Source organism: Theropithecus gelada, chromosome 11 (genome assembly GCF_003255815.1).
Source record: "Theropithecus gelada isolate Dixy chromosome 11, Tgel_1.0, whole genome shotgun sequence".
Lineage (NCBI taxonomy): Eukaryota > Metazoa > Chordata > Mammalia > Primates > Cercopithecidae > Theropithecus > Theropithecus gelada.
Window position 1 is genome coordinate 121,764,302 of NC_037679.1, and position 71,392 is coordinate 121,835,693.

General features: G+C 43.4%; 2 protein-coding genes across 2 annotated transcripts; one reads left to right on the plus strand and one right to left on the minus strand.

Annotated features, from left to right (window-relative positions):
* Positions 1–1,582: 1,582 nt before the first annotated feature.
* Positions 1,583–10,582, minus strand: MANSC4 (MANSC domain containing 4). Its single transcript, XM_025402589.1, has 3 exons — positions 10,354–10,582; positions 5,930–6,064; positions 1,583–2,307 (listed from the first exon to the last, which is right to left on the minus strand). The coding sequence occupies exons 1-3, from the start codon at positions 10,580–10,582 to the stop codon at positions 1,691–1,693; spliced, it is 981 nt and encodes a 326-aa protein (XP_025258374.1). The 3' UTR covers positions 1,583–1,690.
* Positions 10,583–19,568: 8,986 nt separating this feature from the next.
* On the plus strand, positions 19,569–42,895 carry KLHL42 (kelch like family member 42). Its single transcript, XM_025402615.1, has 3 exons — positions 19,569–20,813; positions 31,622–31,815; positions 37,629–42,895. The coding sequence occupies exons 1-3, from the start codon at positions 19,942–19,944 to the stop codon at positions 38,078–38,080; spliced, it is 1,518 nt and encodes a 505-aa protein (XP_025258400.1). The 5' UTR covers positions 19,569–19,941; the 3' UTR covers positions 38,081–42,895.
* The last annotated feature ends 28,497 nt before the right edge of the window (positions 42,896–71,392 follow it).

The window sequence follows — 71,392 nt, forward strand, 5'->3', positions numbered from 1 at the left end:
CCCTTATTTATTCTTTTTTTTTTTTTTCCCGACAGAGTCTCACTGTTGCCCAGGCTGCACTGCAGTGGCGCAATCTCAGCTCATTGCAACCTCTACCTCCCAGGTTCAAGTGATTCTCCTACCTCATCCTCCCAAGTAGCTGGGATTACAGGCACGTGCCACCCATGCCCGGCTAATTTTTGTATTTTTAGTAGAGACAGGTTTTTGCCATGTTGGCCAGGCTGGTCTCGAACTCCTGACCTCAGGTGATCCTCCCACCTCGACCTCCCAAAGTGCTGAGATTACAGGCGTGAGCCACTGTGCCCAGCCCCTCATTTATTATTTATGCTTATTAGCTATCTTTTAATATCTGTTCTCACATTAAAAACAGGTTTCAGGAATGAGAAGAGGGGCCTAAAAAGCTTAAGTTTCTTAGAGACTTGAACTACAGTATTCCACACTTAAAAGTCTTCTAAGATTTAGGGGGTAAATCTGGTATAAGATTAGGACAGAACTGAAACACCCAGAGCTAATCTTTACACCTAGGAAAACAGAATGTATACAAGTGAGGGCTGTAACTAAAACTAAAACTCCTAAGCTTTATTCAACAGAAATCAACACAGAAAGCTCAAAGAGCTCCGTAGCACAATTACTGAAAGGAAGATGAAGATGGGTTGGAATTGAGAAGGATTAATCAATTGAAAGTAGAAAGCTAGATTAAAGTCAGGAAGCATTTGCTTATGCGTTAGTAACTGTTAGTAACTGTGTTATTTTGCTCAAATTACTACATGATCGTATTACTATACGTGACAATAATTTGACCTTGACTGGGAGGCAAATATGATGATATTGTGGTGTTTTCTTCCTGGTATTGTTTTTTTTTGTGTGGTTTTTGGGAAAACATACACTTTTAGTCTAACAGTGATTTTGAACATGGACTTGAACCAGACTGCCTGTGTTTAATTAAGTCCTGACTTCACTACTTAATACTTGTGTGTCTTTAGGGAAGATGCTTAACCTCTCTTCACCTCAGTTGCCTCGTCTGTAAAATGTGATAATAGTATCATGGTTAACAGCAGGATACCCACCTCTCAGGGTTGGAAGGATTCAGTGAGTTCATGCCCCTAAAGCACTCAAACAGTGTGTCTCACTCAGTAACAACTGTGAGGATCAGAATTTTGCAACTCTGGCAGAGGGAACACTACTCAAAAAATAGAAATAACAACAAAAAAAGCATTATGTTTACCAAGCATTAGCCTTTTTTTCTTTTTTTCACAGATTGGTAGGAGTGCGCATCCTATTTTTTCTTTTGAGACAGGGTCTGGCTCTGTTGCCCAGGCTGGCGTGCAGTGGTGCAATCACTGCTCACTGCGGCAGCAGTCCTCTCATCTCAGCCTCCTGAGTAGCTGGGACCACAGGTGCATCATGTTGCCCCATGTGCTATTTTTTTTTATTTTTTATTTTATAGAGACAGGGTCTCACTATGTTGCCCAGGCTGGTCTCCAACTCCTGGGCTCAAGCAATTCTTCTGCCTTGGCCTCCCAAAGTGTTGGGATTACAAGTATGAACCACCACACCCAGACCAATTTTTTTTTCCACTAAACTGCCCTTTCTTACACAAAACTAAAAATGATATCCTTTAAAGCATATAATCTTGCTACAGCTTTTACTATGAAGAGTTCTCCTTCACATGGTTACGATTTTTAATTTGCTAGGATCCTGATTTTCTCTGTCTCAGTTTATAGTGGCCCTGCTGCTTTCCACAGCATCCAGATGCCAGGATGACTATACAGTAGCCAAGGAAGATGACAGAGGTGCAAAGGGCCACAGAAACCGGCCAAGCCTTTGAAGTCACAGATACCTCATCTTCATTCCCAGATGTGTGGTTTCTGCTATTGTATCCTTTGGTTTTATTCAGGAATTGTTTGCTACTGTTGAATAGGGGTGGAATAGGCATATGAGAAAGTTTTGTGTCTATGGGTACAAAGAAAGGAGAAATAGTCTTATTATCTGGATTGCTGATGAAATCAGTATTTGGTGACACCATATTTATCTTTGCGGTAATGGAGTCATTCAGGGAAGTAAATCTTGCCCAAAAATCTGTGGTTAATTCCTTAGAATAACTGGTACTGTTTGTGTTTACAACCAAATCTTGATGTGTGGTTGAGGATGGAGCCTCTGTGGATGGCAGCATACCATTTATCATGGTGGTTTGTTTATCTAAATTCATAGCTTTTAGAATCCTTAGTCTGTCCCATCTCTTGGATGAAGAACGAGTATTGAGATATGTGGAAGATTGTTCGAAAACCAGCAAATCTGGATCTATACCTGAAAAATAAATAAGGCATCATTCATTTTATTTTTACTTTCAAAACAAAAACCTTAAAGCACAGTTTGGAGAAGGGATTGGCTTTTGCCACTGTGAGTTACTGAACAAAGCTAAATTCACGTTCTACTACCACATTCTTCTCAAAGGTTTCCAAACATACTGGCTACATTTGAATTTATCTTAACTTTCTAAAACACTTTTTTTTAAATGAACAAATTTGACTACACCCAAGGAGAAGGCTTTGTGTCTGTCAGGGTTTTTGTACAATAGTGAGTGTTACTTTGAGAGCTGTAGAAACAGTAACCATTTGAGATACAATATAGCGTTTATTATTTATTTATTTATTTATTTTTTGAGACGGGGTCTTGCCCTATCACCCAGGCTGGAGTGCAGTGGTGGGGTCTCGGCTCACTGTAACCTCTGCCTCCCGGGTTCAAGCAATCCTCTCACCTCAGTCTCCTGAGTAACTAGGATTATAGGCGTGCGCCACCACGCCCAGCTAATTTTTGTTGTTGTTGTTGTTGTTGTTTTTTGTAGAGATGGAGTTTTGCCATGTTGCCCAGACTGGTCTTGAACTTGTTAGCTAAAGCGATCCGCCCGCCTCGGCCTCCCAAAGTACTGGGATTATAGGCAGGAGCCACCACACCCAGCAATATAGTGTCTTTAAATCAAGTTAAGCAAAACAGGGCCTGAGAAGGGTGACTATAAGTAAAATCATGAGCAAAGCCTTAAGTCTCATCCCTTTTCGACCTCTGAGGGTCTTGCTTTGTCTTTAGTATTTTCTCCCTTGTATACTAACTCCTTTCCCTCTAACTTCAGACATGAACAAATACTGCTTTGTCTTTATACGAGAAGAGAAAAAACTGTCAACAGCTTTCCAATGGTCCCTGCTGGTGACTTCTCTCTCTCTCTCTCTCCCTCCCTCTCTCCGCGCGCAAACATGCCAGCATCCATTGCTTCTGAGGTAGTCAATTGTTTCTTTACTTCCTGATCACTCACGTCACCTTGCTTTGGCTTCTTTCTTGTCCTTGATGCTACCGGCCACCTTCTTGAATTCTTCTCCCATGACTCCCTGGACCTCGGACCCCCTTGGCATTTTCCCCCACTGCCTCTCATTTTTACTTTCTTTTGCTGGTTCTCTTGTACAATCTCACTGCTTGTGTGGTTTCCATCATCTTCAGTCCTTGGTTTTCAGATGTATTTTCTCTTCACTACCCCTCCCCTCCAACACACACAAAGAGATCATGCTCAATTGGCACCACTACATCAATGGCATTGAAACCCATATCACTATGTATTCCCCTCTTTCTTGAGTTCTGATCTCATTTATCCAGTCTTCTATTGGAGGTTTCCATCTGGACCTCTTACATCATCTCTTAATATGCCCAAAGCCAAAATCATTATCTCTGCCTCCTTGTCTCCTTCATTGGCATCATCATTCTTCCATCACCCACACTGAAATCTGCACTGTGATTTTTTTTTTTTTTTAAGAGACAGCTGTCAGTCAGGCTGCAGTGTGATCATGCAATCATAACTAACTGTAACCTTGAGCTCCTGGGCTCAAGTGATCCTTCCACCTCAGCCTCATGAGTACCTGGGACCAACCACAGGCACACAGCACCTTGCCTGGCTAATTTTTTTTGTAGAGATGGGGGTCTCTCTATGTTGTTCAGGTTGGTCTCGAATTCCTGGACTCAAGCGATCCTCCTGTCTCAGCCTCCCAAAGTGCTGGAATTACAGGCGTGAGTCACTGCACTTGGGCCTGCAAAGTGATTTTGACTCCAATCACTTCATTTCCTCTCATTAAAAAGGTGACTAAGTCCTTATTCAACCTTCCCAATGCTCTGATAATTATCCCTTCTCTTCATTTCTTTTTTTTTTTTCTTTTTTCTTTTTTTTTTGAGACGGAGTCTCGCTGTGCTCCCAGGCTGGAGTGCAGTGGCGTGATCTCGCCTCACTGCAAGCTCCGCCTCCCGGGTTCACGCCATTCTCCCGCCTCAGCCTCCCAAGTAGCTGAGACTACAGGCGCCCGCCACCACGCCCGGCTAGTTTTTTGTATTTTTAGTAGAGACGGGGTTTCACCATGTTAGCCAGGATAGTCTCGATCTCCTGACCTCGTGATCCACCCGCCTCGGCCTCCCAAAGTGCTGGGATTACAGGCTTGAGCCACCGCGCCCGGCCCCCTTCTCTTCATTTCAACTACAGTCACTTTGTGCAGACTTTAATGCTTCCCTGACTAGATTTTCTAATCTGTACCTGCATATAAGTGTGGACTAGGACAAACAGGTATCACTTCACATGTTTTTTCATTAAATGCCCTTGTTGTCTGTTTCAGACAAAGTCAAACCAAAACTCTACTCTGTACATGGCCCTTATGATACCTGTCCCTATCTTATCTTAGCCATATTTTCATTGCAATTACATGTCTCCTTATTGTGTCCAGACCTGTTTGCTTACTCTCCTGTAGCATAATATAGAACTCATCTTCTTCTGCCTGCCTTCTTCCATGAACCTGCTCTGAATACACTGACTTTCACTAGCCTCCCCTTCTTTGAAACTTTGCACTGAGACAGCTTCACACATTTCTGTATTTAGTTGTGTCTTAACACTAATTGTAAGATCTGTCACATCTACTAGATTATAAAGGAGCTTGAGGGCAGAGATATGGCTGCGATCTTCCACAGTGTTGATTCTAGCCTGGAGCATCAAGTGTTCAATACATACAAATTGATAAGAAATTTATCTCCTTTGCATTTTGATGGCAAAAATCTCTTCTTTTATGGTCAGTAATTTACACCCTGAGATTACATAAATGGGCACAAAACACTTATATTTCTAAAATAAAATACACTGGTTATCTTGGGACCAATGATATGCTAATGTATGTTAGCACACGGTGGTAAGTTTCCCTGAACGTGACATCCCTCTTTTCAGAATCCTGTATGCAGTGTCCATTGGACCTCAGAACTGCCATTTAGCATGTTCTTTATCTCCTAGTGGCACCCTCAGCCACTGCAGGAGAAACGCTTCTTTCTTTTTTTTTTTCGAGACGGAGTCTTGCTCTGTCACCAGGCTGGAGTGCAGTGGCGCGATCTCAGCTCACCGCAACCTCCGTCTCCCAGGTTCAAGTGATTCTCCTGCCTCAGTCTCCTGAGTAGCTAGGACTACAGGCACATGCCACCACGCACAGCTAATTTTTGTATTTTTGGTAGAAACAGGGTTTCACCATGTTGGCCGGGATGGTCTCGATCTCTTGACCTTGTGATCTGCCCGCCTTGGCCTCCCAAAGTGCTGGGATAACAGGCATGAGCCACTGTGCCCGGCTGAGAAACCCTTCCTTTAGCTTTACTAAGAGTTCTTGAGATTCATGAAATACAGTGGGTAAGCTCTTGTTCAATCATGTATCATTTATAATCTGGAGTGAACTAATTGCTAAACATTAAACTAAAGAGAATTTTCTTTCAGTTTTCCATCCTAGATATGCAAAATTTTTCCAAAGTTCACTGGAAATAATGATTCTAGGGACTCACATATGACTGTTGCCAGCCAGTTTCTCAGCTATATGCCTCTACTAGAGTATTGCCAGCATTCTTTAAAAGTCTTGAAATATGTAATCATTACCATCTGTTATGTTGTACAAAATGGCACTGGTTCCAGGCTCTAATATGCAGCTCTCCAGTGTTGGGCAGTGAACATGGAGGCAGTTGATATTGTCATGAATAGGATCGTGGTAGAAGACAGCCAGGTTACAGGAAACTGAAAGGGAAACAAGCAAAGTACATCTGTGGATGGTCTCAATTTCCACCAGTTTCATGAACTCTGAGTAACTTATATTTGTTTCAGGAATACTGGATTAACAGTATTTTTCAGGGCAATGTGCAGACATTTTGCAGAACATTTATAAACTATTGTAACTGCTTCTGTGAATATGGAAAATACTTTTTAAAAAAATTTTTTTGAGACAGGGTCTCGCTCTGTCACTCAGGCTGGAGTGCAGTGGTGCGATTACAGCTCAGTGCAGCCTAGACCTTCCGGGTCCAAGCAATCCTTCCACCTCAGTCTCTCAAATAGCTGGGACTAGAGGCCCACATCACCATGCTGGGCTAATTTTTGTATTTTTTGTAGAGGCAGGGTTTCACCACGTTGCTCAGACTTGTCTCAAACTCCGGAGCTCAAGCCATCTGCCTCCCGCAAAGCTGGAATTACAGGGAGGGGCCATCCCACCCAGCCAGAAAATGCCTTTTTAAAGAAAATACAGATTTTCTCAAAGTAATCTTTCATACTTTCCATCCCACACAGGATATTTGGAATCATTCATTATTTCCTGGTCCCAGAATTTCGTGTTCATGAAAAGTTAGATTAGCTACAAAAACCTCTGGGGGCCCGGCGTGGTGGCTCATCCCTGTAACCCCACCACTTTGGGAGGCTGAGTGGGGCAGATCACCTGAGGTTAGGAGTTCGAGACCAGCCTGACCAACATGGAGAAACCCAGTCTCTACTAAAAACACAAAATTAGCCAGGCGTGGTGGCGCATTCCTGTAATCCCAGTTACTTGGGAGGCTGAGGCAGGAGAATTTCTTGAACCCGGGAGGTGGAGGTTTCAGTGAGATCGCGCCATTGCATTCCAGCCTGGGCAACAAGAGCGAAACTCCATCTCAAAAACAAAACAAAACAAAACAAAAAACCCTGGGGATTTACACATCAGGTTTCTAGGCACAGTGTCCTCTCAGAATACTAAGGGGCTGGGGGTCACCAGAGAAAGAAATAGGAAAATACAAGGACAAATGCTGTAAAGAAGAGGGAGTAGTGGGAAGGGCAAAAGAGTAATACGTGAACGGCCCAGATGGTGGAAAGGCCACAGGCTGTGTGAGCATCACCTTGCCCTGACTGCAGGTGTGCACTCTCCCCAGATGTAAAACCACATCCAAAGAAAAGCCTAATCAGTGTCATTTAAAGAGGCAGGGACTGGACAGGCAGAGATGCTAGCAGGTAGAATTCTAGCAGGTGGGGACACACTACTGGCTCATGCTGTCTTTCCTTCTCTAAGCAAATTTGCTTTTTAAAACATGCTCTCTGGCCAGGCGCAGTGGCTCACACCTGTAATCTCAGCGCTTTGGGAGGCCAAGATGGCGGATCACTTGAGGTCAGGAGTTCGAGACCAGCCTGGCCAACTTGACAAAACATCGTCTCTACTAAAAAAACAATTACAAATATTGGCTGGGCGTGGTGGCATGCACCTGTAACCCCAGCTACTCAGGAGGCTGAGGCACGAGAATCACTTGAACCCAGGAGGCAGAGGTNAAAAAAAAAAAAAAAAAAAAAAAAAAAAAAAAAGAAGAAGAAGAAGAAGAAAAAGAAAAAGAAAAAGAAAATGTTCTCTGACAGAGGAAGAGAAGACTTAAAAAGAAAAAAATATCCTTACTTCTGGAAAATCTGAAACAGATTTGTGTAATGCAAATCTTCAGTCTACCCTCAGAAAAGTGCAACATAGATTTTACTTCTGCTACAGTGCAGTAGAGACCATGTGATATGAAATATCCATTGGCCAAAAGGTATCAACTTTTTTTTTTTTTTTTTTTTTTTTTCAGTCACCCAGACCGGAGCAAAGTGGTGCAATTTCGGCTCAATGCAACTTCTGCCTCCTGGGTTCAAGTGATTCTCCTGCCTCAGCCTCCTGAGTAGCTGGGATTACAGGGGTGCACTACGACACCTGGTTAATTTTTGTATTTTTGGTAGAGACGGATTTCACCATGTTGTCCAGGCTGCTCTCAAACTCCTAACCTCAAGTGATCTGCCTGCCTTGGCCTCCCAAAGTGCTAGGATTACAGGCATGAGCTACCCGCCAAGGTATCAACCTCTTTAATAAAATAAGATTACAGAGGGCTAGCGTCTGATCACCAGACCTCAAAGCATGCCTAAAGCTGTGGATCTGCTGCTTGCAGAACCTGTACTGCTTTTGTGTAAGGTGAACTGTGAGGAGTTACATCTCCATCGTTACTTCTAGGACATCCTCATGTTGCTGCACTCTATTTTTCCAGGAGAAAGAATAAGACAAAAATTAGTTAATAATACATTGCTAATACATTACACATTACAAATACATTCCCTGAGAACTGTGCTGTAAAGTTGAAGGGAAAGAAAAACTATTCAAACTTAAGACTTTTAAATTTCTGATGAGAAAGTAGTTGATTCTGTAGAGGACAATTTTGAAACGTGTTTTACATTCCTTGTAGACATTTCAGCATCCCAGCTCTGAGCAGGATTGTGGCATTTTAAAGTTATGGCTTCCAGCTAATAACTGGAATGTGCCTTCCTGTTTTTCTCGTTCTGAAGGAAGAAAGTCACAACTGGGAAGTTACAGGGGCTCTAAAATCATGGGATTGCCCTGTATGCTTACAGTATCCCCGACAGTCCAAAGGCCAGAGCTTCTCTGCTGTGGAGTCAGGTAAATTCATGCTAAGGGAAAATGCAAAAAAATGTACTGCCCCTCCGCCGTCTCCTCTCAGTGAAGACTTATGGGAGTTAGAAGCATCTGGAAGGTGGAAATCTGGATTGGCTATCTTTTCAAAAAGATTTCCTTGTATTAAATTAATTATTGTAGCTCCAATTTTCATCTCAAAAATCTTACATACATAATCTTACACACACAAAAATCTTACATAATTGGGCAAGAGGCATTGGAAGTTAACAAGTTGATACGGATCCATGGAAAGAAAGTGTGGAACAACCAAGGGAATTATTTTAAAGTGCCGTGCTGCTTTTGCTGTTTCTTTTCAAGTAGCTTTAAAATCTTGGAAAAATGAAAAAGAAATGAAAGAAGTCTTTAGGCAATTATAACTTGAAATCCTGCAATAATAAAATAAACATTCCTAATTGCAGGTCTTGATCATATTATATGGATGAAGTCTACATGCAGATTCCATATGACAGACAAAACATTTATGAGGAATATTTGGAAATATGATTTTGGGGTGGGTATTTGACATGTATCTCCCTATTTCTTTCAAAACATGAATCACACTCTAAATTCTTTTTTAATACATTCCACATTTGGTAAACCCAAGTCAGCACATTTTAGTTTGTGTGTGTGTGTGTGTGTGTGTGTGTGTGTGTGACAAAATCACACCAGCATAAGGCAGTGCCCTCTGTTTTAACCTTTACAAGGAAAGTAATCTTTTTATTATTTATTTATTTATTTTGAGACGGGAGTCTCACTCTGTTGCCCAGGCTGGAGTGCACTGGTGCGATCTTGGCTCACTGCAACCTCTGCCTCCCAGGTTCAAGCAGTTCTCCTGACTCAGTCTCCCAAGTAGCTGGGATTACAGGTGCCTGCCACCACCGCTGGCTAATTTTTGTATTTTTAGTAGAGAGGGGGTTTCACCATGTTAGCCAGGTTGGTCTCCAACTCCTGACCTTAGGTGATCCACCCACCTTGGCCTCCCAGAATTCTGAGATTACAGGCATGAGCCACTGCACCTGACTCAGCACATAAAACAAATTTCATATGATACTAATATCACCAAAATGTACTTTGAAAGGGAAATTATAATAAATATTTGACTGGGTGCAGTGGTTCACATCTGTAATCCCGGCACTTTGGGAGGCTGAGACAGGAGGACCGCTTGAGTCCAGGAGTTTGAGACCAGCCTAGGCAACATAGTGAGACTCTGCCTCTAAACATTTAAAATAAAATGAGAAATAAATATTTTAAAAATCATATATATTTTGAGCTGTAAAAATATTGTAAATTAACCTTGGGGGAAATATTTTCATTTAGCATTTTGGTGAAGAAAAGAGGATTCTGTTTCCTGTAGGTTCTATTGAATTTTGGGTCATTATTAGATATGTAAATAGAGCCTGCTCTGGCCCAGACTGTGAAATCAGTTTCACTGGCTCTTTTTCCTCTACCTCTCTCTCCCACACCCCAGGGCATCTTCTCTAGTCCTTTACAACTGTTTACTGGCCTCTGCCTAGGACTCCTCACTTAGGGCTTCATCCTTGGAAGTTTCGTCTTATTTTTGCCCAAGCATATCATGAATACTTACCATCCTTCCGAAGACAGCAGCTCCTACTGCACTTCTGGCCAGTGCTTTCAGAATAATACTTCAAGAACTGGGCTCCCAGCTTCTGAGACTCCTCCAGATCGATTAGAAGACCTGGGAAGCGACGGATCCAGCAGTCTCTGTAAAAAACTGTGGGTGAGCAGAGAGAGTCTGACGTCCACCCCATGCTTAGGAGCAATATCACGTTAACTGCTACCACTGCCACATGCATTTTTCCTGTATGAAGGAAGACTCGAAGATAAGTCTGATTTCCAGACAGAAGCTGAATTACCGGAGTTTAGGACAGTCTCTGGAATGTCAGAGGTGTTAAGGGAGAGCTTCCTTGGAGCTTGTCTGGAGAGTCACTTTCTAGAAAAATAAGACCACTCTTTGACTGCGTATTGATTTTTCTTTTGTTTCTTCCCGAGCCCCAGGTGAACATTTGATTTGCTGGCATTCTTTCTGAACACTTTCCAGGCTATTTCAATCCCCTGTCCCTTAGCATCTTAAGACGTGCATTCTCTTTTCTGCTTTTCTTCTTTCTCTGAAAGTGAATAGTCACAGACACCTTTTGCTAAGTAAATATAAAGACAAGTGGAAACCTTAGTCAAGAGGCTTTCTGAGGGAAACAATAAGTTAGTCACTTGACGTCAGATAAAGGAAGTATCCGTTTCATCATAAACAAGACATGATTTTGTGAGGGCACCTCTGTTTGATTTTTAAAGAACTTGTAACTGCAGACTGTTTTTTTAAAAAATCATCTATATTTCTTTGAATTTAAGTTCTGACATTCAGGTTCACTAAAAAAATTTTTTTGCACTGGTTTGGGTTTTCACTCTGACTTAAAAAAAAACCTTGGCCAAGCACAGTGGCTCACACCTGTAATCTCAACACTTTGGGAGGCTGAGGTGGGAGATTGCTTGAGCCTGGGAGGTAGACGTTGCAGTGAGCCGAGATGACACTACTGTACTCCAGCCTGGGTGACAGAGGGAGACCCTGTCTCAGAAAAACCAAACCAAACAAACAGAAAACACTAGGAAAATGGTGAAATGTTTTTAAATTTCTAAATAGTAATAAAATCATTTCAATTGCAATGCCCGAACATTTGGAAAGGCAGTGAAAATGAACTCTTGCTTTTGTGAAAATTATGGATTTCATATCCTGTGACATCCAAGGTGACAAATTACTTCAAAGCATAAAACTGTTGCTTTTTTCTATCCAATTTTATACGAAGCATTAGTGATAATCAGCTTTTGGCACAAAGCACTCTATTGTTTCTTTTAAAAAAGAAACTTTCTAATCTGTGATCTGTATTTCTTTTATACCTTTTTATACAATGACTCATTCACCTTCTTGACACAAAAATCGTTAGCATTCTTTGAACATTCATCTCTTCACCTGTTTCCTAATAATAGTCAGTCTAGTTGTTACATATCTTTTTATGTTTAGAAACATATAATAATTGATAATGAAAAGGAAAGTAGTTAAGACTGAATAGCTTTAAATATGAAACACTTCATTCTCTTCTGAGCAAAAATTATATTATGCACTAACTCCTAACCTTGCCTAAGCCACACAGAATACACAAAATGATAAATATTTCATTCTAATTATCTTCGTATAGAAAGCAAATTTCAGTTGCTTACCTGCAAAGACTCAGACGATTCCATCTGATCAAAGGGATAGGGAAGAGAGGTTTTATAATGGCAAAGGAAGGAAGAGAAAGGATGAGTAACAAAAAATTACTCTCAATATTTTATGAGATTCCATGGTGATTTCTCTTAGAAAATGCCCTCGAGACGTAAACAGGAAGGTCTACTTTCTAATCTTATGATCTTCAAGTCTTTGAGTCATATTAAATATAGGTTCTTTTGTGTGTTACCTAATTCCTTGAAGTTCTTGTGTTCCTTTCAGGGATAATGGAATGAGCCACAGTTGTTTAACCCTTTTGCTGTCAGAGTATATTTAAATAAAGATCAAAGTTTCATTTTAAAAGATCTACAAGTCTTGGCCAGGTAGGGTGACTAATGCCTATAATCCCAGCACTGTAGGGAGGCTGAGGCAGGAGGATTGCTTGAGCCTAGGAGTTCGAGACCAGCCTGGGTAACATAGGGAGACAGGGTCTCTACTAAATAAATAAATAAATAAAGCCTTGCAGGGGCTGGTGCTATTAAGAAACAAAAAACAAACAAACAAACAAAGGACCTACAAGTCTCAATGTAAAAGCATGCTTTAAACTTTTTTAAAGTTTTTTTTTGGAGATTGCATAAAGTCTGGAAATGGATAATTTCTTGGGGCCAAGTATTTTAAAAAGAAATGGTAGAAACTGGAAGGCAGAGGTTGAGGGAGGCATCCATAACAATCTCAAAACTTGTCCCTGTGCGCTGAAATTGCAGAAACCAGGAAGCAATGCAACTGAATCAAAAGTTGTTATAAGGCCTTGTTATCAAATACCTAGAAACTCTACACTGTTGCAATGTGGAATACATTATATTTCTTTCCAATAGGGTGCTCTTGCTATGCAGAGGGGTTCACAAATGTGATCTGTACTTTAAAAGTCACTTATCTCTCCCAACAGCCTGATTCAGTAGCTGTTGAGTGGACAGTGGCCTTCTTATTTTTACAGGAGTCCCAGGTGATTTCCTAAGATGTTTAGGAAACACTGATATAGATAGATGACTGAAATAAATGGAAGTTTTACCTAAACAAGAAGGCTCAACTTGAATTAACTAGAGCCGTCTTAAGACCATGTACTACTTTTATCTCATTTAAATCACTCCATAAGCTTTGATGAAAGGAAGACACTTCAGTTTCGCTTGTTAAAAAACAGAAATAGGACAGGCGTGGTGGCTCACGCCTGTAATCCCAGCACTTTGGGAGGCTGAGATGGGCGGATCACTAGAGGTCAGGAGGTGGAGACAAATGTGGCCAATATGGTGAAACCTCATCACTACTAAAAATACAAAAATTAGCCGGGTGTGGTGGTGCATGCCTGTAATCGCAGCTACTCAGGAGGCTGAGGCAAGAGAATCACTTGAATCTGGGCACTCCAGCCTGGGAGACACAGCAAGGCTCTGTCTCAAAAAAAAAAAAAAAAAAAAAAAGAAATCCAGAAATAAAGTTGTGTTAGGAATATTGAGAAACTGAAAAAAACAAAGAGAAATAATTTTTAAATGGTAGTGAAGTAATAGCATAGCTTTAGTAAATTCAAGACATTTGGAAAACAGTCGATATTTCACCTTTATTTATTTATTTATTTATTTATTTATTTACTTACTTACTTACTTACTTACTTACTTACTTTTTGAGACTGAGTCTCACCCTGTGGCCCAGGCTTGAGGGCAGCGACGCAATCTTGGTTCACTGCAAGCTCCGCCTACCGGGTTCAAGCAATTCTTCCATCTCAGCGTCCCGAGCAGCTGGGATTACAAAAATGCAGCACCATGCCTGGCTAATTTTTGTATTTTTAATAGAGATGGGGTTTCACCATGTTGGCCAGGCTGCTCTTAAACTCCTGACCTTAAGTGATCTGCCTGCCTCAGCCTCCCAAATTGCTGGGATTACAGGCGTGAGCACCGTGCCTGGTCACCTTTATTTTAAAATTGCTAGTTGCTTTATTTACTTATGTTTCCGTTTCATTTGCTGATAAAATTAATAAAAATTATTTTTTAAAAATGGTACCTGAAAACTTTAAATGTAATTTTTTCTTTAAAAATGTTTTTGCTTCTATTAAATTGACATATGGTCACTTTAATTCAAATCATGTAGAAAAATACAAAAAGAGAAACTATTCAAGCACTTACCATCTTAATAAACATCTTTCTGGATATTGCTATTTGACATATGAACTGTCAAAATACAAAATTACAACAAATTTAGTTTAAAGATCTTAATTGACTTTTATTTGTGATTCCAGAATAGGGCAACATCTCATTCTATAAAATCCAATCAACTGAGCAGAGGAGGTGGCTTTGTTGATGGAAAAGACCTGAGGAAAGCAGAAATAGAAAATAAAAAGCAGGGGCCGGGCATGGTGGCTCACGTCTGTAATCCCAGCACTTTGGGAGGCTGAGGCGTGTGGATCACGAGGTCAGGAAATCGAGACCATCCTGGCTAACACAGTGAAACCCCGTCTCTACTAAAAATACAAAAAAACTAGCCGGGCGTGGTGGCGGGCACCTGTAATCCCAGCTACTCGGGAGGTTGAGGCAGGAGAATGGCGTGAACCCGGGAGGCAGAGCTTGCAGTGAGCGGAGATCGCGCCACCGCACTCCAGCCTGGGCGACAGAGCCAGACTCCCGTCTCAAAATAAATAAATAAATAAATAATAAAAAGATTACTTTCCTTGTAAAGGTTAAAGCAGAGGGCACTGCCTTATGCTGTTAAAAGCGGCCTGTCTGGGGATATGGTTATTATCTCTCTCCTGGGTTTTTCAGAGATCAGATACAGATCTTGGTTCGCACTTGGTGGCATCATGGAACATCACCATGAGTAACTCCATTTTGGTTTCATCTGTGGGGCTAGTGCAGGAGCTCAGTTCAAACCAGTGGTCTTGGCTGGTGCAGTGGCTCACACCTATAATCCCCACACTTTGTAAGGTCGAAGAGGGAGAATTGCTTTGAGCCAGGAGTTTTGAGATCAGCCTGGCAACACAGGGAAAGCCTGTCTCTACAAAATTAAAAAAAATTAGCCAGGTTGAGGTGGGGCCCATGAGGTTGAGGCTACAGTGAGCTGTGGTTGTGCTACTGCACTCCAACTTGGGCAACAGAGCAAGACCCTGTTTCAAATAAATAATAAACAAACCAATGGTCTACACATTTTATTTATTTTTAAATTTATTTTTAAATTTTTTTTGTAGAGACGAGGTCTCACTATGTTGCCCAGGCTGGCCTCAAACTCCTGGCCTTATGCAATCCTCCTGCGTTGTCCTCCCAAAGTGCTGGGATTACAGGAATCAGTCACTGCACTGGCCTCCTATAAATTTTATTTAACAGTACATAGGTTTACATAAATGAAATCATACTGTTCCAAAATCTGTTTTTTAAAAAACTTAATGTAACAGTATATTTTTCAGCTGGGCGTGGTGGCTCATGCCTGTAACCCCAGCATTTTGGGAGGCCGAGGTGGGTGGATTACCTGAGGTTGGGAGTTCAAGACCAGCCTGGCCAACATGGTGAAACCCCGTTTCTACTAAAAATACAAAAATTAGCCAGGCATGGTGGCAGACACCTGTAATCCCAGCTAGTTGGGAGGCTGAGACAGGAGAATGGCTTGAACCCAGGAGGCTGTGGTTGCAGTGAGCTGAGATCACACCACTGCACTCCAGCCTGGGCAACAAGAGCGAGACTCTGTCTCAAAAAAAAGTATGTTTTTCAGTGATCCTAAAGAAAGATCTACACAAAAACTTCTAATGGCTCTTTGGTATTTCATTCTACCATGCCAAAATTTACTCTGCACTTCAGCTTCCTCAGCTGTAAAATATAAAAACAGTACTGTAATCCATGTAAAGCACTTACAATAGTGCCTGGCACATACTAAACACTCAATACATGTTAGCTACTATTATTATACATTATGTTGTTTTCCAATTTTTTGTTACTAAAAGCAATACTGTGATAAACATCTTGTGCTAAGATTTTTTTCTACTTGCTATTTCAAAAGGGACATTTTCCATAAATTCTTTAAAAAATGACCTACTTCAGCTGGGTGCGGTGGCTTATGCCTGTAATCCCAGCACTTTGGGAGGCTGAGGAGGGAGCATCACTTGTGCCCAGGAGTTCAAGACCAGCCTGGACAACATGATGAAACCCCATCCCCACAAAAAATGTAAGAATTAACCGGGCATAGTGGCACATGCCTGTAAATCTCAGCTACTTGGGAGGCTGAGGTGGGAGGAGCACTTGAACATGGGAGGCTCCTTGGACGAGCACTTGAACCTGGGAGGCTTCATTGAGCCATAATAGTGACACCGCACTCCAGTCTTAATGGCATAGTGAGACCCCTTCTCAAAAAAATAAAAAATAAAAATTACCTAACTCTATTTGACCTAACTCTTTGTAAAACTGTTTTACAGATAGTACCACAAAGCCAGTTTTTATTATCCAAAGATCAGTCAATAACAGATCTATAAAATTATACCTCCAGTTATATAAAACGGTATTTTCAAGAGGCCTAGAAATAAATTTAGGTCTTTTTAAAATAAAGGAGTTTATATTGCTCTGACATTGCTTTTCTAGCTTAACAGAAAACTTACTGTGTAATTTATTAAAATGATTTGATCATTTAAGATGCTCCCAATCCTAAATAATGTTATTATCATATTGGGAGCCAAAAAACTCACAAGATCAATGCCCAGTATTGTGAGACTAACACCCCAGACTCCCTGTCCAACCTCATCTTACCCTGATAATGTTACTGTGCTTGAATTGCCTTTCTAATGCACATCATTCTTTGAGCATGATTTTTTTGGTCTGTTTTAAAAAGGCAAGAAAATACCAGCCTGAGGCATATCTATGACGGCTGGGAAACAAAAGCATCCATTGGTGAAAGATTCAAGAGACAGAGGAGAGACTGAGAGCCTGTTCTTTGTGGCTGACCCACTGAATCTGGCATTGTTGCCAGTTGAGGCATAGATAAATCGTAGGTCTAAGCCTCTTTGATACAGGAGGTGCCTCCCAGCAAAATTCCGCAGCCTGATGCTTAATACTGGATGTTATACTCTACCATCCCAAAGAAGCTGCTAAATCCATGATCACCCACTCCACCTCCTGCTCCAAAGCTTATCGTGTCTCACTGCACCCTCATAGAGAATGGAAGTGTGAAGGGTTGATGTGAAAATGGAGTTTTATCAGTAATGATTTAAAGGCCAGGTGAAACAAGGTGAAGAGATGAATGTTTTTTATAGAATCCAAGAAAACAACTGAGTAAGTCATAGATCCATTTTTATTTCCTTTATTTTTTTCCAGGGAGGCCAGAATCTACTAGACCATTTTCGATGTCTTTTATTTTTTAGTTCCTTATTCCCAGCATTATTATAAACAAAATAGGCCAGACACACTAGTGCTTTGAGAAGCCAAGGCCAAGGCAGCAGGATCACTTGGGGTGGCAGGATCCCTTGGGGCCAGGAGTTTGAGGTTAGCCTGGGCAATGTAGCAAGACCCTATCACTATGGGGAAAAAAAATGCATTTTTTGCCTGGCACGGTGTCTCACGCCTGTAATCCCAACAGCACTTTGGGAGGCCGAGGTGGGTGGATCACCTGAGGCCAGGAGTTCGAGACCAGCCTGACCAACATGGTAAAACCCCATCTCTACTAAAAATACAAAATTAGCCGAGCGTGGTGGCTGATGCCTGCAATCCCAGCTACCCGGGAGGCTGAGGCAGGAGAATCGCTTGAACCCGGGAGGCAGAGGTTGCAGTGAGTCGAGATCGCGCCATTGCACTCCAGCCTGGGCAATAGGAGCAAAACCCATCTCAAAAAAAAAAAAAAAAAAAAAATTTCCTAAAAAATAAAAAGATAAACCTCCTTTCCAAAGTAATAATAATCTACACAGTAAAAGATGACAACACCTCTTTGTGACGCAGCAAATTACATAGTAAGAACCACAAATGTAACCAAACTATGTTGAAAGGATCTCATGTTTCACCAATGACTTTCTTTAGTTCTCTGGTTTTTAACCCTTTCCCTTTCCCAACATAAAATGTTAGCATGGTAGGATGTACTTCTTTAAATACGGGAAATGTACTTATGAAGAAGATATTATTTAACAACCTGTCATTCAAGAAGAAAGCTGAAGTTTGTAAAAACAAACAAACAAACAAAACAAAACAAAAACCAAACACATATCCTCTCCAAGTTAAGGACTGTTTATCATAGGTGGTTCTCAAATCTTGGTTTGGGGGAAGTTTTCAAGGTTTTCTGTTTTTGTTTTGTAAGATAAGAGTGAACACACCCTCTGCTTCCTCTCAATCCTTCTCCCTTCTCCTACCCAAAGATAACCCTAACAGTATATTTCTCCCCCCACCCCCTTCCTTGGATGAATTCATGAGCAACACAAAAAGTCCTTCCTGTTATTATTTGGGGTGGGCCTTCTAATTGCAATGTTCACTGAGAGAACATAGGAAACAAGTGGTCGCTCTTTTCCGAGACGGAGTCTCGCTTTGTCACCCAGGCTGGAGTGCAGTGGCGCGATCTCGGCTTCCTGCAACCTCCGCTTCCTGGGTTCCAGCAATTCTCCTGCCTCAGCCTCCGGAATAGCTGGGATTACAGGCGCGTGCCACCACACCCGGCTACTTTTTGTATTTTTAGTAGAGACGGGGTTTCACCATGTTGACCAGGCTGGTCTCGAACTCCTGACCTCGTGATCTACCACCCTGGCCTCCCCCAGTGCTGGGATTACAGGCGTGAGCCATCGCGTTCAGCCAAACTGAACGTGTGATCTCTCTTAATAGTCCTCAGATGATGGGGGCAGGGTAGGTGGAGAAACGGGGTGACAAGAAAAGCTACCTCTTGCAGACATCTATGAGCTGATTTTGTCAGATCTTTTGCGACAGGATAACATTCCGTAATGGCTAGTCCAAGCAGACTGAAGTAGACAAGCAAGGGCTCATAGAAAACGTGGTTTAAAACTAGAAGCCACGTGATGTAACTTTATTTAGTCGAACTGCGCTTTCATCTTTCTTTTAATAACTTAGGGAGAACAACGGGCCCCAGTGGCAAATGCAAGGTCCCCTGCCTCCCAACCCGATTCCTCTGAGAACCTGCTGCCATCTGCCTGGACCTCCTGTAAGATGGCTCCTACGCGACGACCCTACCAGAGAATCAGCTCTACGTGCCACCAACATTGCCACCAACATGTCCACAGATTGCCTGCTTGCCTCAGCCCACTGACACTCGATGCCGGACTGGGCCAGAAGGACGACCCTAGATTTGATGCCTTTTTGTCTCCCTGGACCAGAGACTCCCTCCTCTTTCCTCCCACGTTCATTTCTTTTTCTTTAGCCCGTGTAAAGCAGCGTGGGAGAGAAAACTAATTTCTTCTCCCTGGGGTACCCCGGAGCATCGCTGCAGCCCCCGGCAGGCGGCGGAGCCGCGCGCCCCGGGCGTGCGGAGAGGCTGCGGGGACGCGCGCCCTCCGCCTCCCGCAGCTGCGCGTCCGCAGCCGGGGCGCCCAGGCCCGCAGCCTCCCGGGCCTCCCCGAGGGCGGGATCCAGCCTGCAGGTCAGGCCGGCGGCCGGGATCCCGCGGGCGGAAGTGAGAAGGGCGGCAGGGGAGGAGGCTGCGGGCTGGGGGCTGGGATTCCCGTCCCGCCTGGCGCCGCCTGAGAGAGCCCGCGCGAGGACGCCCGGCGCGCTCCGCCGGCCCTTTTTTGGCGCTGAGGAAAAGGAGAAGGGCAGAGCCGCCGCCTCGCGGGAGCGGGCCCCGGGAGGAGGGGCCGCTGGAGAGGCCGGGCGAGCGCGGGCGGCCCTCACCTCGCCGCTCCTCCCGGGCCGCCATCCCTCGGCGCCCCGCCCGGAACCGGCGCGCGCGTGGGGGCGGGGAGGCCGGCGCGCAGATCTGGCGGTGAGCGCCGCCGCCCCGGGGCCCCCAGCCATGTCGGCCGAGGAGATGGTGCAGATCCGCCTGGAGGATCGCTGCTACCCGGTGAGCAAGAGGAAGCTCATCGAGCAAAGCGACTACTTCCGCGCCCTCTACCGCTCCGGCATGCGCGAGGCCCTGAGCCAGGAGGCCGGCGGCCCGGAGGTGCAGCAGCTGCGCGGCCTCAGCGCGCCGGGCCTGAGGCTGGTGCTGGACTTCATCAACGCCGGCGGGGCCCGCGAAGGCTGGCTCCTGGGCCCGCGCGGGGAGAAGGGCGGCGGGGTGGACGAGGACGAGGAGATGGATGAGGTGAGCCTGCTGTCCGAGCTGGTGGAGGCGGCCTCCTTCCTGCAGGTCACGTCTCTGCTGCAGCTGCTGCTGTCCCAGGTGCGGCTCAACAACTGCCTGGAGATGTACCGCCTGGCGCAGGTGTACGGGCTGCCCGACCTGCAGGAGGCCTGCCTGCGCTTCATGGTCGTCCACTTCCACGAGGTGCTGTGCAAGCCCCAGTTCCACCTCCTGGGGTCTCCTCCCCAAGCTCCAGGGGATGTCAGCCTGAAGCAGAGGCTGAGGGAGGCCCGGATGACTGGGACTCCTGTCCTCGTGGCCCTCGGGGACTTCCTGGGGGGACCCCTGGCCCCTCACCCCTACCAGGGGGAGCCCCCGTCCATGCTCAGGTACGAGGAGATGACTGAGCGTTGGTTCCCGCTGGCCAACAACCTTCCTCCCGACCTGGTCAATGTCAGGGGCTATGGGTCTGCTATCCTGGACAACTACCTCTTCATAGTGGGCGGGTACAGGATCACTAGCCAGGAGATCTCCGCTGCGCATTCCTACAACCCCAGCACCAACGAATGGCTCCAGGTGGCCTCCATGAACCAGAAGAGGTAAGCAACACGGCAGAGTGCTGCTGCCTTCTCATTCATTCACTTGTTCATTAGTTCATGGGCCCGGTGTTTACTGAGCCAGTAAATAGGGGAGGGTGTGCTGAGGTGGAAATGACATCTTCAGGAATGTTGTTGGCCTTGGTGCTGGCAAAGTTCCCAGTGAACTAAGAAATTGCTAAGAGGAACTCCCCAGTGAGGTCAAGTAGTGGAGTGGTTTTTTGGCAGGTATTGTGCCTTTAGGTGAATCTGCTTTCTTTGTCTCTGTTCTTGTGAAAAAAGATGTCGTGGTTTCCTATAAGAATACTTTAAAAGAAAATTGCTCCTTAATTTTAAAAAAAATTTTTCTTAGTTTTTAGGATTCGATCCTGATGGTAATGACACACTGCACAGTAACCTGTGACACTGACTTTGGGGGATTTTTTTCTGTTGTCAGTGACTGTGACAACAGAGAGTCTTTCACACTGTGACACCCATCATGACCAAGAGATAATCACTGGAAATGTATTAACATTTGCAATAGGGGTTGCTTTTCTTATTTTTTATCTTCTCTTTTGCTTCCTTCCCTGGACAGCCATCGTCATGACCCAAAGCTTGAGCCTGGAAGTGTTCAACTATAGAATTGGAATATTTTCATTTACCCAACCTTCTCCCCCTCCCATCCTGCAAATCCCTCCTGCCTCCAATATGGGTGACTTGAAGAAAGGAAGAGGAGGAGCTTGAGGAGTGGGATGAGAGGGGAGAAGGGAAAGGAACCAGGGAAGGAATATGAAAACAAGAGCAAAGAGCATATACAGGAAGAGATGGTAGGAAATAAAGATGGTAGCGCCCAGGAGGCCTCAGAGTCATTCAGAAGCAGGGAAGAGAATCAATGTAACTCAAGAAAGAATGAAAATACCCTTTCTTCCCATCCACGTGTTTCCATCTCAATCCTCACAGGATCCTGGTCCTGAAGTGTGGAGCAAGGAATTGGGGAACTCACAGCTAGGCGAAGGAAGTCTTAACAGTAACAGAGAATCCTTTATATATCTATCTATTTGACTCGAGGGTCCTCCTTGGCCAGGGATTATTTGGGGAAATAACTGGCTTTATTTCTCCTATAATATGGAATTCATTTTGAAAAGTATGCTTTTTTCCCTGATAATACATGGTTACAGAAAACTAGAAAATGGAAAAGAATGAAGAAGCAAAAAGATGATTATTACCACTCATTCTTCCTAGAGGCAGTAACTGCAGGTTGGCATATTTCCTGCCAGCCCATTTTTAATGCATTATTTGCACCATTGAGATGATACCATATTTAAAATTTGGTATCAGAAGTGTTATTTTAAAACATTCTATGCGCTGTAATTGAAACAACAAAGAAACATTGTGTGGCTATGGGTGGTGGTCTGATTAGGGGTGGGCGGCCCTGAGTTCTCTGTCTCCTCTTGCATGCCTCCAGCTACACATCATTTGACGCTCACCAGGCCATCCTTAGTACCGCAGTTCCTCACAGTTCTTTCTTCCCTTCATACATCCTTGGTAGTCTTTGTCTTTTTTTTAGGAAGGCCCTTTTCATCCCCTGGAAAAAAAAAAAAAGCATTCAAGTAATGCATGAATGCATGCTTCTTAGAAAACCTGCAAATTACATAAAAATACAGAGTAAGAAGAGGAAATGTCTGCCCTCAGGGTACAGAAAAAAAAGTGTCAGTGTATCGACAGACTTTTGTTACCTGTAGATATTATAAATGTATAAACATTTATATTTGTAAATTACATGTATACTTATAGAAATACACTTAACCCTTAAGTAATGTGGGGGCTAGGGACACCGAGCCCTGCACAGTCAAAAATCCCCATATAACTTTTGACTCTCCCAAAAACTTAACTACGAAATAGCTTACTGTTTACCAGGCGCCTTACCAATAATATAATCAATCAAAACATTTTGTATATGTATTATATACTTTATTCTAACAATAAAGTATGCTATAGAAAAGAAAATGTTATTAAGAAACTAAGGAAGAGAAAATTAAGCGGAAGTCGATCATCCTTAATCGCCTTGACACTGAGTAGGCTGAGGAGGTAGAGGAAGTGTTGGTTTTGCTGTCTCAGGTGGCAGAGGCAGAAGAAAATCTGAATATAAGTGGACCCTCGCAGTTCAAACCCGTGTTATTAAAGGGTCAGCTGTATAAGTATGTTGATAGTGGTTAACAATAGGGGAAAAGTGTTTATGTATATTAATGTGCACGGCGGTGTGTCACCTTACACATTTCAAAAATTCTAAAATTGACTAGGTTGTAGTGATTATTATGGCACTTGATATTTCCACTTAACCAGAGCTGAGAGTTTTTTCTCTGTCAACAAATGTAGATCTACCTCACACTTTTTAATGGCTGTGTGTCATTCCACCCTAAGGATGTACCATAATGTAATTAGCCTTTCCCTTATTTATGAACATTTTGGTCACTTCCATTTGCACTGGATGTTTCAATAAGCATTGCCATATTGAACATCCTGGTAGATGTGCGTGTATCTTGGTAGCCATATGTGAGTTAGTTTCCTATGTCAAAATTCGTGGAATCTCTGGATAGGTAGGGCAAAGTGTATGCATTTTTTTTTTTTTTTTGAGACTCTGTTGCCCAGGCTGGAGTGCAGTGATGCGATCTCGGCTCACTGCAAGCTCCACCTCCCAGGTTACGCCATTCTCCTGCCTCAGTCTCCTGAGTAGCTGGGACTACAGGTGCCCGCCACCACGCCCGGCTAATTATTTTTTGTATTTTTAGTAGAGATGGGGTTTCACTGTGTTAGCCAGGATGGTCTCGATCTCCTGACCTCGTGATCCGCCCACCTCTGCCTCCCAAAGTGCTGGGATTATAGGCGTGAGCCACCGTGCCCAGCTGCGTATACATGTTTTAAGTTTTGTTGAAGCTGGGTGCAGTGGTTCACGCTTGTAGTCCCAGCTACTTGGGAGGCTTAGGCAGGAGGATCACTTGAGCCTAGGAGCTGGAGGCTGCGGTGCACTCTGATTGGGCTTGTGAATAGCCATTGCACTCCAGCCTGAGCAACATAGTGAGGCCCCATCTCTATAAACAGTTAAAAATAAATAAATCAATAGATTTTGGTTGCTCCTGCCAAATTGCCCATCAAAAAAATTCTTCTGATTTCTTCTTCCATCAACAGTGTTTGTACTTGCCAGTTCCCTATACTCTTGCCAAGATAGAATATTATCATCTTTTTTTTCCCAAACCTAATGGGCAAAAACACTAGTGTGATTTTTCCCAATTAGAAGAGAGATTATTCTTTTTATATGTTGGCCATTTGTATTTCTTTTGTAAATGATCTTTGCCAGTTTTCTAAAAATCGGCTTATTTTCTTCACATTCGAGAAGTTCCATGTGTGAATACAGATATTAATCTCTCGTCTGTTACGTAATGTTGTGCATGTTTTCCCATGCAGTTATTTTTTCTGCAATATTCAAAAATAAGATCCCAAAGTGACTGGGTAGGTGAAATTGTTGCAGAGAGGGGTGGGTGGGAGTTACGATGAAGCCGAGAGCTATTGCCCCACCAGAAGAGGGCTCTGCCTCTCAGCCACAGCTGGTTACTTCCACGTGGAAGAGAGAAAATGTTGCCAGACATTCAAATATCCCTTTTTTTTTTTCTTTTTTAAAGAGATGGGGTCTTGCTTTGTCACCAGACTGGAGTACAGTGGTGTGATCATAACTTACTGCAGCCTTCAACTCTTGGGCTTAAGCAATCCTCCTGTTTCAGCCTCCCCAGTAGCTAGGACCACAGGCATGCAATACCATGCTCAGTTAACTTTTTAAAATCAAATTTTTTTTTTTTTGTAGAAATGGGGGCTATGTTACCCAGGCTGGTCTTGAACTCCTGGCCTCAGGTAATCCTCCCATTGTGGCCTCCCAAAGTGCTAAGATTACATGCCACCATGCCTGACCCTCCATCATATCTTCTAATTGATTATTGATGCTGTATTGGAAATTGTACCCTTCTTTAGCTCCCTCTGCTTTGACTCAGGTATGACATATCTCCCAGGAGTTCCTTCCTGAACTCTCGTTTGGGCTGAATGTTCCATCTCTGCTCCTCTAGCATCTCATGCCCACTCCCCCACTTGAATTGACATTCTCTCCTCTCTGCCTTCCCATCAGGAGCTAGGACTTATTCAATGCTTATGTATAGCCCTACTCCTAACAAGATGTCCAATAATAATAGGTGCTTAAAATACGTGTTTTCTTTAAAAAAAATTATGCAATATATTTTTACATTATTGTAATAAAAGTTATTGTATAATTTTATATTTCGCTTTATTTGTAACACTATAGTGAACATTTTTACCTTGGTAACAGTCATTATATTTATTTAGAGTAGCTGAGAAATAATGAGAGACATCATTTAATTGAACACTTAACTCTGCATTAGGTGCTGTTCCCGCTGCTTTGCATGTATTATCTCACTTATTCTTCACAAGGGCTGTTAGGCAGGTTCCCATTCTAAAGAGACAGGAAGTGAGGCACAGAGAAGTTAAGTAAATTGCTCAAGGATGTGTAATAAGTATAGCAACCAAAATGTAAATATCCATTGAGTAGTTATAACCACTTAAATTGTTGATAAGTTTTGGCTTTTAGACTTGCAGGGACCATCTTCATGCACATTTCCCCCCTTATTTTTGTTGAAAAATATTTCCTTCTAAGAAATAGAGCACAGATCTCTTGTGGTACTGTGCTACTTTTTAGAATTTCATCATGTGTGCCTCAGCTCCACCACAGCCTTTAAGCCCAGCATTTTTCTAGTCACAATTGGATATACAGAAACTGATGACATAGTTGCTGCCCTCAAGAAGTTTAAAATTGAGTTTAGATGATGAGACAAGTAAAAATGAAACCTAGTATGGAGTTGTTCCTGGATGATGCATCCAATGCAAGTTATGCATGCACTGGAAGTAATTTGGAACCTTGAGAAAGAAAACCAGATTTTGGCCTCTGGCTATGCAGAATTTCACATCTACTTTGATTCACCTTTGTCGGAGACTGCTTTGGGATGTATCAGTATTTTACTTTGAAAAAGGGGTCAAATTTTACTTTGAAAAAGGGGTCAAATGTAGAGCAGTTCACTTTTCCCAGGGACTGAATAGTGCAGTGATCCAGAATCTTAAATAGCAGGAACTCTAGGATTGAGAGATTTTTTTTTTTTTTTTTGAGAGGGAGTCTCGCTCTGTCCCCCAGGCTGGAGTGCAGTGGCGCGATCTTGCCTCACTGCAAGCTCCGCCTCCCGGGTTCACGCCATTCTCCTGCCTCAGCCTTCCGAGTAGCTAGGACTACAGGCGCCCGCCACCACGCCTGGCTAATTTATTTTTTGTATTTTTAGTAGAGATGGGATTTCACCATGTTAGCCAGGATGGTCTCGATCTCCTGACGTCGTGATCTGCCCGCCTCGGCCTCCCAAAGTGCTGGGATTACAGACGTGAGCCACTGTGCCCAGCCAATTGAGAGATTTTATAAAGCCTTTTGCACTCTGGAGAAGATAGTGGGTGCTATATGATCATCAGGGGGTAAAAAAGAAATATTTTGCTCTGTAGGCCAAGTGTGCAACACTGCCTGATGGTCTGAATGTGGGTTTGATCTCACACATTGTCAGGATGTAACTCTTCACACATAAAAGCTTGTGAGACCTTCAGGCGTGGTGGCTCACACCTGTAATCCCAGCACTTTGGGAGGCTGAGGCAGGCGGATCACCTGAGGTCAGAGGTTTGAGACCAGCCTGGCCAACATGGTGAAACCCTGTCTCTACTAAAAATACAAAAATTAGCTGAGTGTGGTGGTGGGCACCTGTAGCCCTAGCTACTCAAGAGGCTGAGGCAGGAAAATCACTTGAACCCGGGACGGGGAGGTTGCGGTGAGCCAAGATCACGCCACTGCACTCCAGCCTGGGCAACAGAGTGAGATTTTGTCTCAAAAACAAAACAAAACAAAAAAAAAACTTTGTGAGATCGAGGGTGCTTGCTTTCCCTCCTCACTTTAATCAGTGATAACTTGCAGGAACTCACCACTGTTGCAGCAGTTTGTTCGTTAATGTTCTCCATTTCCAAAGCTTTCTCTAGTCTTTTCCCTTGCCCTGCACTTTAGCTCTGAAAATGGAGTTGGAGTGATTCCTCCTGTTCCATGTGTGAATACAGCAAGGCTGGGAGAGAGACTTTAATAAACAAGTGTCTCCTGGCAGAGATGGAATTGCAGTTCTCAGCCTTAGCGTTTGCTGAGCTGTCCCTTCTCCTCTCAGCCAATGTTTACCATTTTTGGAGCATTTCTGTGGTTGATGTTGTAGTAGAGCCTGGGAATAGTGCAAGAAAGAAAACTGTATGTCTATTCACAGTCCCCCCCCCCCGCCCCCCCATTTAATTTTGGCCAACAGTTTAAATTGCTTTTTGCATCTTTGCTTTTGGAGTTTCTTAGAGCTGGGCATAAGTAGCAACAATGACTACCTCTATTTTCTGCCCTTCCCCTTCTCCCCTTCCTAGTCCCTAGGGGAAATTAATGCGTAGGGATGTGGCAGAAGGCAAGTAGATAAAGGGGAAAGAGGAGACAAAAGGACCTGCCCACAGACTTAAGCAATCGTGTTCTGAGTGATTGAGAAAGGACTTTTGAAAGGATCTTGGCATTTTGTTCTAATTTTTAGTCTGGTGGTAAGCAAACTTCTTTCTCTACATAGGGAGTCATAATGATGGTTTTCATTTCCTGAGCTCTTACTCGGGGTCAGGTATTGTAGTCACAACTTGAGGTGTCACTTCATATGAATGCTCACAACATCTCTATGAGGTAGATGTTATGAATCCCATTTCCTTAAAGTGGAAACTGAGGCTTAGTGAGTTTAATTACCTTCCACATAATCACAGGGCTAGACTCGAAGCCACCCAGACGTCTGTGTCATCTTGCCTTCCTGTGGTTGTATGTAGCTACTGTTAATCCTTGAGATCTGTGTGCTGGTGTTTAGCATGTTTCATGTTACTTAACTTTTAGGGATTTAAAGAGCTTTTTAAGCCACACATGGTGGCCTAGCTACTTGGGAGGCTGAGTCAGGAGGATCGCTTGAGGCCGGGAGTTCAAGGCTGCAGTGAGCCATGATCAGGCCACTGCATTCCAGCCTGGGCAATGAAATGAGACCCTGTCTCTTAAAAAGTTCTCCTTTAAAAAAAAAAATTCTTATAAGTGACCTTGAAATGCAATTGTGGTTTTATCTAATTTTTTCACTTAAAACAAATTTTAATGATAATATTTTTATTGCAAGTAACAAGTATATAGCTATGATAGATGACTTGTTACTTGGTCTTGAAGTTCTTCTTTTTAACTCCTGAACATAGTATGTTAATATTAAGAAAATACTGTAGAGATGATAATTTTGAAAGGCGGTTGATAGCTTGAATTTATACCTTTACCATTCAGGAGGTGAAGACTGGAAGAATTTTTTTTTTTTTTGAGACGGAGTCTTGCTGTGTCTTCCAGACTGGAGTGCAGTGGCGTGATCTCGGCTCACTGCAAGCTCCGCCTCCTGGGTTCACGCCATTCTCCTGCCTCAGCCTCCCGAGTAGCTGGGACTACAGGCGCCTGCCACCACACCCGGCTAATTTTTTGCATTTTTAGTAGAGATGGGGTTTCACCGTGTTAGCCAGGATTGTCTCGATCTCCTGACCTCGTGATCCACCCGCCTCGGCCTCCCAAAGTGCTGGGATTACAGGCGTGAGCCACCACGCCCGGCCTGGAAGAATTATTTTCAGAAAGTTGGAAATGAAGCAGTGAGTGATGAGAATTTGTGGATGAGAGCGCACTTTGTAGAGAGTTCCAGAGTACGTCGCAGTCAGTGACTGTTGCAGTTGACAAATGAGAAACCAACCCTCCTGAGGTTAAGAAAAACTTGGACTTACGACACCCAGAGAAGCATTCCGTAGAATGCCAATGCAGAATGACTTATCTCTGCAACTGCTGTCATTTTCAGCTCTTACTGCATGCCAGATATTGTGCCCTTCTTATCCCCACTTAACAGATGAGAAAACTGAGGAACAGATAAACAGATTCAGTAATTTTTCTAAGGTCAGACAGCAATTGATGTGTGATGATGTCTGAGATTTCCCTGTGTAAGCCTGGACTCATAACCTTTAGCAGTATGCCTCTTTATTAAATGGTCTGATTTTAGCTGGCAATTTCATCTTAAAACAAATTCAGCATTAAAAAGTGTTTCTCTTCAAGTGAATTTGAGCGTGTCGGGGTCTGGAGAGATGGAATCGTTTACTTTAACTGCCTATTCATTGAGCCTCAAAAAGAAGCCCCTTACATGTTTGCTTAGGACAAATGATTATGCTGGATAAATACTAAAAACTGTTTTGATCTTACAAAATTTACTATCTGTGTACTTTTGGGGAGCAAAAACAAACTGTGGCTGGGAAAATTTAGTGCTTGTTTACAAGCTTGATTTCCTTTGGTTCCCCAAATTTGCACACACAGAGAGGGCATCATGGTTGGATTTTAAGGACCATTGGCAGCAAGAAAGGTAAGCAGCAGGAATCAGGGACCCCCCAGTACCTGCCACCCTGACGTCTGTTGGCACAAAAAAGTGGGCTGACTGGCTGGCTGGCCTTAAGGGACAAGACGAGGCTCTGGATGAAGAGTACTCTATTCACGCTCTGATTGGAAAAACAAACTAAAATACATTTAGATATAAACATGATAGGAATCTTTCAAAAATCTTAACTGTTTAGTAGGTGCTTGTTACTAACCTTGTTTCCATAGTCTAATGCATCAGTTTTATTGAACACTTTTTAGGAGATCAAGCATGGGCTTCTTGTTCACTGCTTTTTCTTAATCTACCCCCTTATATAATTTTTTGTGTGTGCATAGTCTCTACCTCCATTCTTTCTTAGTATATTATTATTTTTGAAGACATCATTGTGTTGGAATTAGACGTGGTCTTGAAATTCACTTGGTTTAGCACCTTTATTTCAAACACTAGAAAACAGAAATTTGAATGATAGTATTTTATCTCTGTGTAGTAGTTTCTGATAGACTATTTGATTTAATCATCTCTACCACGTTGTGATGGCTGTTATCACCATTTTACAGATGACGAAGTGAGGTGGTTGGAGCAGGGTCAGATAGCTGGTTATCAGCAGAGCTGGGACTAGAAGCGAGGTCTTCTGATTTGTGCTCAGGTCTTTTTCTGTTGCATCATGCTGCTGCGCATACTCTTGGAAACTTGTGACTGTTGTACATCTCACAGCAGACTGACCCGGCACTCCCAAGTGTTTATCCTTCCTGGCTTTCAAAGGTCTGATTCATCCTTGTGTACTATATCAAAACAAATTAATTTTGTGTTACTTTTCAGTTCAAAAATCATAAGACTTATTTAGTGTCTGAAGCTGATGAGCAGCATTTAATTATTTACTGAATATAGAGCTGGAAATCATTGTACATCTCTTTTTCAAGTTACTTAATTTTATGAAAGATGAGCATTTGTCAATAGAAGTATTTATTGAATTAACATATGTAAAGACCCTAAGAATGCTGGATCAAAATATTTTTGAGGCTGGTTGTGGTGTCTTCTACCTCTAATACTAGCACTTTGGGAGGCTGAAGCAAGAGGATCACTTGAGGCCAGGAGTTCAAGATCAGCTTCGACAACATAGTGAGATGCCATCTTCACAAAACATTTTTTTTTTTTTTTTTTTTTTTGAGACGGAGTCTCGCTCTGTCAACCCAGGCAGGAGTGCAGTGGCCGGATCTCAGCTCACTGCAAGCTCCGCCTCCCAGGTTTACGCCATTCTCCTGCCTCAGCCTCCCGAGTAGCTGGGACTACAGGCGCCCGCCGCCTCGCCCGGCTAGTGTTTTTGTATTTTTCAGTAGAGACGGGGTTTCACCGTGTTAGCCAGGATGGTCTCGATCTCCTGACCTCGTGATCCACCCGTCTCGGCCTCCCAAAGTGCTGGGATTACAGGCTTGACACAAAACATTTTTATAAAAAATTAGCTGAGTATAGCTGAGTATGGTGGTGCATACCTGTAGTCCAAGCTACTCGAGAGGCTGAGGCAGGAGACTCTCTTGAGCCCAGGAGTTCAAGGCTGCAGTGAGCTATGACTGTGCCGCTGCAATCTAGCCTGGGTGACAGAGCAAGACCTTATTTCATAAATAAATTAGTAAATAAATAAGTAAATACAAACTGTGAATTTGTTCATTGCTGACCTCTCCCCATCTTATATGTTGTGATGCAGTATGTCAGATGCCCTTGGAGCGGGGAGGCAGGACCAGTGTCCTGCTCAGGTGTACTGGTGGTGCAAGCGTCTCCTGACCCACCCTTTAGCAGTCACCCCTCATACCTGCCTATCTGTCTCGGCAGCACCAGTGTGTCCCTAAGATGAAGCCATACTACTCAGTAGGAAGAATGAAATAACCATTCTGAGAGGTGAAAGACAACCCGGTGAGATGGGTGCCTTCCCCTCTTACCTTTGTGCCTGCCCCTGAAAGAAAGTGTGGAGTTTAGTGTATACACATTGTCTTTGGTTGCTGGACTAAGGCTGAACAAGATTAATAACTTGTTGTATTGAACTGCTTATCTTCGATAGCTAGTGTTTGGACAGTGTGCCATTCCCGTGGAATCTTGGGGACAGGAGTGAGGTTCAAGAAGCCATCCTTTCCTCCTCTGTCCTCAGGTGGAGTGGCCCCCAACGGGGAGAGCTAATTTACTTCTGATGTCCAGGAGAGTTCATGCCGTCATTACACTTCTCATTGATCAGAAGAACTAACTCTGTGGGCCTGTGTGTCTCTCTTTCAGGTCTAACTTCAAACTTGTGGCTGTTCATTCAAAACTCTATGCCATTGGAGGGCAGGCCGTTTCTAACGTTGAGTGTTACAACCCTGAGCAGGATGCGTGGAATTTTGTGGCGCCCTTACCCAATCCTCTGGCTGAGTTCTCTGCCTGTGAGTGTAAGGGAAAAATTTATGTCATTGGAGGATACACTACCAGAGGTAAGTGAAGGGACCAGGTAGGTGGTCTGCCCATGTGTAGGCGTCAGCAGTCTGGGAAGGGCAAGAGAGTGTCAGAGGAAACCCCGACATATCCAAGGGTCATGTTATGCTTCAATAGTGTACACTTACACATCTGGAAGGAAGAGAGTCCCATATGGCAGGGATGATTGGGACAGGAGGGATCTTTTGATAACTTCGTGTGAGCATGGGGAAGGGAGAGCTGTGAAAAAAATACGTTATCTCTTTTTTTTGCTTCTGGAAACCCAACTTTTTGGTCAGCTGTCTTGTGATTTGGCTGGGCCTGGTTTGTGGGGATCGCTTTCTGAGGTTGGGTAGGTCTTTGGAGAAGATTATCCGGGAATTCCCATCCTTATCACAAACACACAGCAAACCTGCCCCCATCCACCATTATGGAATTTAGTACCAGAGCATCCTTGCAAATTAGTTCTCATTTTCTCTCTTTGTGAGCACACACACATCAGATAGAGGTTCCAGAAACCCAGCTTTAGGACAGTGGTCACACATCACAGGAGGAGCAAGAACATGAATACAAGAGAGCTCTTTCCTAACCAGCAGTGGGAGGTGGTTGTACTATCTATTTATTTGTTTATTTATTTTTTGAGATGGAGTCTCCCTCTGTCACCCAGGCTGGAGTGCAGTGGCACGATCTCGGCTCACTGCAGTCTCCACCTCCCAAGTTCAAGCAGTCCTCCTGCCCCAGCCTCCCAAGTAGCTGGGATTACAGGCATACACCACCACACCCAGCTAATTTTTGTATTTTTAGTAGAGATGGGGTTTCACCACATTGGCCAGGCTGGTCTGTAACTCCTGACCTCAGGTGATCCACCTGCCTCAGCCTCCCAAGGTGCTGGGATTACAGGTGTGAGCCACCGCTCCTGGCCTGGTTCTACTATTTATTAAAATGTGCATATGTGTTTTTCACTTTTTTGGCAGGCATTGTATAGTTAATAATTTGGAAATGAAAAAATTTCTCCACAAGTTTATTTATTTTTTGTGGAGTCGAGGTCTCCCTATGTTGCCTAGGCTGGTCTTGAATTCCTGGGCTAAGTGATTGTTCTGCCTTGGCCTCTCAAAATGCTGGGATTACAGGCATGAGCCACCATGCCCTGCTTGCCAGCAAGTTTTATACTGCTCTTCTTGGTAGGGAATTGTCTCATGTAACAGTGATAGAGAACAGTGTAGTTGTTGGCGGGACACGGTGGCTCATGCCTGTAATCCAGCACTTTGGGAGGCTGAGGCAGGAGGATTGCTTGAGTCTGAGAGTTCAGGACAGGCCTGGGCAACACAGCAAGACCCCTTCTTTAAAAATGAAAAGAAAAAAATTAGCTGGATGTGGTGTCATGTACCTGTAGTTCCAGTTACTTGGGAGGCTGAGGCAGGAGGATCGCTTGAGCCTGGGAGTTCAAGACAGGCCTGGGCAACATAGCAAGACCCCTTCTCTAAAAATGAAAATAAAAAAAATTAGCTGGATGTGGTGGCATATACCTGTAGTCCCAGTTATTTGGGAGGCTGAGACAGGAGAATTGCTTGAGCCAGGGGTTTGAGGCTGCAGTGAGCTATGACTGCCCCACTGTACCCCAGGCTGGGTGACAGAGTGAGACCCAGTCTCTAAAATTAAAAAAAAAAAAAGAGAGAGAAAGAAAAAAGAAAACTGTGGTTGTGGGAAGACAGACAATGGGGGACAGTCAAGCAGAGGGGTGCCTTTCCTTCCCTCCACTCTCCAAAGCAGATGTCTCCAAGTTACCTCTTATCCAAGGAAATCTATTTCTGCATTTGGTCTGTCTGACTCTGTGGAGCCCAGGACTTACAGAAAAGGTGTAACCTGGCTCTTCGGACTTTAAGCCACTTTAAAGTAGTAGAGTTGCTGTTTTATTTGACATGGTGAAATAAACTGCCACTCGTTTGTGGTACCATATGGGCAGGACAGAGCTCTTCAGCCCTGGCTAACAAGCACGAAGAAGACCCTGTGAGGCCGCAGCAGCCGTGGGAACTTCCCAAAGGACAGAAATCCACAGGCTAACATAGCATCCAGATAGGTGACAGAAATTCCTTCCACCATATCCAAATGTGTCCTGTTTTGGGGGATTTATGTTAGGAAGAAGTTAAAATGTAAAGTATTTGATGAACATCTGATTTCTTTCTTTTTAGAGTAAGTCTTAACATTAATTCAGCGGGGAAGATGGTGGGAGGTGTGTTAGTTTCCTGTGGCTGCCATAACAAGTTAGTATATACTTGGTGGCCCAAAACAACAGAAATATATTTTCTTATAGTTCTGGCGACCAGAAGTCAGACGTCAAGGTGTCAGCAGTGCTGTGTTCCTTCTGAGGCCTCTAAGGGAGGATTCCTCCTTGCTCCTTCTAGTCTCTGGTAGCTTGGCGCTCCTTGGCTGGTGGCTCCATGATGCCCCTGCCTCCATCTTCACAGGGACTTCTCCTCTGTGTGTGTCTGTGGCTTCTCCCCTTCTGTCTAAGGACAGTTGCCACTGTTGGATTTAGGCCCCATCTGGGTAATCCAGGAAGATCTTGTCTTGAGGTTTTTAAGTTAATTACATCTGCAAAGACCCCCTTTCTTTTTCTTTTTTCCCTTGAGATGGAGTCTCACTCTATTGCCCAGGCTGTAGTGTAGTGGCACAGTCATAGTTCATTGCAGGCTCAACCTCCTGGATTCAAGCGATCTCCCACCTCGGCCTCCCAAAGTGCTGCGGTTACAGGCGTGAGCCACTGTGCCTGGCCCAAAGATTCCCCCCGCTTTATTATTATTATTTTTTAAATAAAATCACCATTCACAGGTTCAGGGAATTAGGAAATTGACGTATCTTGTTAGGGACAACCATGCAACCCACTGAAGCGATGTGTATATTTATGTATTTAAGGAGAGGGAAGACAAAGAGAAGTGACCTTTTTTTTTCCCCACTCCAAGTTTTCATTATTTGTCGAGCTGTTCCCAATGTCCCTCTCTGGTGACTCTCCACTAAAGATGGTTTTCAACTTTTTCTTTACATATAATTGGAAAAAAAAAAAAAAAAAAAGAGACTTAGTAGTCATTTCTTTGATCTTCAACATTGGTTGTCAGGTTACAGTGATTGACTTTATAGGTTTAGATTAAGCTATGTGCCCCTCAGTCCCCCAGACCTCCTGTGTTTATGTAGTAATCCCCCTCTCGTGTGTGTGTGTGTGTGTGTGTGTGTATCTTTTCTTCTAGGAAAGTCAATACTCCCAGTTATTTACCTATGAGCAATTCTAAGAATTCTCATTCCTCTCTAGGTTGAGTAACACAGACTGCATCTTGTGGGCTGACATAACGCACGTATGTGCTTTGACTTCTCTTGTAACCAAGAGCTGTTCAACACTGACAGGCGGCACTGTAACCCAAAGAGTACTTTACTGGTAGATTTCCTAGTTTTTCCATGACCCTGGCTGAGCAAATGTTCTTTAGATTTGACCTAGAAAACCCTTCTTGTGTGTTTTGTAGCTTCACAAGCCACTGCTAATGTACCTTCTTCACTTGGGCCACCCACCGTGATTTCTGTTCTGGATTCCCTGAGCCAAATACCCTTGATGGGATGGTTCAGTGATGTGGATGGATGGCTATTTGTATAAGGGCTGAAAACTAGTTTTTTAAAATGGGAGAGCTGGGCAGTTACTTATACTCTGAAGCCCTCCTCTTTCTCTGCTGGGGCTTTCCCAGCACTTCCTAATAGTTCTGTGTATTTCAGATAAGACATCATGATTGTTAGGAAAAAAAAAAAAAGAAAGTTAGTTTTTAGCCTTCTGACTTTTTAAGTCAAGTGAGACTTTTATAATTTAGTAAATAATAGCTCATTTTTATGGTAGCTATTTGATGATTTTAATTCTGTAGCGGCACTGAAGAAATTCAGAGAAGTTCAGTAGAGAGTAATAGCTGTAAAGGGAAGAAGGGTGATTTGTCAAACTTCAGAATCAACTTTAAATGTAAAAACAAAAAGATCATTCCACCAACTCAAGCCACCTCTTCACGGTCTGAGCCCTTGTTGAGTGAGGAGAGAAAACATTTACAGAACACCTGGAAAGACCTTTGGGCCTGGAGCTTAGAAATATGTGGAAGCCTCATATAATGAGTTCTTTATTCATTCGGTGGACAGCCAGGTCACTAAGGAGCACTTTTTGATAAATTAGTGACTAAAATCCCCTTGGGCCATCTCCTAAAATGATCTTTATCATAATAGCTACAGTAAAAGGAAAGAAGGAGAGGTATTAATATGGGTGGAAGTCAGGACAGTTTCCTAATGCCGTGGCTTACAATTCTGAGATTTCTCCAGGCATCAGGACGTGCGCGCACAGGACTTTGTCTGCTCTCTTAGGAGATCCTTTAGTTGGTATCAGATGTGGCTGTGGAGGGTGCTCTTTAAGCATTGCTAACTATGGGTGGGTCCCTCTCAGAAGGAAGGACTGTAAGAGGTATGAAACTTCTGAGAAAATGAGCTGTCTTCTCTTACCAAGCGAATGCAGCCAGCACAGTGCTGTAGGCTTTAGTTGTGTGTCAGTTCCCAAGCTGAGCTGTCTCCTTCATGGATAGGATTTGTTTGTTTAGAAAAAAACAACAAACGAAGTTCATTCTGTTTATAACTCAGAGCATTTGCTTTTTCTGCTGTGGCTAAAATACTTATTTATTCTTTCCTAGAGGAGAAAAGAAAAAGAGAACAATTAAAAACAAGAAAAACAAAACTAGATATTCTAAATTTCACAAGTGTTTTTCACAAAGAGACTAGGCAACATTTTTCCTTAAAGAAAATTACTTTTTTTTTTTTGAGAGACCAGGATCTCACTCTCTCACCCTAGCTGGAATGCAGTGACATGATCACAGCTCACTGCAGCCTCGCCCTCCCAGGCTAAAGTGATCCTCCCACCTCAGCCTTCCAAGTAGCAGCTGGTACCATAGGTGCACACCACCATGCCTGGCTAATAATAGTCTCGAACTCCTGGGCTCAAGTGATTTTCCTGCTTCAACCACCCAAAGAGGTGGGATTACAGGCATGAGACACCATGCCTGGCTGAAAATCATTATTAATTTAAAATGTCAGCAACCTTTTATCTAGACTTTGATCTTATCTACACTACAACTGTCTCTTGTGAGGGACATAGGAAGACCTTTGTTAGTGTCTCTCTGGTGATAAAATTGGGAAACCAAGGCTGGACATGGTAAAGACCCTGCCTTTACAAATAATAATAATTAAAAAAAAACTGGAAAACTGAATTGCCAAGTGATTCTGTGGCTTTTTAGAAGGCTGCAGGTGAGACTTGGATGCATTTCTCCTGAAGTGTAATGTTGTGTCCTTTTCACTGGACAGCCCCTGGAAATCCTGTGTTGCTACTTGTCCTGTTTCTTAGGATCAGCTGTCAAGAATAATCTGCTTCCTGCCCAGCCTGGCTTCTGTATTAAGTAGTTGGTAATTTTGTAGCTATTGATGAGGGGTCTGAGGCACTTACTTTTTTTTTACACTGACCTGGTGGTTCACGGGTGTGGAGATACCAGGGAGGAGGGGCTGTGTGAAAGTCAGAGCTGCTCTTTTTCCTGGTTTTATCCAGTCTGAGTCTCCCAAGGCAGAGACGTTTGGGAGTGAGAAGTGAGTGTGGATGGATCTAAATATATCTCTTCCCAGCCATTTTGAAAACGATTTTTCCAAGTTGTGCTTTTTCTGAAACAGTTTTTTCTCCTTGTTACCAAATTATGCATGTAGAGTTAGACATTTCTGTACAGCCTTGCCTAGTGGCGTTAGTGGGGGCGGAGTCATCACTTGCCTTTCTTTCTTTCAGACCGGAACATGAACATTTTGCAGTACTGCCCCTCTTCCGACATCTGGACGCTGTTTGAAACATGTGACGTCCACATTCGCAAGCAGCAGATGGTGTCTGTGGAAGAGACCATCTACATCGTCGGGGGGTGTCTCCACGAGCTGGGGCCCAACCGCAGGAGCAGCCAGAGCGAAGACATGCTCACCGTGCAGTCCTACAACACCGTCACCCGTCAGTGGCTCTACCTCAAGGAGAACACGTCCAAATCGGGTCTTAACTTGACTTGTGCGCTCCATAACGACGGCATCTACATCATGAGCAGAGATGTCACCCTGTCGACCAGCTTGGAACACCGAGTGTTCCTCAAGTACAACATCTTTTCAGATAGTTGGGAAGCATTTCGGCGTTTTCCAGCTTTTGGACATAACTTGCTGGTTTCTTCTCTTTATCTGCCCAATAAAGCAGAAACATGACTGAATTGAATTAGTAGATGAAAGAAAACTGGTTCAAGATTTTTTTTAAAATGTGGTGTCCCATTCCAAGGGAGACCGATTCCTAAAGGGTAAAGAAGGGTTAAAGTAGGTCACATATATACAGTAGCAGCTGTAAATAAGCTTACTTGAATTAATTACTTGAAAACTGTTGGAAAAAAGAGACCAACTTTGTTATTTTTTAAATTATTGATTTTTAAATTATGGGAGCAAATCCATCTCCAGACATGATACTCGGGCCAATGACGGATCATCAAAATGTAGATTCATTGTGTCTGTGTGGTAAAGGGCCAAAGTCAATAATTGGAACAAATGGTAAAGATGATTTTAAAATCTGTTGTATTTAGGACCCTTGACATGTCATTAGCACCTTAAGTGAGAGGTTTTCTTATCAATGTGCTTGACAAGCATTCATATTAACATACTCATTCTCTCTTCTCCATCACCCATACCCACACATACATCTAGTATGTTTAAAATAGGGTTCTGTGTTCAGATATTTTGTTTGCACACTACTTTTTAGGAAACTTATAATGATGGAGCCCTACAGTGAATCCTTACCAGTGTTCAGTCCTCCCCAAAACTTGGATAAAAATATTCTCAGCTATTTTTCCAGCCGTTTTTGCAGTTACAAATGCTGAATAAATAGACTGATGTAACCTTTTATTTTATTTATGTGGCAGACTGCATATTTATGTGGACACATAGGTTGCATTGCTAGGCATTCTGTATGGTTTTAAAGAGGATATATTATTTAGAAAAATGGATATATGAATATTTTTAAAAATTGAGTCTTAAATTTAAATGGGAAGGGAAGAAAACACCAAATAAGAAAAAAATTTGCCTTTAAGAGTTACCTTTATTGAATGTATTTGACTTAGTTCTTATTTTAAGGCTAAAAACACTTTGTCATATTTAAGTCAGGCAACTTTCTAATTTAATCTTAGCTTTGTAATTCATGTTTTGCTTTTGTAGACTAAGGTAAGGACAGCATTTAAATATTTGTGCTGGAGTGAGGGGAAGACTCTTACAGAAGTGGAATGGTTTCTGGTGGTATTTCTGAAGTTAGGTAAAGTGCTTTACTTGCCTTGGTTAATTGAAATAGAATTCAGCTCAAGCAGTTGTTTTCACTGAGTGAGTTAACAATAAAAGCTTCTGCCAGTCATAGGTCAACATTCCTCAAAAATATATATACTCATACTTATGGAAATTTTATTTTCATTGAAAACACTCTGAAATTATCTGATATTTTGTGATGGAATCAGTTAAACTGTGAGCTGGATTCCATTTTTCTGCAGTAACAGCAGGCAGAACCATTTCAGTTAGCATGTGCCTCACTTTAAGAAAGTCCCGTAAGGGGAAAAAAAACTGTCAGAACAAATTCATGCATTCAACAAACACTTACTGAGTGCCTGGAGTATGCCGTCCACTGTGCAGATGTAGGTAGGACAGGGGCTAATCACTTAGAGTTCTTCAGTTTATTAGCGGAGTCATTACAGGGTTTCTTTACAACCATGGCCTCTAGTATACTTAAAATAAGGGTCCAGTTATAAAAAGCCTATTTGCACAACTTTTTGGGAATACTTCTATTAACTAAAATGAGGTAAGCCATTATTTTGGACATAGAGATCTTTGTATCTTATCACCAAATAATCTTATCTCTAGTCTACTTACAACTTTGTAAGGGTTTCTAAGCTGTGCCCATTTATTCCCAAATATTATGCCCTTAAAAAATAACCTCTGAACCAAAATCTTCCCAGGAATAGTACTTAATAGATTTTAATGTTAATTTATATTCATTGTAGAAATGAATTTCCAGTGACCTATAATTTCATTACATATATTTTAAAATTTAATTTATTTTAGATGATGTTAACTTTTTGTTGCTGAAAAGCTTAACTTTTTAAAGACTTAGTCCTATACATTTAGAAGATGAGTCAGTTGAATTAGTACTGGACAAACAGTTGGAGATTAGTTTGCACATAAGCACATCATATCAAATACAGTATTCCAGCCAACCAGTTAATTCTCTTCCTGATTACATTCATTGGGTCTGTTTGCCTAATGTTGACAATTAAATTCTTGGATCAAGTGGAGGTATGCTGTGATCCACAAAGCTCTTTTATAACCCAGGTTTTTTTTTGTGTGTGTGTGTGTGTGTTTGCATATTATAGACAGACATCTAACAAGATTTTGTTATTCTGGGCTGCCAAGAGTACTTGGGAAAGGTGGAATGTGCAACAGGAACTGATCTGTGCATTTTGTGACATCGTCCTTCCTGCTGCGCACATCAGCTCTGTTGACATTTCGAAGGGTAGTTTTAATTTAGCTCTGTCCTCTTGTTGGTGCCAGTATTACATTGAAGACTCTCACCTATGATAGAGGCAATGTTGCTTTGAAAATCTTCCTTCAGGTGGAGCTTGCAGTAAGCTGAGATTGCGCCATTGCACTCCAGCCTGGACGACAGTGCAAGACTCTCTCCAAAAAAAAAAAAAAAAAAGAAAGAAAAAACCTCCCTTTATCCCCCAGGACTGTCCTTTACTCTTTGATAGTATCTCTCTATTTTCTTCCCAATTCTCTAAATGCTTTATCATTTTTTTCTGAGATTCTTCTGAGGGATGCTGACCTCCCACTATGGGGAAAGGGGTTGCTTGGAGGACCTGGGGTGGCATTCCCCAACCAGAAGCACCCTATTTTATAGATAGCAGTCTGAATGGTAGAGAGAGAGTCCTGTGTGTGGTTTGTTAGAAGGTTGGTTCTTCCTGTCATTCTCTCTGGCTTTCCTTTCAACCCTCGTAGTTTCAGAGGCCTCTCCCCTTAGCATCCTTTAAAAGGTTTTCTGATGAACGTGTAAAAGAGTTGATCATTTCAACAGTACTGGTTAAGTCACAATGACGAAGTGCTGAGAAGGTTATGGGTACCAGGAAGAAACAAACAAAAGTCTTAAGATTAGAATGAGAACCAAAGATAATTTAACCCTGCCATTTTTTTTTAACACCAAGATCCTAAGTTATTCCAAATGCCTTAGATATCAACAAAAGCTACACACCATTGAGATGGGCAAAATTCTTTCTCTACAAAGGTAGTAATCAAGTAAATGCCTGTTCTCTCTCAATGAATTGTTGCTTATTGAGCATTGTGGGTGATGTGTTTTCAGATTTCTAAGTGAAGTTCTGACCCTACCTGTTTGGCCAAAGACATAAATTGAGAGGAAAGGCCTTGGTCTTCCTGATCAACCAGCACTTAACGAACAGTGGCTTAATGCAGATCACTCAAGAGGCAGGCTAGCAATGTAAAAGGAATATGAGTAGGGGTTGGCTGCCTTTTTCCTAGACCAGGAGTGGGAAATACATAACACCTGTGCCACCGCTCTTTTAAGGAGGCATTATGAATGAGTGCAGCATTCCTGTCCTCTGTGCCAGGATTTGCTCTTAGAATCCATGTCAGATTGGTGCTTCCAGACATCTATTCCCAGTCCATCAAGTGAAATGAAGGCTGTTCACCATCCCTGCCTTAGAGGAGTTGAAGGAATCAAGTTGGTAGATACCAACCAAAATGGCTTTGAAAGCAGTGAGCTGATTGAGCTCCAGTTCTGTGGTCACCAGAAATACTGAGTGTCTGTCATTTGCAAGACAATGCTAAGAACTGAGAATACAGACATAAGTCATGGTCCATGACCTTGAAGAGTTTATGGCCTTATAGAGAGGTTCACTGTAATTGTCTTCACCAGGGCATCGTCTCAAAAATGCCCACTTTTGTCTGGCACACTGGGGCTTGGTGGTCTGGTGGTCCCTTCGGTCTTGGCCCTATCCTTTGTTTTTGTGATTTGCTAACAATCATCACGAACCAGTTTTGTTTTTCTCTTAAATTTGAACATCACATCCTGTGTTTTAGGTTTTTGCTCTATGCCTTTTTCTCATTCCTTTTCATAGTCTTCTCTGTACTTCTTTTTTTGTGTGTGAAAAAATGAAAATCATATGTAATCTGCTTTATTTAAAAATGCTCACTAAGCACTGCAGACTTTGCAGTTAGGGGCTCAGCAGCTTGGTCCAGTGAAAAGGAGGAGTGAAGCCAGGGAAGTTAGTATCCAAGAGGGGCAAGCTGATTGCATGTGCATTTATACCTATGCCTTTAAAACATTCCCATAAAAAGTATTAATGAAATTTCCATTCCACACTAGGACTGATGAAAAGGCGGTTGATTTTGCCTTGTGATAATTATCAAAGGATAGTTTTTCATCCTTAGGTTTTATTCATATAAGAGTTTTTTTATTTTTATTTTCTCTGTTAACTTAGGAACACATCATAAATTCACACCAACTGACACATTGCTGACATCTGTACTTGACATAACCATTTTTATTCCTACCGGAAGCATTAAATATAAAAGATGGTTAATTTTGAAGAGCAAAGGGTGCTGAAATGACTTGTACGGCTGGCTGGTGCTTTCTTAAATGGATTGCCATAGTTTAGTAAAGAATGTGATTTACATTATTGTCATTTTTTCTATTAAAACCTTAAGAATGGGGCGCTTTAGCTGTCCCTGCAGTGTTTTCATATCTAGTCATTTTAGGGAAAGTGATAATCTGTAAAATGAATAGTTATGTTTTGATATGACTGATACTTTCTTTGTTAAAAGGGTGTATTAAGTCTTCAATTTCAAGTGTAGCTTAAAAGTGTAAACATTATGTGATTCATTTGAATACAAGAATGCCTATGAAGTACTCACTATAACAGCATTCCTTTTGTGTTTAGAGCTATAGAAGAAAATATCTTCAAATAAAGTAGTTCTCAGTCACTTTTTGTTATCTAAGTTGTATGTATCAGTTACGTATGCAGGGCTGTGCCAGGACTGGGAGGAAATGGGTGAAGCGACTTGGGAGTCTGAGGTGGGAGGATTGCTTGGGGCCAGGAATTTGAGACCTGCTGGGCAACAGTGAAATCCTGTCTCTACAAAAAATAAAAGAAATTAGCCAATATGGTGTTGTATGCCTGTAGTCCCAGCTACTTGGGAGGCTGAGGCGGGAGGATTGATTGGGCCCAGGAGTTTGAGGCTGCAGTGAGCTCTGATTGCGCCACTGCACTCCAGCCTGGGCAAACAGTGCAAGACCCCAACTCAAGAAAAATCTACAAATAAATGGACAACCATTTCCTACACACTCAGGACACGCTGATGGAGGAGAAGGAGGATGGCTGACCCAGCAGAGCGACACCCAAACCTAACCGAGCACTTTTTTTTTTTTTTTTGCCAGGAATTATTCTAAGCATTTTTTAATTTAAATTATTGAATCCTCACATGAATCCCATGTAGTAAATACAAATATTATCCCCCACTTTACAGTTGAGGAAACTGAGGCACTGTAGGTTACAAACTGTCATTTGAGAAAGGAGAAGGGAAAACTACATTGGTCACTGGTCTAAAGGGTATCCTTTCTCTTGCTGGTGGAGGAGTAATGGTTTCTGAGTGAGCCAGTCTGGGAGCGTCTGGTCCTGCTTTGCAGCAGCGCGTTCCATGGCTGACCTGCGTGGTGGTGACGTGGCAGCTTCTTCCTGTGGGCGTGGTTACAGGAGGTGTGTGGAGGGGAGCCCGAACACTTCCGCGGAGGCCAGGGATCCCAGGCTCCTGTTTGTAGGCCATCAACAGTTCCTTGGCAAGAAAACTTAAAAAACCCATTTAGGGCTGGGCACGGTGGCTCACACCTATAATCCCAGCAGTTTGGGAGGCCGAGATGGAAGGATTGCTTGAGCCCAGAAGTTCAAGGCCAGCCTGGGCAATACAATGAGACCCTGTCTCTATTAAAAAATAAATAAATAAAAACTCAGATGCTGGTAAATCCGATCTCCAGCAACTCCATAGGATAAAGGCCCAGATTTAGAGGAGCCCAGTTTCTTTAACTTAGAGCCCATCTTTATTATGTCTGTCTGTTAGCCACAGGCTTCCTGTCCGTGCCTCCACCTTCAGTTTGATGGTGTCAGTCTCTCTCTAGCTTTGGGATAGTCTGAAACCATAGGGGCCTGGCGTTTCCAGACTACATCCCAGGGAATGCTGCATTAGTAGAAATGATTACCTCTGTGTGGCAGGAGGTGTTTGGGGAATAAAATACCCACCCTATTTCCTCTTCTTCTTCCTTTTTTTCGCCTTCTCCTCCTCTTCCTCCTCCTCCTCCTCCTTGTTTTTGGAGACAGGGTCGTGCTCTGTCACTCAGGCTGGAGTGCAATAGCACAATCTCAGCTCACTGCATCCTCGGCCACCTGGGCTCAAGTGATCCTCCCACCTTAGCCTCCTGAGTAGCTGAAACCACAGGCACTTGCCACCACACCCACCTAATTGATTTTTTTTTTTTTTTTTTTTTGTAGAGATGGGCGCTCACTACTTTGTTTAGGCTAGTCTCAAAAAACGATTCTCCCACCTCAGCCTCCCAAAGTGCTGGGATTTACAAGTGTGAACCACCACGCCGGGGCCCCCACTCTATTACTTTGCCTCCTCCAGGAGCCCGATCTTACTATAGTTCTGGCTGTTCACCCCCCTTTAAGGCAGAGAACCTGGCTCCTATAGTTCTGCCAGGCACATGTTGTCTGATCCTCTGCAGTCTGCTGGCTGTAGGCAAAAGGGTGAAAGGCATGGACTCTAAAGCAAGACTTTGCTTCCCAATTCTGCTACTTTCTTTCTTTTTCTTTCTTCCCCAGGACAGAGGCTTGCTCTGGCGCCCAGGCTGGGGTGCAGTGGTGCGATCTCAGTTCACTGCAACCTCCGCCTACCGGATTCAAGTGATTCTCCTGCCTTGGCCTTCCAAGTAGCTAGGATTACAGGCGTGCGCCACCACACCCATCTAATTTTTGTATTTTTAGTAGAGATGGGGTTTTACCATGTTGTCCAGGCTGATCTCCAACTGGCTGGTCTCAAACTCCTGACCTTGTGATCCGCCCGCCTCCGCTTCCCGAAGTGCTAAGTGCTGGGATTACAGGCGTGAGCCACCGCGCCTGGCAATTCTGCCACTTTCTAGCTGTAGCTTTGGTTAGACTACTTTGTCTCCCCAGGCCTTTTTCTTTATCTGTAAAATAGGGATAACAATAGTATCCACTCTGTGAAATTGTTGCAAAAAATTGAGGAAATTCATGTGATGTGTTAAGAATGGCATCTGGCAAATAACACACAATGAAAGCGAGCTATTATTATTACCGAAGCTGTTTCCTTTATACCTTCAAATGGACCAGCTCGGCTGGAAGCTTACGCCTTTCCTAAAATATCTTAGCAAAGCCATTAAGAGGTAGCTAACAAATTCAGACCCTGGCACGTGTCTTTCGCTTCTCCCAAACAGCCGACTTGAATGGTCTGAGGCCCCAGATACAGCAGCATAATCAGTTGCTTTGCCTTTCACATAAGCTCAGGGATGAGAAAATTCTATCTACTCCATCCCTTCCCTTGATTTAGCTGGTTCCATATTTCAGCTTTAGATATTTGCAACATCCCATCCCAAGTACCAAACCCGTTATTAAGACTTGTTTGAACCAGCCCAGGTAATGTGTCCATTTCTGAGGTAACCACTGTGACCCGGGGCATGGAGGAGAAGCTCCAGTTCAACCACGTGGAATGAAAATCATCTCAGATAATAGGGGTCTGCTTACTAGAAGAAAGGGGTGTTGACTGTTGACTTGCAAAAGGAACAGCTAGGTAACTTGTTGGTCAAGCAAAGCCAAGGTTGTTATGCTTACTGTGGTCAGGGAGGACACCACCTTGAAAAAGACTTAGCAGTGCCTCAGAAGGGGAATGTCAGGTTTTGGGGCCTGGGCTGGGTGATTTTGAAGTAGGTCTTAAGACTGGGCAGAGTTCCTGATACAAGAACTTTGGGCACAGGACTGTGTGCACAGTGCAGTGAGAGTCCCAAAGCTAATCTTGAGAGCTTGTTTTGAGGTTCCAGCAGGAGAGTGAAGCTACTCATACACCCTTGACTGAAGACTGGTCCTCCTCTATTGGGGATGGTGGTGCCTTTCGACCGAGTGCGCAGCTTTGGGAGGCATGCATGTGGAGCGGTGAGGGAGGAAGGGGTTACCCACCTAGCCAGCCAGATCAGCCGCATCGACCCTGGCGATCAATGGGGTGAGAGTTGTCGCAGGCAGATCACCCTCACATCCCCGAAGCTAGCCTTGATGAGGAAGCTGTCAGTCTTGGTAAGTAAGCTAGCTGGTTGGTTTATAGTGTTATGGAAGATAAGCCTTCTGAAAATACATGTTCCTGGATACAGCTTCAGCTGTCTCTCTCTCAGGGCACACATACTTGTTTCATAGAACAGTTCTTATGTGCTTGTCTTATTCCTCTTCTAGACTGTAGTTTGCTTGATAATAGAGTGTTTCATTACTCTTTTTATCACTCTATGTCAGGACATACACCAGAGCCAGTAACACAGCAAATTCTGGAAGTATTTGTTAAACTGGAAAGGTTTCGAAGCCTCCTTGGGTTTTCTGAAAATATATAGGTTTTTGGTTTATGTAGCCCTAAAATTTCCTTATAGGAAAAAATAGTGTTTTCTTGATGAGCAACTGTTATTAGGAAAACAGTGTCCTTTTCTCTTCTAGCAATGTACATAATGCATCACGCAGATGGGAGAAGTCTCAGCTTCCGGCTGTGGCTGGAAAGGAAGTTTGCTCACAGACAGCAGCAAGGCAAATGCCTAGGAGTTCAGGGGCCCCGCAGGCAAATGGGAAGGGAGCCCCATTGCTTCATTATTTTCTCATCACTGGAATCAATATTAGGGCTTGAGTGATATTATTGTCACTCGTAGAACTGTTTTTTTCCTAAAATCTGAATTGAATGCCACAAGTATACAGTTATCAGAATTTGAACACCAGCAGGAAAGAGACGTAGAAAAGGTAGAGGATGTTGTTGTCAGAAAGTGTGGCGGTCTATGGCCGAGGGCCAGTTTCCCACTGTGGTCTGACCCCCATGTGGACCTGTGAAGGGTTTCCTGAGGAAGTCTAGGGGCCAGAGATTCCTCTGCTCAGGCTACTTTCAGCCCTGGTGGATTTCGAGGTGGTGCTGGGTAGGAAGACAGGAAGTCAGAGGCAAGAGATCTAGAAAGAGGCACTGCGATAACAAGTGTGGCTGGTGGTGACTTTTCTTATGCAATCTGGTGTGTATGTATATGTTTGTCTGCTGGTTTTATTTATTTGAGACAGAGTCTTGCTTTGTCACCCAGGCAGAAGTGCAGTAGCGTGATCTCAAGTCACTGCAACCTCTGCCTCCCGGTTCAAGCGATTCTCATCCCTCAGCCTCCTGAGTAGTTGGGATTACAGGTGTGCACCACCAAGGCCAGCTAAGTTTTGTATTTTTAGTAGAGATGGGGTTTCACCATGTTGACCAGGCTGGTCTTGAACTCCTGGCCTCAAGCAATCTGCCCGTCTCAGCCTCCCCAAATGCTGAGATTACAGGTGTGAGCCACCACGCCTGGCTGCCTGCTAGTTTTATTTTTCCAATGCTTCTGCAATTGAAGCAATGTCTTTTTGAAAGTCAAGAGGGTACTGCATTAGTTTCCTAGGGCTGCTATAACAAAGTACCACAAACTGGGTGGCTGAAAACCACAGACATGTATGGTCTCACAGTTCTGGAGGTCAGAAGTCCAGGATCAAGGTGTCCGCAGGGCCATGTTTCCTCAGAGGCATGAGGGGAATGCTTCCTTACCTCGCCCTGGCTTCTGTTTTGCTAGCCTCTGGCATTCCTTGGCTTGTCTCTGCTGTCCTCATCACATGGTGTTCTCCCTGTGTGTCTCTGTCCTCACATGGAAATCAGTCTTATTATTTTAAAATTTTTTTTTGAGATGGAGGTTTGCTCTTGTTGCCCAGGCCAGAGTGCAATGGCATGATCTCGGGGCACCGCAACCTCTGCCTCCCGGGTTCAAGTGATTCTCCTGCCTCGGCCTCTCGAGTAGCTGGGATTACAGGCACCTGCCACCACGCCTGGCTAATTTTGTATTTTTAGTAGAGACGGGGTTTCTCCATGTTGGTCAAGCTGGTCTCGAACTCCTGACCTCAGGTGATCCACCCGCCTCGGCCTCCCAGTGTGCTGGGATTACAGGCGTGAGCCACCGCACCTGGCAGGAAATCAGTCTTCTTACGGACACCTGTTATATTGGATTAAAGGCCCACCTTGCTCAGTATGATCTCATTTTAACTAAACTAGTTACATTGGCAACAACCCTGTTTCCACAATCTGAGGTACTTGGGTTTAGGACTTCAGCATATCTTTTTTTTTTTTAGGAGGTAGGGGGCATCATTCAGCTCAAAACAGGTACTAAATCTTATCTCAAAAACTTTTTAAAATGTGCTGTTTGCTTCACATGCCATTCGTTAGGGGGCGCATTGCCTGAAATGAAGTTTGCTTTGAGTTGCCTACCTTCCCCACCTCCCCACATCCCCATGATGCGTGTCATTTTAATGGCTAATAATGTCATTTTAATAATTACAAGTCTGAAAGAACAGGATAGGTAAATCCTATACCGTTAGCCATACTTTGACGAGATCTGGAGCATTCAGGTTGGTATGGCTGTAGACTGTTAGCCATACCTTGATTTCAACTTTTAATGAAAAAACACAGCTCCTTTCCTAGCTGAGTGCATGTGTTAGCAGGTACAGATGTTAAATGATGTCTATGAATTCAGTGCTGTCAGTGTTCAGTGTCCCATGGAGGCTAATTTCTGTCATCTTCCAGTACCTGGAAGGCACCCACCAGTCAGGATTTTTTTAAAAATCAACAGACACTGACTCTAGCTGAGAAAGAAAAGAAAGAAAGAAAGAAAGAAAGAGAGAGAGAGAGACAGGGAGGGAGGGAGGAAGGAAGGAAGGAAGGAAGGAAGGAAGGAAGGAAGGAAGGAAGGAAGGAAGGAAGGAAGGAAGGAAGGAAGGGAGGGGAGGTTACTAAAAAGATAGGATTTAACTCAATCTTTAATAGGAAATGAAAGAAACAGAAACGATGGCAACTCCGGCAGTTGGGAACTCAAGGACAATCTCTTCAGGGCTCCACCAATGGGACAGAAACTCCAACCCACTTTAGGTCTTGTGCCATGAGCCCTGAATGGAAATGGAAGGAGTGAGCACCCTGATTGTCCCGCTGGGGTTGGACAGTGGGAGAGTCAAGGCAGTGTTGTTCTAATCCCAGGAATCACCTGATTCCTTTGTCTTATGTTTCTTTTTTCTTTTTTGAGACACAGAGAGACTCTGTTGCCCACGCAGTGGCACGATCTTGGCTCACTGCAGCCTCTGCCTCCCAGGTTCAAGTGATTCTCCTGCTTCAGCCTCCTGAGTAGCTGGGACTACAGGTGCATGCCACCACGCCCTGCTAATTTTTGTATTTTTAGTAGAGATGGTGTTTCACCATGTTGGCCAGGCTGCCTGGCCTCAAGTGACTCCCCCCAACTCAGCCTCCCAAAGTGTTGGTATTACAGGTATGAGCCACCGTGCCCGGTCAGCTTTGGCTTTTGTTTCTGAGCACCAGAGTCATCCTAAGCCTTCTGGTTTGGGCAGGTTCTCATGGGAAAAGGGAAGTCCCCAGGGGCCTGCTCTGTGACTATCTTAAGAAAATAACACAAACTGACCAAAGGCCAGGGCTCACATTATGGCATATTAGACAGTGTACAAAGGCTGCTGATTTATTCAGTTCTCTTATCTGATCGCCATTAAGGGGATAAGGAACAGATGGGGAGCATTCATTAGCACTGTTTATTATTAACTCCATGGGCGATTTCACAGCCCAAACTGTGGCAACTCCATAATCCTTCTGAGGCATTGATTTGGAACACGCTTTATTTTAACCAAGGCAGCCTAATTGTGAGAGAACATTCTGCATTTTTTCCCATCTAGTTGTTGTCCACAGCAATGCCATCTACGTTACCCTGGATTCCAGCCATCTCATGACTTTTGTGGGCCTTGGCATTTTTGCCTTCCTGGGCCCCTTCCTTGGTAAAACAAGATAAAAAATCATATTTTACAACTCTGTATAGTGACCAGTATAATCCAGGCTGGACTCATTATTACCCATTCATTATTGTTATACTCATGTTTTTTTTTTCTTTTTTATATTTTTAGAGACAGGGGCTTGCTCTGTTGCCCAGGCTGGAGTGTAATGACACGATCATGGCTCCCTGCAACCTGGACCTCTTCAACTCAAGGTATCCTCCCATCTCAGCCTCCCAAGTAGCTGGGACTTCAGGCCTGTGCCACCACACCTGGCTAACTTTTTATTTTTTGTAGAGATGGGGGTGCTTTCACTATGTCACCCAGGCTGGTCTCAAACTTCTAGACTCAAGCAATCCTCCCACCTTGGCCTCCCAAAATGGTGCTGGGATTGCAGGCATGAGCCCCCATACCCAGCCCTTTCTTCTGGTTTTAAAATAAATTACAATGAAAGCATTTTTATGGACCTCCAAAAGTATGACGATGTTTCACCTGTGTGCCTTGAGGATATGGCCCTGCACTTAGTCCATCCTAGACAGGCACGCCCTTGTCCTATGCCTAGCACTGTTCTGGAATGATCCAGAATGCTATCCCCAGAGATCCCTTTCTGAGAAGTCTGGAGTCAAACGGGCTGGATGCAAATACCAGTTTCATTCTCAGTAGCTAGTGACCTGCATTTAACCCTACAGACCTGTTTCTTCATTTGTGGCATGCTGGTAATAATGCCAGCTTTCTTATCGGTTTTTTGTGAAGATTACCAGAGAAAACGTCTATCAACACTTCCCACCGGATCTCACATGCACTAGATGCTCCACACGTGATAGCTGCACGAATTTCTTGTGATCACTACTCCTAGGTCCTGAAGGTCATAACCTCACAGAAGGTGCCCCTGAAAGAAATCCAGTTACTTAGTGACTTACTCTGCTTCCCCATTATCTGGCACATCTGCAGAAGCGGCTTTGGTGAGGGAGTGCAGGTGGGTTGTATGTACTCATTGCCATTATTAAAAAAAATATCTCGGCCGGGCGCGGTGGCACATGCCTGTAATCCCAGCATTTTGGGAGGCCGAGGTAGGTGGATCACCTGAGGTTACGAGTTTGAGACCAGCCTGGCCAACGTGGTGAAACCCCATCTCTACTAAAAATACAAAAACTAGCCAGGTGTGGTGGCGGGCGCCTATAATCCCAGCTACTCAGAAGACTGAAGCAGGAGAATCACTTGAACCCGGGAGGCGGAGGTTGCAGTGAGCTGAGATCGCGCCACTGTACTCCAGCCTGGGCGACAAGAGCAAAACTCTGTCTCAAACAAACAAACAACAACAACAACAAAACAAACTCATACACAAAGAAGTAGAGGAGGACTTCCGATCTGCATTTTATTTGGAAGAGATGCTTGGAAGGAAGAGAGCTGAAGCAGTTCAGTGGAAGGCTGTGTATTTCCTAGGATTGTTGGTGCCATTGTTGGGTTCTGGATTTGGGTGTGGACACCAAGCTGTCCTGTCACAGCATAGCCAGCACTGCTGGTGTGAGTGCCTGTGATGGAGAGGGAAGGCTGTATTCTGGCTGTCTGTGCCTCCGGGCTGGTGGGAAAACGGCCAGACCCTCCACTGCAGCAGATCCATGCAGGGTGATTCGGAGCCACTAAAATGTAAAGAAAAAGATTCTTGTTTGTTTTCCCAGCTCAGTTTTCAGAGAGGTGAGTAGGTGTTTTCTAGCAGTGCTGATGTTTATTTGTTCTGAAGTCTTTTCTGCTCTGTTGTGGGTCTCAAACGTCACCGATCTTCAGAGGCAGCTTTGTAAAATGAAGTGAGGTTTTAATGTCTCATACTCCTGGATTTGTTGCATCGCTTCAAAATATTTTCCACCATGGTGCTTGCTCAAAGGTCTCTGTAAAGCATGGTGGTTATTGTCTCTCTGACACAATTGCCCTTCTGTTTCCTCCTGAAGTTTGTAAAGTTATTCGGGCTCTACTGTATAAGGAGCAGGGTCAGTGTTACTAGCAGGAGGCTGAGATGAAACAGCAGCTGCTGCGAATGCTGTGTAGAGTAAAACCTGGCACCACACACTCACTGTCCTGCTGGATCCAAATGCATTCAGCACACAGAAAACCTCCAGTAAAGAACATTTCAACGCTGAAAGAGAAGACTGGAGAAAATTACCATAGAATCAGGTTTGTCTGCATGTGCCAGATACCCTAAAATAACAGTAACTTATGTAAGATAGCAGTTAATTTTTCTCTGAGGACGAAGCAGCTTGGAGGATAAGCAGTGCAGAGCTAGAACAGCTAGTGGTGGCTGCAGCTGGCTCATTCCGACTTGAGAGAATGGATTACTTGCCACTCCTCTCAGTTCTATGTTCAGTGATGTCACACTGGTAACTTGAAATTGGTGTGGCTGGGTGCAGTGGCTCATGCTTGTAATCCCAGCACTTTGGGAGGCCAAAGCAGGAGGATTGTTTGAGCCCAGGAGTTTGAGAGTAGCCTGGGAAATATAGTGAGACTTCATTTCTAAAAACAAAAGAAGAAAGAAAGAAAGAAAGAAAGAAAGAAAGAAAGAAAGAAAGAAAGAAAGAAAGAAAGAAAGAAAGAAAGAAAGAGAGAAAGGGAAAGAAAGAAAGAAAGGGAAAGAAAGAAAGAAGGAAGGAAGGAAGGAAAGAGAGAGAGAGAGAAAGAAAGAAAGAAAGAGAGAAAGAAAGAAAAGAAAAGAAAAAAGAAATTGTCTATGGTGGAGGATTTTACATCACAGACATTGACAAATGCTGCAAATCTGGGCTTTGCCCTCCAGGGAGCTGGTTGTTTACCACTTATCAGCATACCACTGGGTCTAGCTCTCTAATGGGGTTTAGGAACCCCAAGCTCTTTCTATTCTACTGCCCCACCATGCTAATATGTGGCTGTCATTCTTACTGTCATTTCACAGTTTAGAGTTGATGCAAGGGTTCCAGCCATTAAATGACACATTCCAGATGGCAAGAAGGAATAGAAATATAAGGAGACAAATATTGAACACCAGCGGTATTTTCAGATCTCTTGGAAGCTGGTATACATCATTTCTGTGGCAAATACTTAGCTACATGGCTTTGCTTAGCTATAAGGGAGGCTGGGAAATGCTGTCTTTATTAGGGGATCCACATGTCAAGCTAAAAGCTAGGGGTCAGTGGTAGACAGAGCTCTACAATTTTCCCAGTGATCTTTACTTTGTATAATCTCCTTCTCTTAACTAGGAGGCAGAACTTGTGAATATGACAAAATATCACTCCTGCGATTGTTATATATCAAATCAGTTGATCTTAAGATACAGAGATTATCTAGGTAGGCTTGACCTTAAAAAAAGCCCCTTAAATCTAGACCTAGAGTCAGAGATGGAGGAAGTCAGGAATTAGGAGCATGAGAATGGTTGGACGTGCCATTGCTGGCTTGAAGGTGGAAGGGCCATGTGGCAAGGAGTGTGGGTACCTCTAGGAGCTGAGAATGACCCCACCGACAGCCAGCAAGGAAATGAGGGTCTCAGTCGCACAACCACAGGGAACCCAATCTTGACAATGACAAAAATGCTAAATGTAAAAGTGGATTTTTCTCTGAAGTCTGCAGACAAGAACTTAGGCTGGCCAACATCTTGATTTTAGCCTTGAGATGCTCCGAGCAGAGAACTCAGTCATGCCATGCCAGACTTCTGACCTACAGAACTATGAATTAACTAATGGGTATTGTATTAAAGTGCTAAGTTTGTGGTACATTGTTATACTGCAAATGAAAACAGATACAGGATCTATTATTAAGGAAAAAGGGCTAAAAGGATATTGGAGTATACACCTTATAGTCTTTGACTCATCAATGCAGTAAAACCCCCAAACATGTTAAATTGGAAGGAAACAGTTTGGTGAGCCTGACCTCCATGCAGGCATCTGTGCCCATACTCAAGTTCTTGGAACTTTTTTTTTTTTTTTTGAGGTGGAGTCTTGCTCTGTCACCCAGGCTGAAGTGCAGTGGCACAATCTCGGCTGACTGCAACCTCTGCCTCTCGGATTCAGGCGATTCTCCTGCCTCAGCCTCCTGGGTAGCTGGGACTACAGGCATGCGCCACCATGCCTGGCTAATTTTTATATTTTTAGTAAAGATGGGGTCTCACCATGTTGGCCAGGCTGTTCTTGAACTCCTAACCTCAAGTGATCCACCGCCTCAGCCTCCCAAAGTGCTGGAATTACAGGCATGAGCCACTGTGCCTGGCACCTGGGCTACATTCTTGTCTAGAGGCCTGACTGGGGAAGAACCTACTTCTAAGGTTAGGCAGGTTGTTGGCAGAATTTATTTCCTTATGGTCGTAGGACTGAAAATCCTGGCTTCCTGTTGCCTTAGCTGTGAGAGGCCATCCTCAGCCCCTTGCCACATGGGGCTCCCAACATAGTCAGCTATGGAGAGAGTCTCTAGCAGGAGTGTTAGCCAGACAGAATCTTATATAATGTAACATAATCAGAAGTGATGTCCCATCACTTCTGTCATTTCTATTGGTCAGAAGAAAATCACAGGTCCCACTCACACTCAATGGAAAGAAATTATACAAGGGTATAAATGCCATCATTGGGAGTCACCTAGAGTCTGTCTGCCACACAGACTGTAATTTACATATATATATAATTATTTTTAATTGACACATAATAATTATATTAATACATATTTATGGGATACAGAGTGATATTTCATTGCATGTATACAATGTGTAATGATCAAATCAGGGTAATTAGCATATTCATCCCCTTAAATAGTTACCATTTCTTTGTGTTGGAGACATTCAAAATCCTTTCTTCTAGTTATTTGAAAACAAACAAGTTATTGTTAACTATTGTCGTCCTTTAGTGCAATAAAATACCTGAACTTACTCCTCCTATCTAGCTGTAATTTTCTATCCTTTAACAAACTTCTCCTTATTTACCTTTCCCTCTTACCCTTTCCAGCCTCTGGTACCCACAATTCTACTCAATTTCTAGGGGGTCAACTTTTTTAGCTTCCATATGGGAGTGAGAATGTGTGGTATCTTTCTGCGCCTGGCTTGTTTCACTTGACATGATGTCTTCCAGGCTCACCCACAGAGAAGGAAGACAGGATCTCCTTTTTTATGACTAAATAGTATTCCATTGTGTATATATATACTGTGTTTATTTTATCCAGTTGTCTGCTGCTGGACACTCACAAACCTCAATTATTTTTCTCATGTTCATGATTAATCTCAGCCAACTATGAGACTTCATTTCCTTTTTTCCCCAATCTCCCTTGTGAGGAGTGGTCATGTGACCTAGGTGTGGCAATGATACTAAGCAGAAGTATCGTGGGAGGTTTCTAGGAAATCTTTTCGGCTCTCCTGATCAAAGGGAAGAAACACAGTTTGTACCATTCTTTCTTCTTCTTAAAGCTTTGAATATGTAAGTCATAACTGAAACTAAAACAGCACATGATCATGAGAAGTCAAAAGAATTACAGAGATATCAGCTTTAGGACTGGTGATCTGCTGAATGAACACTTGTAATCCCTACAGCTGGATTTCCTGGTGTGTGGGAATCATTAATTTTTCTGTGCTTGAGCCATTATAACAAGGTTTGTATTATTTGCAGTCAAAAGCCTTCCTAATGAGTAAAATTGGCTGTGATTTTTCTGCCCCCAGCCTTGGGAAATTATATTTCTGACAAGAGTAGACAATTTTGAGGAGGTCCGCTGAGCCAGGGATCTCTATTCTCTATTCAAAAAATGAATGATCATTTTTTGCATGTGACCTTGCCCTGGCCACAGCTGATTGAAGCAGGATACATTCTTTACCAAAGCTGGGCCAATCAGATTCTCTTTTGCATTTAAACTGAGAGACACAAGAACAGGCTCTTGGGGGCTCAGTCACATTAATTCCAGAGCTTTGAAGTAAAAGCTTGTACTTTTGCTTCTAGTTCTGGAGCTAAGTTCCAGCCCTTCCTGGGGCCTGGCTGTTCAGTTTTTCACTAGATTGCATCAGAGGCATCTATATCTTCATAATCGTTTTTTTTTTTTTTCTTGTTTAATCACGGTAGATTCTGTTATAAGGAGTATCAACTAGGAAACATGGCATTTGCAGAGCCCTTTATGATCTGACCTTTGTCTTCCTTCAGCAACAAATTCTGTACTCATCCTCAATTACAGCCCTATTTTCTCAGCAAAGTCTTCCTTGATCCCAACAGGACAAGAGAGCTGGAGTTCCCTCCCCACACCTGCACATCTCCCCCTACTACTGTCTGATTTAATAGGCACAGGTAGACACTGTGTCTTTTTCATTTTTGTCGTTCCAGAACCTAGCACAAAGTCTGGCACCTCGTAGGCACCCAGTAAATGCTTTTTGAATGAATAAAGACAGAGGTGGGAATTTCTGACTGAAGTAATGGTATAAACATAACCATAGAGAATGAAAGTACATGGGATTCTATGTTCCTGAAGGGCAGGGACCATGTCTTATTTAGCCTAGCGCAATATTTGACACATGGTAGGTATATTAAGCTGTTCTTGCATTGCTGGAAAGAAATACCCGAGGCCAGGTAATTTATAAAAAAAAAAAGAAGTTGTCTTTTTTCTCTTCTTTTTGGAGACAGAGTTTTCGCCCAGGCTAGAGTGCAGTGGCATGATCTTGGCTCATTGCAACCTCTGCCCATGCTCAAGTGATCCTCCTACCTCAGCCTCCTGAGTAGCTGGGACCACAGGTGTGAGCCACCATGGCCAGCTAATTATTTTTTAAGTATTTTAGGTAGAATGAGGTTTTGCCATGTTTCCCAGGCTGGTCTTGAACTCCTGAGCTCAACCAATCTGTTTCCCTTGGCCTCTCAAATTGCTGGGATTACAGTTGTGAGCCACTATACCTGGCCAAGAAAAGAGGGTTTATTGGCTCATGTTCCTGCAGGCTGTATAGGAAGCATAGCAGCATCTGCTTCTGGGGAGGCCTCTGGAAGTTTCCGAGCGTGGTGCAAGGTGAAATGGGAGCTGGCACATCCCATGGCAAAAGCAGGAACATAAAGGTGGGGGAGGTGCCACACACTTTTAACCAGATCTAGAGAGAACTTACTATTGCAAGGACAGCATCAGAGGAGCAGTGCTACATTATCTATGAGAAATCCACCTCCATGATCCAATCAGCTCCCACCAGGCCCCACCTCCAATACTGGGGATTAGATTTCAACATGGGATTTGGGTGGGGCAAATATCCAAACTGTATTAGTAGGTATTTGTTAAAAGTCTTTTGAACTGAACCGTGCATTGCTGAGAGAATGCCAAGTGTCTCTCTGGGGCTGGGGCATAGGAGTCGTGTGTGTGTGCATGTGAGTGTGGAGCAGGGGCGGTGGGTGGGGAGTGTAGTGGGGATGAGATGAAAAAGGCAAACGAGCCCCTACTGTGCGAGGCTTTGCACACTGGGTGAGGGTTCTTGACATTTGTTTTATAAACAACACATAAATCAAAGTATTTTATTCACAGATGTAATGGGGCCAGGAGTGGGCAGCTTCTAAATAGTTCAGGAAATAAAAAACAAGTGACTGCAGTAAGGAGGCAGCAGTAGAATTAGAAAGGAGCCCTGGCTCTCACGAACATATTGTTAAATTTTTAAGTATTTTAGGAGCCAGATGTTAAACCTTTGGTAGCTTGAAATTGGCCGTAGTGGGAATATTTACACCACAGAAATTGGCAAACACTGCAAATGAAAGCTTTAAAGAAATTCATTTTATGGGAAACTGTTTGACCGGTACACCACTGAGAAAGATTTCAGAAAGAGACATTTGGATGAAACCGATAGGCCTTGATGATTGGATGGGGTGGGTCTGCGATTAAAAAGCTCTTAAAGATGGTTCTGAAGTTTCTTATCTGAGATTTTAACTCTGAGTAACTTGCAGGATGAAGATGTCACTCAGTGGAAACACCAGGAGACTAGGTTTTGGGGAAAAGATGATATATGTGATTTGCTACATGAATTTGGGGGTATAACATGATACGCATGTGGCTTGTCCAAAAAAAGAAATTGAAGCCTGTGTTTGATGCTCAGACCAGTCAGACCTGGAGTATAGACTTGAAATCAGCTACCTTCCCTCCCCTCCCCTCCCCCTCCCCTCCCCCTCCCTTTCCCGTCCCCCTCCTCTCCTCTGCCCTCCCCCCTTCCTTCCCCTCCCCTCCTCTCCCGTCCCCTCCTTATTCTTCCCTCCCTTCCTTTTGTCTTGCTCTGTCACCGAGGCTGGAAGGTAGTGGTACAATCATAGCTCACTGCAGCCTCAAACTTCCAGGCTCAAGCGATCTTCCCACCTCATCCTCTTGAGTAGGTGGGACTATAGGTGTGTACTACTATGCTTGGCTAATGTTAAAATTTTTTGTAGAGATGGGGGTTGGCGGGTGTGTCTTGCTATGTTCCTCAGGCTGGTTTCAAACTCCTGGCCTTAAGTGATCCTCCCACCTCAGCCTTCCAAAGTGCTGGGATTATAGGTATGAGCCACCATGCTTGGCCATGATGAACTTTCTTACATTTGCTTTTAAATGTTAAGATGGAGCATCAAACAGGGATTCCAGGAAGGCACGATCTGGAATAGGTATTCAAGAACCCCAAATTACTATCCATAGTGTAGAGGAGAGGGCACGCAATTCCCATGCACTTCACTCCTCTCTCACCCTCTTATTGCCAGTGAATTCTCTCCCTCTCCTAAAGTTCAAAACTGCCAGCCCCAACTTGGCAGCAACTCGGGAGACAGGGCAACAGCAGCCAGGGTGCAGCAGCTGTAACCTCTTGCAATTCACCTCCTTCTCTGAGTGTAAATTTCACAAACACATAGTTCAACAGTTGCTAAAAACACTCATTGCTTCTTGGCATCTAAAGAAGGCATTTCAGGCCTCCTCAATTTTAATTAACTATCTCAAATATTAAAGCACGTTGCTGAGTTTGCTGAAGCATTTTTACAGTTGTAGAAGAATGCATTGGGTGCAAGGGGAAGACCTTCACAGAAATGCATGCTATTCTGGATACATGACCATTTATGAATCTGTCCTGCTTAATTTTGTTATTGTCAGGTTCCTGACTACGCCAATTGTTATGTTCAGGGTCAGGTACCAGCCCATGCTGCAGTCTGGAGGGAGGGGGTGGATGAACAGAAAGAACACTCGGGAGCTGTAGGCAGGTGAAAGATGGTTTTATTCAGCAGCAGCTCTCATCAACAGCATTCTCACACTGTCTGCCCTCGCTGGGCGGCTTAGCCCAGCTCCCACATACAGCTGTGCAGCTGGCTCTCCCTTGCCTTCAGGGTCAGCAGCTTAACTCTCTCTCTCTGGGCACAAGTGAGCCAAGCTGTGTCCTGGTTCTCCTCTGTCCATCTCCAAAGATGAACAGCTTTGACACTCTTTCTCTGGTGCCAGCATGCCTGCACAGTGTCAACAGGGCAATTATACCTTTTACAGACAACAGTGGCTTAGGACCAAGAAATGGCCTTCCCATGTTATGGTTACATGGCTGTGATAACAAGTGGAGTTATACGCCTGTGCTGTAAACTCGCTGAGTCACTCAGGATGTTTACCGCGGCCTATCCTTGACCAAAGCACAGCCATATTTCTTACAATTATGAATTAACCTGAAAAGGGGAGACAATTGACTAACTTTGAGTAGGCATGTTCGAAAAAAGGTGGACTGTTAAGGTGCCATATTTTGTCCATAGGATCAAATATTTAAGGAAAATACTTCTTGTTTTCTGATATTAGTGCTAGATTTTCCTTTGCATCAGAGCAAGGATATTTACCCCCAAGATCAAAAAAGAATGGCCCTACCTTAATTACTTACTACTCATCATGGAGAAGTATAGTTCTTTTGTGTACTATGAACATTTAATTAGTGGCCTCTTTTGGAATACTCAGTTGGCACTGCTGTGTTACTTATCAACTTTTTCTGGCCTTGCCACTGCAGTCGCTGCTAATGCCTAACTGCTTAATGATGTGATCATCTTCCCAATCAGATGTATTGGGAAGGGCAGCACATCTCAGATGGTAATGTGCATGCAGTTCACCTGGGCATCTTGTCACCTGCAGATTTTGATTCAGTCGGTCGGGATAGAGCCCCTGGGTTCTCTTTTCTAACAAGCTCCTAGTTAATGCAGTTACTGCTGGTCACAGAACCATGCTCTTGAGTAGTAAGGTATAGCGGAGGAATGACAGGCAGCATTAAGAGGGAAGATTACTGTTCAGAGAGCCACAAACCACCTGAGAAAATAATATACCACGAAGAGGTGAGAAGAAGTGTGTATACATGATGATGTATTTATTCATGTAATGTATATGTGTGAACATATGAACTATCTCTGCTTAAAAATGGCATTCTTCAATAGATGTTTTACAAAAAACATTTTAAAAGGCGGTATGGCCAGGCACTGTGGCTCACGCCTGTAATCCCAGCACTTTGGGAGGCCGAGGCGGGTGTAAGAATTAAAAAAAAGAGGAGAGATACGTGAACGGTGGCTTGCCAGTTCACAAGGACAGGTTTATTTTAGGAAACAAACCTGAGAGGGACTTCTGGCTGAGTTAGGTCAGAGCCACACTCTCTTATAGACTGAGTTGTTAAGGATTTAGGGTGGAAGAGTTTATCAGAGGCTTAGACTGCTTCTGTGACTCTTTGTTGTGCTTATCTGAGAGAGTTGTATGTTCGTTCCCATAAATCTTTTTTGCAGCTGCAGGCATACCCCCGAGTCTGCTTTTAGATTCCCTATTTTAGCGCACCTGAAGGGAAAGGAATGTGCTTATTAAGGCCCACTGTTTTACCGGGGTCCATTGTATGAGGGTGAAGATTGGCAGTTACCCAAGGAACTTTCCCCTCACCTCCCTTTGTGCCTGAGCTGTCTTATCTGTGTTTTACTGTCTGCTGTCTCTGGCTGCTTATAGTTAGAAGAGAAGTGATTTCCTTGAAATGCATGAGGCTAGAAAGGGAGCTGGAACTTAAAGTGTCAGTGTTTTTCTGAGATGACAGTGCTGCTGCTGTCCGTGGGCAGATCACTTGAGGTCAGGAGTTTGAGACCAGCCTGGCCAACATAGTGAAACCCCATCTCTACTAAAAATACAAAAATTAGCTGGGTGTGATGGTGTGTGCCTGTAATCCCAGCTACTCGGGGGGCTGAGGCAGGAGAATTGCTTGAACCTGGGAGACGGAGGTTGTGGTGAGCTGAGATCGTACCGCTACACTCCAGCCTGGGTGACAGAGCAAGACTTTGTCTCAAAAAAAAAAAAAAGGAGGTATGAAGCTATTTGAATGTTTTATAGATAATCTTAAATATTTGGTGTGCTGTTGCTTAAAATGAGTTAATATATATAAAATGTCTAGTGCTGTGATGGGTTTAAGTACAATGTGTTACTTATGTTTATTATTATTATAGTTTTATGCTGCTTCTAGGATTCAAAGGTCGAGGAATTAGAATAGGAAGGTGTTCCTTGGAGAAAGAAATTGTTCATGATTGGAAAAGGACAGTCGCAGAGATAGTCACCAGGAAGTGGAACAAATCAAGAACTACCCATGTCTTTTACCACACAATAGCCACACCAGCTGGAGGAGGGACTGTAAGGGTCACCCTTCCAGAAGTGTGCAGGTTATGGAATAGCGGCAGCATGAGAGGCTGCCATTGCTTCTCACCTCAGTCACATTTGCAGCCTGAGACTCTCCCGACCACTGGAAAAACAAAACCAAAACAAAAGGAACACAGGGAAAAAAAGTTAAATTTCCCTCTTAAAAATAGAAAAAGTAAGACCGGCATTAGGTTTAGCAATAATCAGCAGTAACTGAATTTTAGGGAGAAAGGCAGTGAATTATAGCAATATGAAAAAGCACTCTTCGTCCAAAATCAGATTTGTTAATTCTATTTTTTTTTAATAAAGAGGTTATTTTTACAAAACAGCATAATTGAGATTGTGTATTACAAACTAAATTTCTATACCACGATTTTATTGTTCTCTCATCCCGTTTGAGTTGTAAAGTCTTGTTTTTCAGTGGAGATTATAGTCTTTAATTAAAGCTGGTAGAACTTACTTTATAAATGTAAATGTTTATCAGTTGCTGGGGAAAGCTTACTAGGATTCAGCAAAACCATTACTGCACAAAGCACTATCGTCCACCTAGTGGTAAAAATCCAAATTGCAAGCATTGAGTCTAAGTTGAGAGGCTCCAAACCACGTTTGAGGAGTTCGCCAGATTCCAGCCTACCTAACCACAGGGGCCACGTGTGGTCATCTGTGGCTCTCATTCCTTTGGGGTTCCATGGACCCAGAGACACATGGGCTGCTCATGCACTGCTTTTGAGGCTGGAGTTAATGCACTCCTGAAAAAGCACACTCTTCACTCTCTTCTTAATTCATTAATACATGTTAGACCTGTCTGTATGTGGGAGAAAACTAGCTAATACTCCAATTATTATAACTATATTCAAAATTGTGTAGTAGATACATTCTCAAGTTTGTGAATAGAATGGAAGAAATGAAATAAGTATTTAAAAGGCCTGTTACTACTGATAGAGCTTACCTAAATTGAAGTGACAAAGACCCTAGTGAAAATGATGACTAGGAGGAGGCTCCGAGAATGTTTTACACTGTTTAATTTCTTACTTATTGCTTCCCCTTGGGAGGCAGTGTAATGTAATGGAAAAGCACCAGCAATGCACAGACTTTGTGGTGGGGCTTTGGGAAGCCCTCTGAGCCTCGGTTTCGTTACCTTTAAAATGGGGCGATAACTTGGAACACATACTATCATGAGATTAAATAATATATGAAAAGTAATTAATACCATGTGATCACAGAGCCTGGTTTACAGAGTACGCGCAAAAGTCACAAGTTTTTCCTTAGTTTCTGTATATTTGTGAGGCGTTCGGCACCTCCAGGAACACAGTATCCTCCAACACCACCTGGGCTCATGAGCTCAGCATTGAGTCAGAGGAAAGGAGGTCTCTTTCTGATTCATGGTTCCACTTCCTGAGGTTCCTTAGTCATCTGAACTGGTCCAGACAAGGCTGCCCCTACTGAGAAATGTGCATGTTCTGTTTTGAGTCAGGTTACATTATTTACTGATAGTCTTGCCTGGACGTGAATGGTGTTTGTGTATTGGTACACGATGTGGCCAAGGTAACACATATGTTCTCCCGAAGCTGGCTTTCATTTTTTTGGAGAAAGTTATGAATAGCCGCAGAGAACTGGAAACTGTCTTTCAGCTTGGTGGAACAGCGGAAGTCGGCAATAGGTGGAGTGGAAGCTGACTAACTTGCAGGGTAACCTCTGGGGAGGGTTACATAACCTCTGGGTTTGCCACCTGTACTGCGAAACCCATGAATTGAGGGTTGCTGCCCTCCTCCTGGTGAGGGGTAACTGACAGAGTGGTTTCCATGCACTCTTACGAAACATTAGCATTTCAGTCACAGTGATTGCCACATTTATGACTGTTAGCACTATATGACTATGGTGGTAAATAATTTGAATTATGTGAATTTAGTTTTATGATTTGAATGAAAAGAATACAGACTCACAAGAGTTAGAATGACTGGTTTCTTCTTTTTTTCAAAGGTACACAATACTGTCCCTCTACTTATTAAATGATACATGCTTAAGGCAGAACATTTAATATACAGATGCTCTTCAAGTTACAACAAGGTTATGTCCCAATAAACTCATCATAAGTTGAAAATATTGTAAATCAAAAACACATTTAACACACCTCACCTTCTGAGCTTCATAGCTTAGCCTGACCTGCCTTAAATATGCTCAGAACACTTACACCAGCCTACAGTTGGGCAAAATCACCTAACACAAAGCCTATTTTATAGTGAAGTGTTGAATATCTCATGTAATTTATTAAATTCTGTACCAGAAGCAGGAGACATAGATGGCCATTTTGTGGACAAGACGGAATGCGAAAACACAAACACGGTGTCCAGAAAATGCTGGCAACACAGTGCCCTACAGAGACTCAGCTTTTGACCCTCGTGGTCGCATGGCTGACTGGGAGCTGCGGCTCACAGCACCTGCCCTGCATCCTGAAAGAGTGTGGTCCCACATATCACTAAGCCCGGAAAAGATCAAAATACAGTACTTGAAATAACAGTTTCTATTGAATGTGTATGGCTTGCATACCATTGTAAAGAAGAAAAATCGTAAGTCGAACCATCTTAAGTTGGGGACTGTCTGTTCATGGCATAATGAAAACAGTCACTCACAATCAGGCTATACGTCCTAGTGCCCCTAGGACAGTCTCAGTCCAAGTAGTGCCCCCTTTCACTCTCAAGAGTGTCCCAGTTTGAGCGATAGCTTATGTAGTCGCTCTGCTACCATAGTGTCCCTAGACCGCCTCACAGAGGTAACTGCCATGCACGTGTTGGCCAATGGTTATAGAATCCATTTTCCAACAATAAGATCATAACGCAGGGAGGAAGCTCCTGCAATGGGGAGCCCCATAAATCAGGTTCTAGAGTTTGGTTGGGTCACTTACTAGCTCTGTGACTTTAAGCAAATGATTTTCTTAAAAAGATATAACTATTTCCTTGTCACATCTTGTCAAATGCATCCAAATAATATATGCTTATGGTAAAAATTCTAACAGTATAAGAAGGTCCAAGCTGCTGCCCACTGCACCCGTCCCCTACTCCCCAGAAGTAATTATCTCCTATTAGGTTGGTTATTTTACCTCTTTGCTCCTCCTTCTCTCAACTGAAAGATGGGAGATTATAATACTCCTCGCATAGCCTCATCTATACTGACCTTATGTGCCCGGCACAGGTCCTGAGGTATAGTCAATGCTTAAAAAATGCTTATTAAATTAAGATTACTGGCATGTTCTTTAGCAGCCTGCTTCTTTTCGCTTAGCAAGTATACAGAATGGTTTCTTAACCTCATTTGTAATAAACAAAAATCCCCCAGTAAATATGGAAATGTGAGTTTTCTGAGGGGCCTCTATTCAAATGTTCTTAAGCAAATATTACCAGGTTCAATAAGCATAGAAATGGACCCATCATCCCCCCTGCTAGAAACTGGTCCTTCCAGATGGGGCTTGGGGCAGTCTGGGTGTGTGGGAGGCAGTGGGGTGGAACATTTGCACTGCTGTTTGTGGTGTACCTGTTCAGTCATAAACAGAGGGCTTTAGTTTCCATCTGGCTCCCTGCACTGGCACTAAAGTCACATTGAAAAGAAAAAGAGAGTAATGAAAAAGAGAGACATCTAAACTGCTCCTTGGGTAGGGTCAAAAAAAAAAAAAAATGTGGTCCAACGACCCCAGGTTCTAATGTGGTCAGAATGAGGCAGGAGACGACGACTTCTGAAATACAAGAAGCCGAGGAGATGTATTTTGACCGTGAAGATTAGTTCTTGTCAATTCTCGGTATGATGAGTGCTACTCACTCTGTAGTCAAAACAACCCGCTGAAACGGAGGGTTGCTGACAAGAACGTCCTCCCTTTCCTGTCGCTTTATTTAGTTCCAGTCAGTTCCAGCTTGTTTTGTCACAGTCAGAGGGAGATGCCTCAGTTATCCTCAATATCGTGGAAACTCTGGTTCACAGAATTCACTCTTTTTAGGTTCTTCCAGCCCTCTGTCTCTGCTGTCCCGGTCTCCACCCTGACTGTCGTACTGGGCTTGAAAACTCTTTCCTAAGTTGGGGATCCAGTAGTTGAGCTATGGTCACTCGAAGGCCCATCTCAGTTTTCACTGAATCCTATGCCTTTTTAGGCTCTTTGAAGTGCGTTAAAATCCACTCCCAGCCTTACTCCCAGGTGGGAGCATGCAAAACAATAAACTCTAGCTTTTCCCCCAGTTACAGAGCTGTTCTGGCACCAGACATATATCAATAGGAGATCACACAAAAGACATTCTTGGCATGCTGTGAAAAGCAAAAGATTTACCTCCCTGATCACTAATAGGTTATAGATTTGTGTTCCTTTCTCCAGGGATGACACTTTGACTCTTGAAAACATTTGCTGTACGTTGATGTCCTTTACATATATAGGGTGACATGTGGCAAACGAGTCTTAATTATCATACTCCAGGTCTGTTATTAAAATTTGCCTTAAGATAATAAATATATGTACTTTTAACCACATATTTGTTGTTTTTACCCATATTAATGCCACACTTTAAAATTTTTCCGTATTAGTTATCTGTATTTGTTGTCTATTTTTATGTAACAAATCACCCCAAAACTTATCAGTTTAATAAACATATTTATTATTCATCTACTTTCTGAGGGTCAGGAATCCAGGAGCAACTTCACTGGGTGATTTTGGCTCTGTCGCTTGTGTGGGTTCAGTCAAGATTTTGGCTGGGGCCGCAGTTGTCTGAAAACTTGGCTGGGCTGGAGAGTTCGCCTCTGAGCTCATTCACATGGCTGTTGGCTGGGGGCTTCAGTTTTCCTCCCTGTGGGCCTTTTCACAGGGCTGCTCACGACATGGCAGTTGGTTCCCTCCAGAATGAGTGACCCAAGAGTGAGGACAAGACAGAAGCCACAGTGATAGAACACAACTTCCACTGCATTCTATTGGTCACATAGACCAATTCTGGTACAAAGTAGAAGACGACTGTCTGAGGGTGTAAATCTTAGGTGCCACCTTGGAGGTTGGCGTTCACAGTCCATCTTTTGGGTTCTTATGATTTACATCCCTTCCATAGGCAAAATACTCTTAACTCCTCATAAGTTCCCCAAAAGTCTCATCCCATTAGAGCATAAACTTGAGGTCTAGATGATTGTCATATATTCAGGCCTGGGTGCAGATGAGGCTTGTCAGGTGTAATTCCATATGGACAGTTCCTTGAGTACCATTTCTTTCTATCCATACACCTGTGGGCTGCAAAGACAAGTTATTTGTCCCCCACACTCAACATACAGGCTTAGCTAGACATTGGATAACCACTACTGATGCTCCTGCCCAAAAATGGGCATAGTGGAAGGCACACAACGATCGCTAGCAGGTCTGAAATCCAGTTGGGCAAACACAGAAACTCCTTGATTGGGTCTCAGTCACACTCCGGAGTAGCAGTTATTCTATTCACTCCTGGCTCTGCCTTCTGGACTCTTGGTTCTCTCTGAGTCATCCTGTTTTCATGAAAACATCATGTGTTTGTGACCGAGTAGTTTTCTCAACCTGTTTCTTATCTATATACATTTTGGGGTTCAACAGCCTCTTTTCATTTTGTCCTTTTCTCTGTGCCTCTCAAAGTTGGGGGTGTTTCTGCTGATATCAATATCATTCTTTTTTTTTTTTTTTTGAAACCGAGTCTCACTCTGTCACCAGGCTGGAGTGCAATGGTGCAGTCTCAGCTCACTACAGCCTCTGTGTCCCAGGTTCAAGTGATTCTCCTGCCTCAGCCTCCTCAGTAGCTGGGACTACAGGTGCATGCCACCATGCCCAACTATTTTTCTATTTTTAGTAGAGATGGGGTTTCATCATGTTGGCCAGGATGGTCTCAATCTCTTGACCTCGTGATCCACCTGCCTTGGCTTCCCAAAGTGCTGGGATTACAGGTGTGAGCCACCATGCCCGGCCTTTTTTTTTTTTTTGAGACAGGGTCTTGCTCTGTCATCTAGGCTGGAGTGCAGTGGTGTGATCATGGCTTACTGCAGCCTGGACTTCTGGATTTAAGTGATCCTCACACCTCAGCCTCTCGAGTAGTTGGGACTACAGACACATGCCACCATGCCCAGCTAGTTTTTTTTTTTTTTTTTGTATTTTTGGTAGAGATGGGGTTTTGCCATGTTGCCCAGGCTGGTCTTGAACTCCTGGGCTCAAGTGATCCACCTGCCTTGGCCTCCCAAAGTGTTGGAATTATAGGCATGAGCCACCACACCTGGCCTGATATCATTCTTTTAAAAATTTCATAAGTCTTCTGTGAATCCTACTGGAGTTTACTCCAGTAGATAAAAAGGCATAGATCTCTTCAAGAGAAGCCCCCCCTTTTTTTTTTTAATTTAAAAACTATAAATTTCTTTGGAGGGACAATGTCCTCCACTTCTTAAAAGTTCTATTGTTTAAATGAATAAATCTGTGACTCAAACCCTTTAAATCTTTAGTGGGTCTTTGGTGTGAAGCATGTCTTCCTTGCAGTGTCCCGGTTTGATTTTTGCTTACAAGCTCTTTCTAAAATTTATCAGCATTTGTCATCTGAAAGAGCTGAGAATTTTCAAAGCCATTGTGTTTAGTGGTTTTAATGGTTTTCAGGCTTGTTCAGTTTAACAGTCTTTTATATTTGTTTGTTTGTTTTGAGACAGTCTCGCTTGCCCAGGCTGGAGTGTAGTGGCGCAATCTCGGCTCACTGCAACCTCCGCCTCCTGGGTTCAAGTGATTTTCCTGCCTCAATCTTCTGAGTAGCTGAGATTACAGGCACCCGCCACCATGCCTGGCTAATTTTTGTATTTTTAGTAGAGATGGGGTTTCATCATGTTGGCCAAGCTGGTCTCGAACTCCTGACCTTAAGTGATCTGCCTTCCTCAGTCTCCCAAAATGCTGGAATTACAGGCATGAGCCACTGCACCAGGCCTTATATATCAATCTTATCTCTTACAAGCAGTAAGAAGAAACCAGGGGGCTTTACCACTCTGGCTGGAATTGTCCTCAGCCAGATCACCCAGTTTGCTGGGTAGGCTTTCTGCTCTCCACATAACTGCAGGTGACAGTGTTGCTAAACTTTCTTCCACTTCATAATCAGGATCCCCTTTCTTCCATTTCCAATAAGATTTTCTTCAATTTCCTTTAAATCCCCTCCAACAGCCGAAGTCCAGAATTGTGTAAGAAGTGTGTTCAAATGCATTTAATATTTCACTAATACTCTTAAAATCCTTACAGCTTGTCTAGTTTCTGCTCAGAGCTCAGTTCTAAAGCTATTCCCACATTTTAGGTTTTTGTTATGGTATGCCACTAACAAGAACCAAAATCTTTACAATTCCTCCAGATGAACATGTTTATTACCAATTTATTCCCAGTTCCAGATAGGATAATGGAGGTGCAGAAGGCTTGTGACTCAGGGTCACACAGTCACTATATGGAAGAATGATGACTCAAATCTAAGAATGCTGGACTCAAAGGGCCTCTTCTTTTCAAGATACCTACCATGCTGTCTCTAGAGGGGTAAAGGCAAATGGAATCTATTCACAGTTTGGAATTGCTGAAGTCTCGGCAAGAACATTCAATTAATGCAATTCCAGATGACACCATTTACGTTGTATTCTATTGTTTTGTATTGTCTGGTGCAGAGGTCCTGAGTCTTTAGATGCCCCCATTTTATAAATAAAGAAATTGAGATTTCTCAGGATAACACAGCTAGCAAGTGTTAAAGTCAGGATTTAAACAAGTTCAACTGACTCCAAAATACTTTCATCTTCCAAGTGTTCAGGCACACACAGCACATCTTATTCATTGACATTTGCATGGATGTAAAAGGCATTATGTTTACTGAGGAGGGAGAGAATGGGGCAAACTTATGGCTGTAAATTCTCTGTACTCAGGGTTCCTCATGTGTATAAAAGAGAAAAGGCAGGTTTCTCATAGGGCTGTTGTCACGATTGAATGAGGCAATGCGTGTAAAGTTTAGCAGTGCCTGGCCTCTGATAAGCTTCCTATAAATGTCCTCACATAGTCAGTGTGTAGCAGATTTGTATTCTAGCTCTAGCCCTGGCTGGTTACCTGAATTATTCAAGGCCCTGCTTCAGACCTGCATCAAAACAAAGATGAAAATTATCCATCCTGGATGTCACTAAGATCTGATGAGAAAAAATGAAACGAGTTCCATGACAAGCATGGAGTTCCTCAGCAGAAAGTTGTTCCAGAAGTCTGGCGCTTCTATATCACCATCTCGGAGGGTATGAAAGAGCCTCATTCTGAGTCTGTAATGCCCCTTTGGCTCCAGTCAGGAGCCCACGCTTCATTAAAAACTGTGAGCTGTGCCAATCTGTCTGGGGCTTTATGGGGTACATGAAAGGGGGCCTCAGAAGAGACTATCGGCTCCACCCTGGCTCAGGCTGCTGTTTGCCCCCAGACTCATGTGGTGAGATGAGAGCATCCGCTCACCCACTTCGCTTCAGGCTGGGCTACTCTCAAGGGCCAGGGCATTGATCTTGCCCCCAAGGCTTGGAATGTGGCTCCAGCCTTATCCCCAGGCCTCTTGAGGTTCCACAGTTGGCCTCACACTTTCACAGGTTTATTCTTGGTGGCAACGGGTCTCACAAGGTAGGAAAGTATGAATTTGGAGCTTTGTGGTCATTTTTATGTAACAATGTTTTAATACATAAGATGTTAGAGTCAAGCTTTCTATGCTTTCCAAACGGTGTCTGTATTTTGATTTTTAATGTGCTCCTGAACAAGGCTGCCTGCCAGCACAGGCCAAATCTGGTTAAGAAGGGCTCCTGTGCCTGGAAGGGGTCCCTGGAGAAAGCACTTCAAGTCGTTTATCCAGCGCTGGCTGCTTTCACTCTTGGCTTGGAGACTGTCAACTTTCCACCAGACCTGCCGCATAGTAGAGCACATCCTCTTGGAGAGGGCGAGAGAGCCAAGGAGCGAGCAGGTTGCAGGAATGATGGCTATAAAGCAGATGTTATTAGTGGGCATTGGGTGAGGTTGGGAGGCTGAGTACAGTAGCTTTATTTCAGCCTCCAAGGTGGGCCACAAGACTGTGGTCTAGAAGGAAAGCTGTTCCCATTTGGCCGAGCCTGGCATCCTGAGAATCCCCAGGCGAAGAAACACTTCTGCCTGGTGTGTAAATTCAGAGCTTGGGTCTGGAAGGAGTGATGTTGATGAAATGCAACATTTGGGGCGCAGCCTTGAAAGCTGTCAAAAAGGCACCAGTGGAGACCTGGGAGCAGGGAGTTTAAATGTCTCACGACCACCCAGTTTTCATTTTGCTTTGATTATTCTTTTTTTTTTTTTTTTTTTTTTTTTTTTTTGAGACGGAGTCTCGCTCTGTCGCCCAGGCTGGAGTGCAGTGGCCGGATCTCAGCTCACTGCAAGCTCTGCCTCCCGGGTTCACGCCATTCTCCTGCCTCAGCCTCCAGAGTAGCTGGGACTACAGGCGCCCGCCACCTCGCCCGGCTAGTTTTTTGTATTTTTAGTAGAGACGGGGTTTCACCGGGTTAGCCAGGATGGTCTCGATCTCCTGACCTTGTGATCCGCCCGTCTCGGCCTCCCAAAGTGCTGGGATTACAGGCTTGAGCCACCGCGCCCGGCCCAATTATTCTTAAAGTAAAATAAATTTTTTTTTAAAGATTTTGGAAAAAAAGGATGAGAGATAATCAGAATGGCAGCAGGGTGCAAACTGGTTTGCCATCATGAAGTATGGCTTAACTGTGTGAGTCATACATGTTGCTAGGTCTGGTGACAAGGAGCTCCTATTAT

What these genes read in the sequence shown, in the direction of transcription:
- MANSC4 (XM_025402589.1), bottom strand. Translation starts at nt 10,582, where the DNA reads ATGCATGTGGCAGTGGTAGCAGTTAACGTGATATTGCTCCTAAGCATG. An exon ending in CTGCTGTCTTCGGAAGGATG is followed by an intron (nt 6,065 to 10,353) that starts GTAAGTATTCAT and finishes TTTCCCTTTCAG; the next exon opens with TTTCCTGTAACCTGGCTGTC. An exon ending in TTTGTACAACATAACAGATG is followed by an intron (nt 2,308 to 5,929) that starts GTAATGATTACA and finishes TTTATTTTTCAG; the next exon opens with GTATAGATCCAGATTTGCTG.
- KLHL42 (XM_025402615.1), top strand. Translation starts at nt 19,942, where the DNA reads ATGTCGGCCGAGGAGATGGTGCAGATCCGCCTGGAGGATCGCTGCTAC. An exon ending in GCCTCCATGAACCAGAAGAG is followed by an intron (nt 20,814 to 31,621) that starts GTAAGCAACACG and finishes TCTCTCTTTCAG; the next exon opens with GTCTAACTTCAAACTTGTGG. An exon ending in TGGAGGATACACTACCAGAG is followed by an intron (nt 31,816 to 37,628) that starts GTAAGTGAAGGG and finishes TCTTTCTTTCAG; the next exon opens with ACCGGAACATGAACATTTTG.